The following is a 72,089-nucleotide window of genomic DNA, read 5'->3' as shown; positions in this document are numbered from 1 at the left end:
CCAAGCGATATTGCTGCCGGTATCGAGGACAGTGTAGAAGCTCTGCGGAGGCGTGCCGAAACCCAGCTTGATAATGTAGTTTGACGAGCTGATGGCCTGTCCCGAAGCCAGCGGGATGTCCGCGTCCTCTTGGGGATTAACCATAGTTTTCCCGGCGCTCCATCCCCCTTTCACCATTGCTCTGTAGCGCGCAGTGTCGCCTTTAATTGACTCGGATACCGCTGTCCACCATGATGAATTGAGGAGGCGGAAAGGAGAACACTTGCCCTGAATGTGCATCACGCTCAAGCTTGATGTTTCTAATTCACCCGCAGAGCAGTTCTTGTTATCCTCTGCATCTTTCCAGGTGAATGATGCAAGGTTTAGTCGGGCGAATTTACTGTTTTCTGCCCACACAGAAACAATTATTAGAAAAGACAATAGGAATGAGCATAGACGCCTTGCCATTGTCGTCTATGAGAAGCACAGGCAATGATGCAAAGATTCACAAGATGACCATATTTATAGATGTGAAATGGATAAAGTATCGCTTAACTTGGCTTCCGGCTCTCCTTGTAGTTGTTTTGACTGCTAGTAATTGACGCAATTTCCGCGTCGTTTCTCCTTTATGACTTGACTCCAATTTATGTATGCATATGGTTATCGTCTGTCCTTCTATTTGACTTGACTCCAATTTATGTATGCATATGGTTATCGTCTGTCCTTCTATTTGACTTGACTCCACTAAATGAACGCAATTTAGTGCGTCGTTTCTCCTTTATGACTTGACTCCAATTTATGTATGCATATGGTTATCGTCTGTCCTTCTATTTGACTTGACTCCACTAAATGAACGCAATTTAGTGCGTCGTTTCTCCTTTATGACTTGACTCCAATTTCTGTATGCATATGGTTATCGTCTGTCCTTCTATTTGACTTGACTCCACTAAATGAACGCAATTTAGTGGGTTCACTATTCTCCAATGGTTATGCCCCCTTTTCCGCAATCAGAACTTTCATCCCTCCTTCCTCGCCATAAGATCAATGGTCTGTAATGCACGATTAACTTCGTTTTACAAACTTTCCATGGTAAGACAGTACGATTTTGGAGCCGGTTTACTCACTACCAATCAAATAAAAGTTTCCTACTTTCACCGAAAGTATAATTGATAGATGTATGAATTGATTGATTGATTGTAACTAGACAAGATAATGTCTGAGTACCTAGCGTGAAACAAGAGCCAACCAAGAGAAACATCTAGCATAAAAAAAGGGCAAAGTCAAATATTCAAAGGAACTCCATACGTCATCTGCGTTCTAGATTGCTGACCTCCTCTTGCTCCTGAAAACGCACGACATGAATAGTTGACAAAACATTATCGTTGCAGATTTATCGTACCAATAGCTCTTCTCTGTATATTTTTTTTTAAAAATTGTCAAATATTTCAAAATTGGCAGCAGCTTTTCTCCCTACAAAATATCATTAGCTTACTGCTTTCTGCAAAGAGACTCAATTTAGGGAGATGATCTAGTAGTTGTGCACCCTAACTTCACGCTTCTCAAAATCTTAGGTGGAAATTTCAAATCACTCCGTGTGACGAACTCCATACAACGTCATCTGCGTTCTAGATTGCCGACCTCCTCCTACTCTTGAAAACGCACGACATAAATAGTTGACAAAACATTATCGTTGCCGATTTCTCGTACCAATAGCTCTTCTCCATACAAAATGTCATTAGCTTACTGCTTTCTGCGAACATACACAATTTAGTCAGTTCACTTTTTTCCAATGGCTAGGTATGCCCACATTTTCCGCAATTAGAATTTTCCTTTTTCCTTCCTCGCGGACCACTTTCCTCTCAATATTAGACTTGTCCGCTTTTAATGCCAAATGTTTCTCTTCCTTGACTATTGTTTCACATTAGGTAGTGAAGACGTCATCTTGTTTTGTTTCTTTCAATCAATCAAATTCACCTGCAGCTAATCTGGACACAAAATGATATCATAGTTTCTTTTTCAAATTTACAAAATATATCATTTTTCCATCTGATTTTTTGTGATTTAACATCAATATGAATGTCGATCATAAAGATTAAGCATTTGAAAATTTCATGAAAATACATCATGTTTCACAAAATTTATATACTATATGATGGATTGTGCCATTTTGTGTGGAGATTAGCAATGCCCAATCAATTCATTCAATATCAATTGTAATTTAGTTTAAATTTTTATTTATTATTTTATTTTTTTAATAAAATATTTTTTCATAATATTATTTACATAAATATAAGCAATTAATATAAAATAATTTAGATTAAAATTATTTGGACTAATAAATATATAATGAATAATTAAAAATTAAATATAGAAGGTAGATGTACTTATTGTGGAAATGAATATGTAATCAATATTTAAAAACTAAATATAGAGTATGCACACTCAATATAGTTTCTCAACTTAAACCATTTAAAAGTGAGATTTATGTTTTGAAGTTTAGAAAGACATAAATTAATTAAATCTAGATCTTTTAATTGTAGTTTATGTTTGTAGGTTTTTTAAGAAAATCATTTGGATATAACTTTTTATAGATTTAAGAAAAAAAAATCAATTGTTATTTTTTTTTGGTTAAACATAAGGTTAAGAGAATTTTACAAAAAATATGAGATTTTCTCATACATAGATAACTTGAAATTTTTGTTTTTGGAATAAAAATTTATTAAATATAGTTTTCAATAATATTTACATTCAAACTTAATCAAACATCATGGAATGCCATCTTTAATCCTAAACTTTTATAATTTAATAAAAAATATACCACCTTGAAGAAGATTCTCTTCTCTACTATATCATATCTTTTTATAATTAAATATTTTTAAATAAGTTTTAAATTTCTAATCAACCTCCCATTTTATTATAATTTTTTGAAATCATAGTAAAATTAATAAATTACAAAAAAAATTGGACTCTAGACTCCAAGGCCAACAAAATTATACTTATGTGCAATAATTAAAAAAAAAATTATAATAAAATTAATAAAAATATGTTTAAAAAATATTTGACTTCAAGAACTATAAAAGGATATTTGTTAGATTTTCATAAAAGGACCCTTGGTTTCAGACAACCATATGGATAGTTTTAAGTAAAAAGTATATTGACTAGAATAATTTCATTTGAAAGGGTTTCAAGGAAAGCATTGCATGCAAATTCAACCTAAATTATATCTGCTTATTAGTTTCAATTGAAATATTTTTGGGTAGTTTTACCTCAAACTTATGTCATGTAGGTGCCAAGTAATATAAGGCAAAAATATTTCACTTGAAACTATTTAAAACTGTCTTTTTTAGCCAAAAGTATGTAATATTTATGCACTTTTACCGTAAGCCATATACTAAACTTAACACAAGAATGTGTCACTATTTGATATGTAATTGTATCAAAAAATTGCATCATAATGGCCTCAAAACTAAATGGTAATCAACATGGATATACAAATTTCCCCCTCAAACTTTATGTTGTGATAAAAATCAATATTCCAATTTATGAAGTATTGTGCCACTAATTTTCCTATTTGTGAGTAACTTGTTCTTTCAGTTACATGTGTGCGTAATCAATATAGATGTGTACAAAATCTTACTAAATGATGTTATGTTTGTGTACAAGTATGATATGAATTGCTAATGTTATCTCGTATAATGTATGTGTATAACATTTGTATAATTTAATATTGATAATGCATATTATGCTTGTATTTTGAATAGTTTGATCAACCTTTTAAACTCAATTTTTATTATTATTGGTATGACAATTCAACCATATTTAAGTGTATTGTAATAATAAATGAACATTAAAAATTATAGGAATAATTCATCTACTAATATTTACGAAACTGAAGATTAGACATATCAATGTTTTTTTTTTAAAGTGCACTCAATCAGCACTGCCTGTAACCATCTCACATTGTCTATGCTCACCAGTCCATCATAAATTGTCTATCCTACTCTTCTCTACGGTGTCTATACATTTATTATATGTTTGCTTATAAATTGAATGCTTGGGAGTACTTCAGTTTGTATTGTTTTGTTCGGCTTTGTTTCTCTATTTGTTTGTGTTTCTTTTCATCAAATAGAGCCATGGGAAAAGGTTGGTAAGTGCAGATCAAACTAAGATCTTAAGGTCAAGAGGGTTCATTTGTTGTGATTAACTCCTTTTGGAGTTTGTGTGAGATATTATATTCTTTTCTCTCTTGTTATTGGTCGTACTGTTGTAGCCAACATTGTTGTAAATAATCTTGGTGGCAGATCAAGATTTAAATTGACTTGCACGGAAAGAACCTGAACTCTCTTCAATATTGAGAAGCTATGGAATGAAGGATAAAATTCAACAATCAAAGGAATCTTGGAGCTATGTAATCTCAAAGGGATGAGTTTTTCCATAGGAAGGGGTTTAGAAAGATCCAGGTCAACCAGGATTTGAGAAAAGGAAGTGTGAGAAAAAAGACTACTGTTACGGTCCACCTTAATAAAGCGACCCAACATATTACCTATAGACTCATATGTGGCAGGGCACCAAAAGTGCAATGGGAGGTAGGGGAGTCGAACCCAAATAGAGGAAACCTCTACAGAGTCTAGTAGGAGATTAAAAGGGGACCAAGGGTACAATGATAGTGCATGGGAGTCCCATTTCCATAGGCCTAGAGAAAAAAATCTGCATCTCTATCATTTGTATAATCAAATAAGACAACAAAAAATCCAGGAGCACACAGGTATCTCTCAAGCTTATTAGAAATCAAGAGAATAAATTTATTTGTGATCTAGGAATGCAATGATAGGAGTGACAACCACATCCTGATCCGGTTGAATCTACCAATCATATTGTACTTTTATAGTAGGAAATGTAGCTGAGCACCTCCTTGCCCAAAGAAACTTCTAGAAAAAAAGAAGCACAACGAAGGCATTTATCCAGATGAGGGTTTACAAAGAATATCAACAAACAAATTCTTGAGAGGAGAATTCGCCAAAGCATAGGCGTCTAGAGGAGTCGGTCAAGATAGTGGTCAAGGGGATGAATTATAATTATTAATAATATTGTTGCAGACAGGGGATTCCTTTTTATAAGGGGAGCCAGAGTGAGTAGGGAGACCATAGCAAGTATCTGTGCGGGTGGGAGTGGAGAGGTTAAAAATTGAATAGGAGAGGCCAAGGGCAAGAGTTGATGATGGGAGCTCCTTTTCATATTTAAATATATGTTTATACATATACAATAAGTTATATAACTCCTAAATAAATTGAATAATTGTAAATTTAAAAATAAAATATATGTAATACTCTTTTTCATTATAAAATTATAATACTAAGTGGAGGTTCTTCCCATAATGTGTTGATTAAGTGGCGATATTGTTGTGGCCACCAAGGTTCAAATCCCTATTTGATTGCAGACTTGTGCCTTGTTGGAAGAAGTAATTTTTCCTGCGTTTACAATTTGCTAATCTATGTAAACTATTTGTTTACAAATAAGGAAGACTACTCGAACAAATTGTCCTCCTCCATGCATGCAGTCAATTTTGTAGAATCTGAAATGGCCCTATTCTTTAAGCTAGCTAATAAACCAAGATAATAATGATAGAAAGAAACATATAACAATAATTATCTTATTGCAGAAATATAGATAACACAATTCAGAATAAATAAATCAGAAGTGCCCCTGTTTCAGAACTGCACACAAAATTTTATCAAAACAACATACTCTTATTATTGCCGCTCAAAAAATTACAAAGAGGCTGGCTATTTAATGAGTTCACAACCTTTCAAAAAATCAATCCACACTATCTTAATTTAGACTACTATTCACTAAACAACATGCATAATCAGTAGCATTATAACCTCTACGGTGGGAAAAAGCAAACTGGAGTTTACTGCTACAAACAAGAACTTATTACATGCATTATTCCTAGATCTTATTCGATCAACTATCCTAAAAAAAACTAGCTGCATGCACAACATGTTTTATTTGATTGAGCAATAAAAAATATTAACTAAACTAAAATAATATTCTATCCTCATAAATTTAGCTATGTGCATGCATGCTGGAGTTTGGCGGTGGAGCTTGGACTGAGCCAGCATAGTAGTGGATGCAAATAATATAGGTATGCATGGGGCTGCATGCTCAAGCAGCATCAGTTCTCAACATATTCCCCCTTGATGCTGAGAGAGCTTACTATCTTATCTCGTAGTATCAAAAACTAAGCTTTTGCAACTGCCTTGGTGAATATATCCGCTAGCTGATCTTGGGTGTTGATGTGCTTCAATTCAACGTCCTTCTTCTCCACCAAATCTCGTATGAAGTGATATTTCATATCAAAATGCTTTGTCCTGCTGTGATGAACCGGATTCTTCACTAACTTGATGACACTTACATTGTCACAATATATCACTATAGGCTAAATTTGCTTTTCTCCAATTTCTTCCAAAACTTTTCTGAGACAAAGAGCTTGTGTACCTTCTGAGGTAATTGCAACATACTCTCCTTCTGTAGATGAGAGGGCAACAATGCTTTGGTTTTTCGAGCTCCAGGTAATCAAACCAGAACCAAAAGAAAAACAATTTCCAGATGTAGATTTACGGTCATCCATACTACCCCCCCCCCCCAATTTGAATCACTAAATCCTACAAGATTGAACTTTTCAGAAGAGTAGTAATGAATACCAAAACTTAAATTCCCTTTCACATACCTCAAAATCCTCTTGGTTGCCTTCATATGTATTTCAGATGGACTTTTCATATACCTTGAAACAAGTGAAACTTAATAGGCAATATCAAGCCTTGTGTGGATTAGAAACATCAAGCTCCCCACAATACTTCTGTAAGTTGTCTCATCAACTAAATCAACACCATCATCTCTACATAACAAAACTCCATGAGTACTTGGAGTGGAGACAAGGTTACAATCAATCATATTAAATTTCTTCAGCATATCTTGTGCATACTTTGTTTGACAAATGAAAATCTCATCCTTACTTTGGTAAACCTTCATTCCTAAAAAATATTTCATCAGACCAAGATCTTTCATCTCAAATTCTATCATCATAGCAGCTTTGAATTCATCTTTCATCTTAGAATTACCACCCATATACAAAAGATCATCAACATACAAACTTATGATGAGAATATCAGTACCTTCTTCTTTGTAGTAAAGGGTAGGATCACTCTTACTTCTCTGGAAGCCATTCTCCTGAAAGTATCCATTAATCCTGGCATACCACGCTCTTGGTGCTTGCTTGAGGCCATACAAAGCCTTCTTCAACTTGTAGACATAATTATCTTTTCCTTCCACTTCAAAACCTTGTGGCTGCTCCACATATACTTCCTCTTCTAAGTACCCATTCAAGAAGGCACTTTTCACATCCATATGATGTATGCTCCACTTCTTCTGAGCTCCTAATGAAATCAACATTCTTATGGTCTCTTGTCTTGCAACTGGTGCAAATGTCTCTTCATGATCAATTCCATACTTTTGTGTGAAGCCTTTAGCAACTAATCTTTCAACACTCCCATCACTGTTAAACTTGGTCTTGTAGACCCATTTGGTGCCAATCCTTTTTTTGTCATGTGGAAGTTCTGTTAACTCCCAAGTGTCATTCCTGTGAATGGAATCCATCTCTTCTTCCATGGCTTTCACCCAAACCTCATTAGTACACGCATCTTCAAAACATAATGGTTCAAAATCAGCCTTGGCTAATAAAGCAAAATTCACTGTCTCACCTATTGGGTTTTCTTCATGTACTTGATTTCCACTCCTTTGGTAGATATCACTCAATTTCCTTACCTTCCTTGTAGAACTTGGAGAAGAAGCTGGACTTGAAATTCGTACTAAAGAACTTGATGAAGGGTTGTTTGGTGGAAATAAACCACTGGATACAAAAATATTAGTTGGCTACTCATGATCAATATCAGCAATTATATCATCATTCAAAATAGATTTTGGCTTCTCAACATGGCCTTTTTTATGACCATAAACTCCCCCTTCATCAAAAATCACATCTCTTGAGACAATAAGCTTGTTAGTGAGGGGATTATACAATCTGTAAGCCTTGCTTTTCTCACCATACCCAATAAAAATACACGACTCACTCTTTGCATCTAACTTCTGTCTATTCTGATCAGGTACATGCACATAAGCCAAACAACCAAAAACTTTGAAATGATTAACATTAGGCCTTTTACCATACCAAGCTTCATAAGGAGTCATCTTTTCTAGTGCACTGGTGGGGCTATAGTTGAGGATGTATACCGTTGTAGCAACTGCATCTCCCCAATAAGAATTGCTCAATCCCTTAGTTTGTAACATGCACCTTACCATTTCAACCACAGTATGATTCTTTCTTTCAGCTACCCCATTTTGTATGCAGTAGTAAGTTGCCTCTTGATGCCATTAAAATCACAATAACTTTGGAAAGCCTTTGAGCAAAACTCTCCTCCACGATCAGTCCTTAAACATTTGATCTTGCACCCTTTCTCATTTTCCACAAGGGCTCTAAACTTCTTGAATGTATCCAAGGCTTCATCTTTGGCCTTCAAAAAATATACCCAACAATTTCGTGAGTAATCATCAATAAAAGTGATGAAATATGATGACTTACCCAAACTCTTAGTCTACATAGGACTACATATATCTGAATGAACAAGTTGAAGTGGGTGATGAGCCCTCCATGCATTTCTCTTTGGAAACTTTTCTCTTGCATGCTTTCCTTTAGCACAACCTTCACAAACCTCCTTGTGTTCCTCAACCTTGGGCAAACCAGAAACTAATGCATGCGAGGTTAGAAACTTCAAACTATGAAAATTTAAATGCCCATACCTGAGATGCCATAACCAACTTGAATCCTCATAAGCCATATTTGCCAAACTGTTGTTATGTTCACCAAACCTCAAGGGGAACATCCTATTTCTTGTCATAGGAACAAGAGTGATCACCCTATTATCCTTATTCTTATCATAGATAGTACATGTCTTATTCTCAAAGACTAATTTATAATTTTTCTCACATAGCTGCCCAACACTTAACAAATTGTGCTTCAATTGTGGAGAAAAATAAATATCATGAATACTCTTTATACCTTCTTTTGTTTGGACCTCCAGAGCTCCTTTGGCAGCAACCTCCAATGATTTATCATCACCAAGCTGGATCTTGGATTTGAAACTTCCATCCTTTGTTGAGAACAACTTCTCATTCCCTATCAAATGGTTAGAGCATCCAGAATCTAGGTACCAAACATCTTTACTAGTATTTTCACCCTTTGCATAAGATAAAAATAAGTGATTAGGAGGATTCTCACTTTTTTCTTGAGCATAGTTAGCAGTTTTACCTTCTTTCAATCTACATTCTCTTTCAAAGTGGGTATAAATGTTACAATGGTAACATTGAACATTTCTCTTATCAAATCTGCCTCTACCTCTTCCTTTGAAACCACTTCTTCCTCTTGAGCCACCTCTTCCTCTACCTCTTGAAGAATTTTAGCTTTGTCCTTTACCTTGGCCTTGATTGATTTTGGCACTACTGTTGCTTCCATCTTCATTTTTTGTGATTAGCAATTTAAAGGAAAATGCTTTGTCTACACCTTCAAAAGAATCTTTCAATCTTTCTTCATGAGACATCAGGGATCCAACCAGTTGATCAAACTGTAGTTTTGTCAAATCCTTGCTTTCTTCTATGATTATTGCTACATGATTCCATCTGGGTGTCAAAGATCTCAACACCTTTTTTATCAAAACTTCATTGCTTACAATTTCCCCAAGTGTAGCCATTTTATTGACCACATCTTTGACTCTGACACAATAATCACTTATACTTTTAGCTTCTTGCATCTTCAAATTCTTGAACTCTTGCTTCAATGTCTGAAGCTTGACCACTTTAACTTGATCACTACCCTAGTAAGCTTCTTGTAGAGTCTTCCAGGCATCTTTGGCAGTTGTTGCTCTTGATATTCTTGGAAATAAGCTCTTATCAAGAGCTATCTGAATGTGAAACAAAGCTTGAGCATTCTTTTTCCTTGCTTCCTTTCTTGTTGTTCTTCCATTGGCTGTAAGGGCATTCCAATCAGCTGGCTCCTCATAACTTGATTCAATAATCTCCCACAAATCTTTTTCAATCAAAAAGGTCAGCATCTTAATGCACCAATAATCATAATCATTTCCATCAAATTCTGGAACGGGAATATTGTTAGAATTCGACATGATTAACTTTGGCGAAATTCCAACAATAAAACTTTAACCCAAAACAATTTTACTTGCTCTGATACCACTTGTAGAATTTGAAATGGCCCTGTTCTTTAAGCCAGCTGATAAACCAAGATAATTATGACAGAAAGAAACATATAACAACAATCATCTTATTGTAAACATATAGATAACACAATCTAGAATAAATAAATCAGAAGTGCCCCTGTTTCAAAACTGCACACAAAATTTTATTACAAAAACATACTCTTATTATTGCCGCTCAAAAAATTACAAAGAGACTAGCTATTTAACGAGTTCACAGCCTTTCAAAAAATCAATCCATGCTATCTTAATTTAGACTACTATTCACTAAACTACATGCATAATCAATAGCATTACAACCTCTACGGTGGGAAAAAGCAAACTGGAGTTTACTACTACAAACAAGAACTTATAATAACTTATTACATGCATTATTCGATCAGCTATCCTATAAAAAAACTAGCTGCATGCACAGCATGTTTTATTCGATCAGCTATCCTATAAAAAACCTAGCTGCATGCACAGCATGTTTTATTTGATTGAGCAATAAGAAATATTAACTAAACTAAAATAATATTCGATCCTCATAAATTTAGCTACGTGCATGCATGCTGGAGTTTGGCGGTGGAGCTTGGACTGAGCCAGCATAGCGGTGGATGCAAATAATATAGGTATGCATGGGGCTGCACGCTCAAGCAGCATCAGTTCTCAACAAATTTAACCTAAACTGCACGTGTTGCATTGACGATTTATTGTCTTCCCATGTTTCGTATCAGTCAGCTAGTAGTTAAGATTATTTTTAATCACATTTTCTAATAAAATGGTGGACTACTTATTTAGTCTCATGTTATATTTGTTGAGATAAGAGCGTTCGTTTTCGCCTAGTCTTTGTAGTGTAAGATCCTCTATAAAAGGAAGGCACTATAATATGTTTTTGTGATCAATCAATAACATCATTTTTCTTGTCTCTGTTTAAGTTATTTCTCTTCCTTCATGCCTTTGAAGATCCATGGTACTCGTGAGCTTTGATAGATATAAATATATAAATAAATAAATAAATATAAAAATCTATATCTATATATATATGATCCATGGAATGAACCGCGATGATCTTTAATTATAAAGGGAAATATATATTCGCTCATGCTTCTTATTTAGATTAAAATAACACCGTAATTGTATTACAGTTTTACAGCACTATGGTGAAGCAGAGTGGATATTAGAAGCGATAATACGGTGAATAAACTATCACTGAGCAAGCAGAGTGGATATTAGAAGCGATTCCAAGTCTAGACCCTGGAACATCATACACAATTCAAAATTTTTGCTGCTGATCGTTCCCAATTGTGGACCTCAGGCATATCACTGAGCAGTTCTTGTTATCCTCCTCATCCTTCCATTTGAATGATGCAGAGGATAACAAGCAGTAGAAGGGACACTAGGACTCAGCACAGACGCTTTGCCATTGTCGTCTTGGAGGAGGACAGGCACAGATATGGAAACATTCATAAGGCGGCCATATTTAAATGCTTATCGTAAGAAAATAATTTAATCAGACAGTGGGTGGGTAAGCACAAGCATATAATCATAGATAATGGTAGTGGTTATCAAGGAAAGGTTTATCTATATATAAGAAATGTTTAAAGGAAAAGATACGTTACCATCATATGACAAGATCTTAAATAGTAGTTAGGTAAGCGCACAATTTCATGGAATGACAATGATTATCAGGTATATGTCAATTATAATATCAATTTTTTTAATTCATTTTTTAATTGAAAAATATCTAAAAAAATATTAACGAGAAGATGTCCTTAAAAATTATAATTGTATCAAATATAAAATCAAATTGAATTATACGAACATAAGCACAAGTAAGTAGGATGTAGGCATGAAAGTACATGTAATCATCAAATATTAAAATAGGTGAAGGATCATAAGTATAAAAGACTATGTTTAGACTATAGAAGAAATCACAATTATGTAGCTTTAGAAATGTATATCATGAAATTCTATGTAAATGAGGAATAAGAGGAGACCTAACATGAGAAAGATAAAATCTGAGTATAAGAAAAAGTCAAAAAAACATGTATAAAAGCTAATAAACTAGAATGCGAGAGTAAACATAGAACCCATAAAAAAGACATAGGTTTGAGGGATAAAAACTATATACAAAATTTATCCCGTGAGTAGGGAAAAGCAAACCATGAGTCTCAATACACAAGCTAAGGTAGTAGATAACAAGCAAGGAAACATCAACAAGACTAAATTATAAGGAAAAAAAATTAAAAATTAAAAAATATAGATATTTAGTCTATAAAAGAGCTTATCAATCATAGAACAAATCTAGGAAAATCCTCCTATAAAAAAATATTCGCTTCCCTTTCTTCACACTTTCTATCTTTCATTATGGCAATTGCTTTTTTAAAAAGCACATGTTGTATCTTGATAATGGTACATAATCAATGTAAATAATTTGTATAAAAAATTATCAATTTTATTATATTCAATTTCATCACTTTGACATAATTCTCAAAATAGACTTATCTTGATTTTTTGCTATAATTATCCTTTTTATTTTCAACTATCTTTCCTTGGATGTTTTATCTTGATATCTAGACAAGCTATGTGTTTTCATCCAATAACATGATAGGAGATAATAGAGTTTTCATCCTTAATTTTCTTAATTTTCTTAAAAGATTTTCTCTCTCTTTGACTATACTATTTACTTGCAAAATCACATAATATGTATACCCAATTAATCCCCTCTTCTCAACAAAATAGTTTTGCTTCATACCCAACTGTTGAATGAGTCACCACCCTTCAAACCATTGTTTCTCTTTGAAACTATAATTTAATCTTAATTAAAATATTTTTGCTAGCGCTAATTTATTAATATTGCTAGTGCAATTTTATTATATTATTAACTACATATGATATGGTTGCTACTTTTTCATTTTTTAGTTACTGATATTTAATTGATAGCTATGTATGGTACAATTTGTAACATTTTAGTGAGGGCATGACACTCTACACTTCCTAAGATTTCTTTTCCTTGAGAAATTTTAAATTGGGATGATTAAAAACATTTGGTCATTCTCATGCAGCATCCTTCATGGGAAGATTCTTTCATTTATTCAAATATTTTGGGATAATCTTATTCTTTAACTTGTTTCTCTCATTTCAATGATGGTTTCAAGATCCAAAATCAATTTTCCCTCATAATCAAGCGGGGGCAATTTTGGTGATGATGTAATATGTTGACCTAAGACCTTAATGAGGTGAGACTTGTGAAAGATATTATGAATTCAACTATTTTTTCGGTATCTATAATCCATAAACTACTCCAATCCTTCTTATAACCTTATAAGATCCATACTATTGATGCTTGAGATTCTTTGCACTACATATTTTGAGGGAGGATTGTTTATAAGATTGTATCCTGAGGAAAACTAAGTCTCCATTGTCAAAATTTCTCTATGATATATGACAATCAATATACATATTTTTCTTATTCAAGGCATATTCTAAGTTTTCTTTAAGATTTTTTAAAATATCCACTCTTTTGTACCAAGTATCATGTTCTACAAACTTTACTATCTACAAGAATAAAATATACAAATAATATTGCCTGTTCCTTACAAGGAGTCATTCCTATGGACATATCATGCATAAAATTGTAGCAGTCTTCTCCAAATTGTAACTATTTGACCCATGTTGCTTGTTTCCCTATGACATAATTCTATAAATACACTTCAAGCCACTTATTTATGATCTATGTTTTCACATTTATTTGTGGGTGGTAGCTATTGGCGTATTACATACTGTTCTGCACGGTTATGTAGGAAGTTATAGTTATGCGGTTTTATACTGTTCTGCACGGTTATGTCTCCTCTATATATTTCATTGTTCTTTTATTAGTAAGAATATCAATAAAACATTCTGCACTTTCATCTGGTATCAGAGCAGCGTCAATCTTCATTCTCCTCTAGGCGAGTGTGTTCAGTCTCTGCTGCAGCGTTTGGATTATAATTTTCTATTTAAGTCATTGATTAGGGCACAAAATAATGCAAGATTTTGATTAAGGAAAGATTTATAGAATTGCATTAGCGAGTATAAGGTACAAGAATATTCAATATAGAGTTTATTTTTCTTTGGAGATATGAAGGAGATATTTCAATGTCTGATTTAAATAATTAGAATCGTCCTCGAAGATGGGCATGAATGAATATTGAAAATGAATTTATCATAATTTCTACACAAACATAATAGAGAGAAAATTATATTTGTTTTCAATGGCTTTGTCAATTTTTTTGTTGTGTGGGTTCAAACATTGTGATATTTCTTGGAGAGATATTACTCTAGAGGAATAAGTGGAAAAGTATCTAATGTTGATGTTTAGGGATATTGATAGGGACAATTACATGTCTAAATTGGAAGTTTTGGAATATGGGCTCATTGATGGAGTGATTGATCAAAATTCTATTATACCTATTACCTCTCTCTCGAAGATTGCAATACTTCCTCGAGTGCTATCTTTTGGAGGTATAAAGTTGATAAGTGGATGGGTCCGTCATTGGTAGACATTTTCTACCATGACTACACATATATCAAACTCTCAAGATAGTCTTGGAGATACTCCATACTCGACCTATATCAATTATACATTGAACATTAATCAATATTAACAAAATAAATACCTCTTTTCATAGTATCTAACCACTTTTATGGGTGCTTGTATTGGCTCATTCCCACATCATCGACAAAGAGTCTTTTACATGTGATCTAATAAAGACTCCTCGCCTCTCATGTATTTCATCACCTTTTTTAACTAGAAGATTTTGGTCATGGAATGCATCTTCTATAGTGAATCACACGTTCAAAATAGTTGCATTCAATGAATTTTTACCTCACCTCAAACTTGCATTGTAGACGTATGCTACTTCTTTTTATTTCCTTCAATACTTAACATTTATTCTCTAATGATATTGATTACTATTTTGGCTTACTAGATAGGTTTCACCCAACAAAAATACCTATCTTTGTATTCAATACAAACTGCATAGATAATGCACCCACTTTCTAGATTGCACGTCTCATCTTCTGTTCCTTAGTTAACTTTGTTTTTTGCCATGCCATACCCATGCCTGTAATATAATATGAAAGAGAAAAATATTTTATTGATATTATTACTCATTAAAGAATAGTGAAATAAATAGAGGAGAAATACAGTTATGCCAACTACATAAAATGCATAGCTACACATAACAGTATGTAATACACCAACAAACTCATGTCTAACTCTATGTTTAGATGGGAGAGCGTGGAGTGATTAGAGACTCACTTGGTGGCCTCATCCTTTCCTATGTGGCAAACTTTCTAGTTTCCAAATCGCTAGCGTGATTGAAGTGACTATGGTCTATCACCAATTAATCACAACTAGGGATAAGGGGCTTAAACACATCATTGTTGAAGGAGATTCTCGCAATATAATCATAATTCTTAATGGGATGGATAAACCAGATTGAAAGTCTACCTCTCTCATCGCCAAGTGTCATGCTCTCCTTCCTACTCTCAACGATGTCTTCTTCTTCCACGTGCAGCGGGAGGGCAACTATGTGGTTGACAAGCTACCTGGGTTAAGCACGTTTGTTAATAATTTTGAATTTTAGACTCACCTGCATGAAATCCTGATTGTGGCTCGTGCCATGATTTTGAATGACGTCTATTAATGATGTATAATCCCAATATTGTCTTTTTGGTACTTTCCATCCTCACCTTTTCGTTTCCTTGTTGGATAAGGCAAAAAGATTTAAATTTTGTTGCTACCACCTACCACTGTATCCTTTAGACATGTTGCTTTCTCAACTTGGTTTCTTCTACATATATGGGTGGTGATTTGAATAAAATCAAACCTGACGAATGCTTAGATTTCAAGAACAACGGTTCAAGATTTGGAGTAAGGTGATTCAAGGCAATCTAGATACTTATGTGGAGGGGATGACTGGCCAGGATCTTAAGTTCTCTACTATGTTTGTTCAGATCTAGGATAATGGTGTTGTTAAGATTGGGAGTGTTGCCTTTGTGATTTCTATGAAGACCATTGTGAAGGTGATTATGTTGGTCCTCTATAGTGTTTCCTTTCCCAAAAAGCCCAAAGGGAACTATAAGAAGGATTTTGATCATTTCTTTGAGCCTGGTGAAGGGGTTTCCAAGCTTTAACCAGTTATAACAAGGAAGATCTTCTTGGTATCTGGAAGGAGGTGACTTTTTTGTTCATGAAGTACTTCACCCTTGATGGAAGGAAAATGAGGTTCCATTTCTAGATTTTCCCCATGTTAAATCATCTTCGCCACGGGGTAAGAATGAATTTTCTCTATTGGGTCTTGTCCTCTTTATCTCAATTTGTTTCTAAAGATATTGCTAAGGGAAAACACCCTCTCCATCAGGGCCTCATTCATAGATTGTATGATTTCCACCTAGATTTATCCCCCTCTGGTGGGATCCCCTTTGTTGATATTGGGTTGAACACTTATGACCTGATATTATATGTTCATCTTATTGTTACCCCTTCCAATTCTGGAGAAGTGCACATTCAGATTCAAAAATGCGGCCCATGAGGAAAAACCCTGCGAGAATGGCCAAATTTAAGGGTATTGATGGCACCAAAAAGGACCAAGATGTGGATACCCAGCCTGAGATGAAAAACAATGTGGATATTGTTGAGGATTTTGGCTTCGAGAGAAAATAGAAAACAAATAGAAAAAATCAACAAAACTGGGAAGAAGAAGAGGGGCCCCCTAGCTCGAAAAGCGAAAAGATAGGGTGTGTTATGCAGGAAATAACAAGCACATTGGTGATGAGAGCATGAACATCCACTTAGGAATTCAAACCCATAAGGTTCATCTTCTCATTTGACCAATCCATCTCTTTATTTTAAGAATTTGATGTCTTTGCATGCTCTAACTAGATTGGACTACTCTTGGGAAGGAGAAGATTTTTCTATATCCCAAAGTTCCATGATATTATGAGTTGGACTATAAAATCCAATATTACATTGGATAAACTCCTAAAGGACAATGACCTCATTGAGTAATCTCATCAATCTTGTCTCAATCTTGCAAATTGTCCCAATATAACCGAACGCTTTGAATATGTGTGCCATCTTTACTTCACATGATAATGATTTTGCTCCTTTGCATGATTTTCCCATATTATTGAAGAATCAAATATTGCTATGTCATCTTCATGTGATAATGATTGAATGCATTAATTTCTTAAATGACCTTCTCATAATTTTTAGAAACTGATGTTATTGCTAATGGTTATTTCATTAGGATTTTTAGCTTGATTCAAGAGATAATCACCAAGTTTATTTCCTTTACAATAGCAATTTTTTATCATAAGAGACGTATGCTATTCAATAACTCTTAAATGACCTCATCATTTTTAGAAACTTGCATAGACATGACTAACTATTGATGTTTTGCTAATGGTTGTTTCATTATGATTATTAGCTTGATTCAAGAGATACTCTGAAAATTCATTACAAACATTATTGGTTCTCTAATTTGTTGAATGTTTTTTTCTTAATACATATAATTTTATCAGTTGAAAGTCAAATAATAAGACTTATGATTCTCATTTATTGTTTGCTTATTTACGATCTTAACATTTTAGAGACAGCTTTGACCATATTATATGGAGAAGATGAACTTAAAAGATCATATGAATAATAATATAAAAAATTAATATATTCTTTATTTACAGTCTTAATGTTTTAGAGAAAGCTTTGACCATATTATCTTGAGAGGATGAACTTAAAGATCACATGAATAAAAATGTGAAGTAGAAATACTCACACAATGAATTTCCGCAAGCAATCAACAGTTGAAACCAAAGATCCATGAATGAAATTAAGAAACAAAGGTAAAAAGAGTCAGAAATACTTCATTCTAATAATGAATTGAATTCATCGCTGGGCAGTTGAAATCAAGTATCATAGAATCACAAAGCTCATTTTTTGCACGTTACAAACTTATTACAACTACTAGCTCTTTTCGAGCACCAAACTAGAAGCAATAATTGGAAGACCAAGGGTCACAACTTAGAAATCCACTTTATACAACCAATGGAAGACCAAGAGTCACAACTTAGAATTCTACACAAAGGTGTCCCTCATGGGAGTTGAACTTGGGTCTCCACATTGAGAACTCAATGCTTTAACCAACTAAGCTCAACCCCTTGGACATTTTATACAATATAATTGATATTATAAAATATATTATATAATACAAAATATTAAATATAATTATAATATTAAATAGATATATAAATAAACTTTAAATTATAATAATTATTCTTTCTTTTAATTTAACAAAATAAAAATTTACAGATTTAAAATTTTCATAAATTAATAAAAAAAATTACATGATAACTGTATATAAATGGTATGAGATTTCCATAGTCCATCAATAATTGTAAAAATCTTTCTAGATTATCTACCGTGTGTGTTTTTTTAATCATGTTTTCATCGAAAATAAGAAAAAATGAAATAAGAATGCATATAAATCCTTATAAAGAAAAAGAAACATTTTAATGTAAATATTTTTAATCAAATGCATTCATCATGAACAAATTATAACAAATTAACCACACACTAACATGAAAAAACACTAAATTGAAATATAAAATTATTAATTTAAAAAAACTAACAATTTTAAATATATAAAATTATAATTGAAATAATGTTAGTGCCTATAATTCCAATTATTAAAAATTATAAATGAATACAAAGTGTAGAAACTAATATTTTAATGTGAAAAATTGTAAACAAATGCAATCAATCATGAACAAATTCTAACAAATTAACAACATACTAACATGAATAAAAACACTAAATTAATCTAATTTAAAAATAAAATAAAATTATAATTCAAATAATAAAAAATGATAATTTAATCATAACTAATGATAATTCTTTAACATAATAAATAGAATAAAATAATTTATTATATATAATAATAAACAAGTGACTTATTGAATAATTTTAAAAAAATAAATGTGAAATACAACAAAAACTTATTATTTGAAAATATTTAAAACTAAACAAAAATATATATAATAAACTAAAACTAATTACCTTTCATAACCCTAAATTTTCTTTTTATTTAAAATATAGATGAATATATAATAAATGATGTTTTAAAACGGAGTTAGCAATTCATTTATAAGTTATTATGTGGAGAGGCATCTACAATGATATCAAAATGTCCGTAAACAAAAATCCATTTTTGAAACAATTTCACATGCAAATAACAAGTAAATGCATGAACATCTAGAAAGGAAAGTAACGTCAAAAGAATCTATGCATATTGATTTCTTACCTCTCATGAGGTGTGTGCTTTATTATTATTATATTCATTTAGTCATCTCAATTCATGCTAAAAACAGTGAAGCAAACTGTCAACGTTTAATTTACACATTGTACTAGGTGTAAATGAGAAGACAAGCTGACGGAAACGATGGCGAGATAATCCATCGTGGATGGTATTGCCCCAGTGGAGGCAAGTTGCATCCCTATATTATGTTATATCCACCATCGTTTTTAAGCAGAGCATATCAGGAGTTAATATTCCTCTACGAAATGGGTAGTCTTTAAGCAAATGTGAACCGTTGATTTGAGATATCAGATTGTCTATTTCAAATAAGAAGACGCCTTCGATGTAATGGCCTTAACCTTTTAGAAACAACTTTGATCATATTATCTTTAATGAATGACTTAAAATCCATGAATAAAAATGTGAAAGAGAGAAGCTTTTTTAAATGGAAATAATAAAAATGTGAAAGAGATGATAACTTAAATAGAAATTGTAGACACCTAAAATTGTCCAGTCTAATTAAATAAATATTTTTATCTATTTAATTATTTTAGCCTAATTCATCTATTTATTAAATAAATCCTTATTTATTTAATTCATTCATTTATCCTCTTCTAGCCTTATTTCTCATTTAAATAAATACATTTATTTATTTAAATTATCCTTTTCCTAAATTAAATAAAGATCTTATTTATTTAATTGATCTCACTTCTTCTATTAATTAAATAAATCTTTATTTATTTAATTAATTCATTAACCTTTTCTACCCATGACACATGTCATTCATCTCTTAATTCATACATTACCTACCCCTTTCATTATTTTATTATTTCTTTTACCTACCCTCTAATCATAGCCGACCTCCTTTTACACCTCTCAATCTTATCCCTCCATTTCATATTGTGTCTTCTATATAAGGAGATGCTTCCTTCATTATCAAACCCTAATTTTTGATCAATTTGACTACTTGGCATATGCAATCCTACTTGCAACCACATTCTGTTCTTTGTTGAGCTCTTGTGCACATAAAATCTGAGAGCAAATATATCAAGCAAGATAAATGGAGATAGGAAGAATGGAGATCAAAACCCTATTGGACATGTGATGATCTGGCATTTTCGACAACATTTTCGACATTTTCGCATCTGCGCACTTTCGGGTTGCGTTTTTTTATTTTCTGTCGCGTCTGTGACATCTGGAACCGCGTCTGCATCCTCAACGGCATTTTATTTTTTTGCAGATTCCGAAAACCGCGTCTGTGTTCCTCAGTCGCGTTTGCGATGTTTTTAGATGCGTCTGTGTCCAAAAGTCACGTCTGGGTTCTGGAGCCGCGTCTGTGTCTCACAGAAGTGCGTCTGTGTCAGATAGGCGTGTCTGTGTTTGGGGTAACCGCGTCTGTGTGCATTGATTTCTTCTTCTTTTTTGGAGCTTTATTGATTCAGTTTTTGGTTATTTAATATTTCAAATCCAGTTTATTTTGAGCTAACATCTTCAGATCTAGCTAATAAAATTGGTGTAGCTTGTCTTGAAAGAAAAATCGTTTGGTTGAAGACCCCTATTTTCCTAACTTGTGTGCTTGCAGGAAGGGGTGATTATTTCAAACAATCCAAACTACTAACAAATCTTTGTTGCAGGTCCTTGGCAAGGGTTTTTTATTTTTTTATTGTGTGCTTTGTTTTCAATAGACTAGCAAACACTTCAATTGGTGCACTAAAATTGAATCATTGTCTTTTGTGTCTTGAGCAACAGGCTCTTTTTGTTTAATCTTTAGAGGGCCTGTCTTCCCGTGTGGTCATTAAGACTACTGGTGAGAAGAGAACGACCCAAGTGGTAGAAAAAGAAAAGCCATCTTCTTCCAAACCACTATAAATAACTGTATTCATGGTGAAAACTATGAATAACGTGTGTTGATTAGTTCATACCGACACTATGTCTCCCCATAAACCCGTTTGATCAAATTTATTTGATCAGTTGTAGGGCATAACCCCTACCGGCTGGGAGCCTTCTGTATTTACAGAGCTGAAAGTGCCGCATGTATGGCCACACGAGCGGATGCCCTTACTAGCACCTTTTTGCTATAGAAGCCGAAATCCTTCTAGTTGTTGGGGCAGGAGGTCGGACCTTTGGTAGCGGCCCACACACATACGGTTCTTAGTAGAGATAAAAAGTTCGCCACAGGGAGTTTTCATGGGGACTGATGCTTGGCTGACCCGAGAAGTGAGTGTCGAGGGTGGAGCTAGTGAGGTCAAGCATCTAAGTATCCGCTCTAAATAGCGTAGCCTCAGGGGTAAAACCCCATGTGGGATCAACAACTATTGTCTTGGCCAGCCATAAGAATTGTGCTTGACTTATTTTAAACATTCAAAACATTCAAGACCAAACAGCAAAACATTGTGTCTTTTGTGTCTTCAAGTGTATGCAAAACATTTTTACATCAAACAACACACTTTTCTTGGAGTCATTTTGAGTCTAGACACTTGCAAACATTGAGTCTTCATCAACACTGTGTCCTCTTGTCATGAAAAACAGTCAAATAGTCAAATTTGGTCACAACAAAACAACTTCACAGATTGGAAAAAATTGCACAAATTTTACAGAAACGCGTCTGTGTCTGACATAATAGCGTCTGTGTTGTATAGCCGCCTCTGTGAAGGGCAGAAACGCTTCTGTGTTTCCAGAATCAACATTGCAATTTACAAAAAAAAATCTCAGAAACGCGTCTGTGTTAAATAGAACCACGTCTGTGTCAGGAAATCGCATATGTGCAGTATACAGGCGCGTTTGTGTTCAGAATTGAAAAACTTTTATAGTCCAGCAAACAAACACAGTCGGTTTCGAAATTCTTGAGCTTCCTAGGATATTTCTCCAGGTTTTCATCTAGCATTCAACTTGTCTTTGGGTCTCACACAGTCCATCATTGCTTTACACTTTACATTACATTCACATTTGTTTAAACTTGAGTCAAAAGGTCACTTGCTTGTCCTCATCTTGCTTTGTCAACACACTACATACAACAACACTTTTCTAAGTGGTCCCTCATCAAGGTCTATCACCTTTGGGTCTCATTTGGTTTTACTTAGAGTCAAGGTCAACTTACCTCATCAAGAGAAACTATCCTCTCTTTGGAAGTCACACCTACTCTACTACATGCATACTTGGTCTTACGCTTTGGACATTGCAAGTACACCTCAGATTCATTTACATTTCATCCAACTCTTGGTCTTCCATACTTTTTCCATTTTCATCTAGTCTCACACATCTCGGTCAATACCTAGTTCATGGTTGAAACCCGTCTTCAAAAATTTAGGAGAGAAACTAAAGAGGCTCAAGAGTCCGCAAACATGAGTGTCTATGAGTATGACAATGATGTCTTTTTCAATACTGATCATAACACATTACCTGACATGGATGCCTATAGAAACGTTCCAAATGTTGAGAACATGGACACTACAAACAATAATGATACACACAATGATGATATGGACAACTTTTCAGTACATTCAGCAGATGTGGAAGAATCCATTATGGACCCCGCTTCAATCGATTGATTGAGGAAATAATGAAGAGAGATAGACAATACTTCTTACAAATGATGGCACAAAGTAGAGCCAAGATACCTCATGATTTTGACATGTCTCAAATAATGGAAAATCGACCTTTGCAACAACCTCACTCCAACATGGATCAAAGGAGTCCTAATAGTGGAGGCAATAGGAGACCACATCTTGTACCTATATCACCATCATCTTTATTTCAAAAACCAGAGGTCCCACATACACATGGTCAAGCATATGATACTCGCCTTCGCAGACCATTATGGAAATCTTATGCAGAAAGATATGCTCAATCACATACCAATGCTAAGGATCAACTACCAAAGCAATTGGATATTCAAAGGCATGCTCAAAATTTGGACACAAGGAAACCCCGTGTCAAATTTGGGGGCAACACATTAGAACATGGCATGCCTGTAGAGTATGGTATACATGGACAAAATAGATATTGCGTTCCTCAACATGAATCTATACCAAGTGGTCCATATATGCAGCATCACTATAGACCTCCTCCATATGAACATGTGTATGATCAATATCATCCATATATGCAACATCCTCCTCCTCCAATTGGTGCCTCAAGCATAGGGTATGGTCCAAGAAGTCGATCTCCATCTAAGAGCAATTTGGAGCAACAAATCAGGGACTTACAAAAGAAAATGGAGGACATAAATACACTGAAGCCAACTTACACAATGAGAGACATATGTCCTTATCCATTTGACAAGAGCATTCTGATGCCTCCATTTCCTACACACTTTGTGACACCTAAGTTTGATAAGTACAGAGGCAAAGGGGATCCTAAGGCACACATAAGACAATTTTTCATAGCTTGCATTGAGGTAGTAGCAGAAGAGACATATTTGATGAGATTATTCCCAGAAAGCCTAGGCGATCAAGCTATGGAATGGTTCTCCCAACTTCCACCTGGAATTAAGTCATGGGGTGACTTAGCAGAGGCATTTATCCAACATTTCTCCTACAACATAGAGACAGACATATCAGTCACTACTTTGTGCAACACCAAGCAAAAAGATGGAGAGTCTTTTGCATCATTTTTACAAAGATGGAGGAATTTAGCCAGCAGATGCTCTTGTGAAATTCCACAAAAACAAATGGTAGAAATGTTCACCCAAAATGTTAACAAAGAGATTGGTTATGACTTAAGGAAAGCTTGTTTGTCCACCTTCAATGACGTCATTGAAAAAGGCTTAGCAATAGAGAAGGTCCTAATTGAACAAGGAGTCATTAAGATATTCAAGGAAAACAAAGATGACTTTAAAGGAAAAGATAAGCCAAGATTTTGGAATAAAAACAAGAACACAGTCAATGATGGTGTTGTTGATGCCAATACAATGCGACCCAAAATCATTTTTTCGGGATCAAGCTCTACAAACAACCAAGTGAATACTCAAACAACTTCCAAATCACGAAGGAAGTACACCCCATTGGGAGAACCACTTGAGTCAGTTTTCAAGAAGCTAGTGGCAAACAAGATAATCACAATTCCAGATTTTCCTCCATATGAGCCAAAGGTCAAACCAAATTGGTGGAATGATGATGAATATTGTGAATTTCATAAGAGCAAGGGTCATAAGACAGGAAATTATCATCGACTGAAGAACATCATACAAGATCTCATTGATAGGGGTGACATTGAGATTAAAGGGCACTCATCCAATCAAGAACATGAGATGTTTAAGGAACCATTCTCAAAACATGACAAGGGAAAAGTTAAAGCCACAGATGACCAAACCAACTATACTAAAGCAACCTATAACTATGATTCAACTATCAATCACATTTCGATGGACAATTATGTCTCTACCATTATCATCAAGGACAAAAACCCTGAGAATTCTACTCAGAGACCCAAGATTGTCCTAAAAGGTGTTGGTTCTTCTTCCGAACCTACCTCTGAATGTCATGTCACAACTCACCGAGGTAAATTCACTTTTCAAGGTGCTCCAGCTAAAAACACCGCTTCTTCATCAACCAAACCTGAGTACGACCTTGTAGAACAATGAGGGAAGACACCCACACTCATCTTGACAAAATCTTGAGAGACACTGCCGTTCCTACTGATCTGAACGTGGACCAGTTTTAAGCCATGGTGGGATACCTTTCCGTTCCACACTCTCTTACATTCACAGAAGCCGACGACGCCTCCGTGAGCCAACCACATAATGCACCACTACACATTGAAGCCTTCATACACAAACATTGAATAAAACGAGTCCTGATAGATGGAGGAGTTGGTCTAAACATTTGTACATTGAGCCCAATTAAACAATTGGGATATTCTGATAAAGCTGTGAATTCTACAAACAAAATCACCATCAAGGCATATGATGATGAAGAGCGTTCATCCAAGGGCACAGTCACCTTACCTCTCAGAGTTGAGCCAGTTACAAAGGATGTGGTTTGTCAAGTCCTAGATCTAGATCTCACTTACAACATATTGCTAGGGCAACCTTAGATTCATGAAATGAGGGCAGTCCCATCTACATATCACCAATGCATTAAGTTTCCTCACAATGGAGTGGAGGTAATAGTTAACGGTGATCCTAATCCGTTCATATACTGCAATAACCTGAGATCAAAAACTGAGACCATCATTCCCAGTAATCGTGAAGTTGTTCCTTCTTCGGCATACATTGATCCCGAGTCATTAAAACATTCGACATCAAAACAAGGTGAGCTTAAAGGCAAATTTTAGGACAAGGGCATGGGGGAATACACTTTAAATCAGACCATGTACTTACAACAAGTCATGAGTTCACCAAAAGAATATGGAAGACCACATCCTAACAAGCAAGTATCCATCATTGTACTCAAATGGGACCCTACTACCTTTCAAAGATGGGGCGAATTGGAAGAGGAAGACTTATACAAAATGCTTTACAAAGACCTTGAAGATGATACATGAGATCACATCAGTCTACCATGTGAGAAATATGGCAAAGGTTTCAAGATTCTACAAAAATTTGGGTATGATGGAAAAAGCCCTCTTGGGTTACGAAAGGAAGGAATCATTGAACCTTTACAACCTGAATTGACTTTCAAAAAGGAACACTCGAAGGGACTTGGTTTCCTGACTTCCAAGGTCCACACTCAAAGGACAGAAGAAGCCTTACAAATCAAAGCTGCCAAGATTCAACAAGAGGATCGCTATTCCACAGACTCCAACAAATGGGAATGGGGTTCAGACAAATCCTCCAGTGACTAAGCGCTCACCGAGACATTCAGAGAGCCAGATGAACCCATAGAAGAAGAGGAATTTTATAAAAGATTCAAAGTTGGTCAAGAAACAACCCATGAGGATTCCACACAGTCCTTGTCTCAAGGTCCTAGGTTGAAATCACATAGGATGAGAACACTTGTCCCAGAATGCGCTACTAGTGATGATAATTTGGATTCGTTCGCGATCGAGACTGATGAGGAGAGTGCCATCGATGACCTCGATAATTACCTTGACATACCCGAATATAACTGCATCTTCACTCTTAGCCCCGCTAACTTTGAAGACATTAAAGGCCTTCCCCTCGTTCACCACCAACTCATTGACTGGGATCATGAAGGACTTGCACGGTTTGACACATTCCAAAATGATGAAGCTTTTATTGACTATCTTGGCATACGAGATGATCTTCCCCTTGGGGACCATAAAGTGGGATACACTATAGAACTCAATAGCGTGGCATATTTTGGTGAGGGCGTCGGACCTTCCAGTCGCAAAAATGTAAAAATAAGAACAAACCAAGGGTCTTATGGCGAAAACCACACTGTGGTGCTGTTTGACCCCAAAAAAGTAAAAAGAAAGGACATATCTGAGGGCAAAAACCTCTCTGAGGCACCCGAAGATGGAAGGCTCGACATTCTCCCAGCATCATATGAGGAAAAGTCATCCATGTTGGTAGAGGAGACTATCAAAACAAACATTGGTATAGAAGAAGTTCCACACAACATATTCCTAGCCCAATCTTTGACGGAGTCAAAAAGGTCAAAATTCATAAGTTTCTTCAAAGAACGACAAATCAACTTTGCATGGTCATACGTTGATATGCCTGGATTGGATCCGGATTTGGTAATGCATCATTTGACAGTTAAACCAGGGGCAAAACCAGTGAAACAGAAATAAAGAAAGATGCATCCACAAGTGGCATTACTAGTCAAAGCAGAACTTGAGAAATTATTGGATGTCGGATTTATATGCCCAATTGATATCCTGAATGGATCTCCAACTTAGTGCTTGTCAGTAAACCAGATCTCAGCATCAGAATATGTACAGATTTCAGAGACATCAACAAAGCTTGTCCTAAGGATGACTTCCCATTACAAAATATTGACTTGATTGTAGATCTCACAGTAGGTCATGAAATGTTATCGTTGATGGATGGATTCTCTGGTTATAATCAAATAAAGATCGCATCTGAGGATCAACACAAAACATCATTCACTTGTCCTTGGGGAACTTTCTGTTGGGATGTCATGCCCTTTGGGCTAAAAAATGCAGGCGCTACATATCAAAGAGCCATGACTACTATCTTTCACGATCTCATGCACGTAACTGTGGAAGATTATGTCGACGACCTCTTGGGCAAATCAATAGACAGAAATACACATTTGGACATACTTTCAGTCATCTTTGATCGGTTGGAAAAATACAAAGTAAGATTAAACCCCAAGAAATGTGTCTTTGGAGTAACCTCCGGGAAGCTCCTAGGATTCATTGTATCAAAAAGAGGAATCGAAGCTGATCCAACAAAAGTCAAGGCCATCCTAGAGATGCAACCACCAAGAAATATTAGTCAACTTCGATCTTTACAAGGGAGACTCCAGTCCATACGAAGATTTATAGCGCAACTTGCAGATAAGTGTAATCCTTTTCAACACTTGCTACATAAAAACATCAAATTCAAATGGGATGATAACTGTCAACAAGATTTTCAGACACTCAAAGATTATCTTCTGAATCTGGCAGTTCTGATGCCACCAGTTCCAGATCAACCTCTGTTACTATACATATCAGCTACTCCAACAGCACTGGGGGCACTCTTAGCACAGCAAATTGCTGAGGGCAAAGAAAAAGCAGTATACTATATCAGTCGCACATTGGTAGGATATGAGCTAAACTACACACCAATTGAGCGTGCATGTCTCGTCGTGGTCTTTGCTTTGCAGAAATTACGACATTACATGCTCACTCATATGACTAAGTTGGTTGCAAGAATCGATCCATTGAAATACCTTCTCAATAAAGCAACGCTTACTGGGCAACTAGCCAAATGGGTAATGATCCTGAGTGAATTCGACATCGAGTATGTGGACAGAAAAGCAATAAAAGGACAAGCCATCGCAGATCAATTAGCAGATGCTCCCATTATAGATGGTGTTCCTCTAAGTTCAGAATTTCCAGATGAATCCATTTTAACAATGTCACATGCAAAGCCATGGCAACTGTACTTCGACGGCTCATACACACAGCATGGGGCAGGAGCTGGAATCCTCTTTATAACTCCTCAAGGGGATTCTATACCAAAATCATACTGCTTATCATTTCCTTGCACTAAAAATATAGCGGAATATGAGGCATTAACAACTGGATTATGGATTGCAGTTCAGTGGAAGATCCAGGAACTTCGTGTTTTTGGGGACTCTCAACTTGTAATCCGTCAAGCAACTAATGATTACCAAACAAAGGATGAAAAATTAATGCCTTACAAAAAAATGGTGGATGACCTAAAACAACATTTCACAAAGATAGACTTTGAGCAGATACCAAAAGAGCAGAATCGAGCCGCAGATGCCATGGCTACAATTGCTTCACTGATCGATCTACCTCCAAATGAGACCCGCTATGAGTTCTTGGTGGATAACCTTTTGGTTCCTTCATATGAAATCGTTCCTACTGAGATGATATGTGTCGTCGGTCCTGAGTCCCAGTTATATGGTTCCATCTTCACATACCTTCGTGACAATACCCTACCTTCTAATCTATCCAATAACCAACGTCGCACTTTCATTCGCCAATCTTCTCAATACGTCATTTTAGCTGATATCCTATACCGGCGAGGTCTAGATGGCACTCTTCTTAGATGTTTAGAAATCGACGAAGCTCAGATTGCGTTACGTGAAGTACATGAAGGGATATGTGGTCCACATGCTAGTGGCCCTACCTTAGCCAAGAAACTCATCAGGACTGGATATTACTGGCCCAATATGGAAAAAGAATCATATCAGTTTGTCAAGAAATGTAAGCAATGTCAAATTCATGGAGACCTCATCCATGCGCCAGCACAAGAACTTCAACCAATTGCATCTCCTTTGCCCTTTTGTCATTGGGGACTCGATCTCATAGGCAAGATTCACCCTCCTTCTTCCAATGGTCATAAATTCATTATCACTGCCACAGAGTATTTCACAAAATGGATTGAAGTCGTGCCTCTTACACAAGTCACTAGAAAACAGATTGCTACGTTCATCCTCAACTATATCATTTGCCGATACGGTATTCCTGTTTCCATTATCATTGATAACGGGCGTCCCTTCAAAAATCAGGATGTTCGTGAACTTTGTGACCACTTCCATATTTCCCATCGTTTCTTCACGCCATATTACCCCCAAGGTAACGGTCAAGCTGAGGCATCTAATAAGACAATCCTTAAAATCCTAAAAAAGACAGTCGACGACGCTGGCCGTAATTGGCATATCCAACTTAATCATGCACTTTGGGCATACCGCACAAGTGTCCGCACACCTACAGGAGCTACATCCTATTCACTTGTCTACGGCACTGAAGCCATCTTTCCTATTGAGGTCGAGCTACCCTCTTTACGAGTCTCTTTACAAAACATTATCAGTGATGAAGACTATAGGGTCTCTCGCTTACAAGAACTTGAACTATTGGATGAACGAAGAGAAACTGCTTTTAATCACCTCAAGGCTTATCAACAACGAATGAGTCGCAGCTACAATCACAGAGTTAAGCCTCGCATATTTGAGGTAGGTGATTTGGTTCTCAGAGAAAACCCCAAAAATCAGCAAGACCGAGAGAAGAAGAGCAAGTTCGAACCAAACTGGCTTGGTCCTTACATCATTACAACAGTATATGGATCTGGTGCATATCAGCTCTCAACTACAGAAGGTGAACCTTTGGAGGATCCTATCAACAGCATGCACCTTCGCAGGTTTTACACATAGCCCTTTAGAGTATCCTAATTCAAAAAATACAAAAAAAAAGTCAAAAAATTTCAAAAAATACAAAAAAAGGTCAAAAAATTTCAAAAATACAAAAAAAAGTCAAATTTTTTCAAAAATACAAAAAAAAAGTCAAAATTTTTCAAAAAATACAAAAAAAAAAAATCATAAAACATAAAAATCGTTACTTGGTGAAAACCTGGCAAACAGGCGCCTTGTGACACAAAAAACATTGAAAAATTGAAAAAAAAGTAAAGAGAAATAATTTCGTCCAACGGTGAAAACCACTTCGATGGCGCCCTTGGCAAGTACCATGGTGAAAACTGGGTCACCAGCGCCATGCATAGAGACATTGCTCCTCCCTCCTTCAGGATTCACTTTCATCCTTTCACTTTGCACTCACTCACAACCTATTCGTTCACAATAAAACTTACACATTCCCATCATGGCTTGTTATTGATCTACCCAAGATTGGTTTGCCATTCATAATAAACATTCCTTTTCACCCCTTTCCATCCATAATAAATCAGATCCTATCTGTGGCTGAGGCAAATCCTACGTCTATTGATGGGTGTGGAACTGAGAACGTCACATGTTTCAAGGAGTACAGTTTCTTCCAGCTTCCTTCAATCTATCCGCGCACAATCTGCAATAAAGCAACATTTGCATCACAGATCCGCAATAAAGTTTCATCTTCTCCGCCATAAAGTATCAGTTTCATGGATTCAGTCAATTTCAGATGAGACACAACAGCAACAATGGGCTTCAACAAATCGAATCTTTCAACAGACTCAGACAACATATGGTTCAGTGCTATCTATCCTTTCTGTGAAAGTAAACATTGTGACCACAATCAAATAAGACTTATACAAGTGACAAGAGACACTAAACTTGAGGACTACAATGGATGTTGGTGTCGAGTCTTGGTTTTCTTTTGATTTTATCTTTTGGTGACATGTCTTTGAGCTTTTTCAAGATGTCTTTGACTAGAGATTCTATCTCCAGGATGTCTTTGACTAGAAAGGCGAGGATGGGGTATTATCACCTATTTGTATTTGTTGTCTGTGGATTGTCTCTTAGTAATGCTATGACTTGTCCAAGTATATGAGGACACTGTGAGTCTAGTGTGAACTGGGGCATTCCTTGTTTGTGACTGTCTTATCTCCATGCAAACAGGTACAATGACTTTCTGGGTCGAACATATGCCTCGATTGTCATAACCTAATTGCCATAATAAAGCTCAATGATGATAACGCACAAGAAGCTCTTTCACTTTCATATCTTCTGTCTTCCATCCCCCTTTCTTGATTGACTTCCATCGTCTTCTCGAGTCCGCGTAGCCTGCTATCACATGACTGAATATAATGACACACCAAAAAAAACATTTGCATTTCATGTAGTTGCACCTGCATTACCACATATAAGCATTTCATACATACATATAGATATCACAACTGCATCACATCCTGCACACAACACCTGTTAGCACAATTTACATTTACATTATCATATTCATTTGCATTTCATACATTCACATTTGCATCATGCACACACATATAAAACATAAAAGAACAAAAATATCGCATTGCATCATATACATATTTGCATCCATATCATAAGCATCACATAGAAACATACATCACATAGGTACGCATGCATATAGCTACCGCAAAGATGAATCATCTCATATATATAATCATAAGTGTCATGATACAATGATGTCAAAATAAATATGGCTACACAGACAATCCTCGTGTCGCCCTATTTGGACACAGGAGCCCACTGATAACTCCTGCCAACACTACTGGTAGTGTTAATCTTGTCTATGTCATCGTGTCCCATGCAACATGCCCTGCCCTCATCTCCAGTCCTGGATCCCGGAACACTCCCATCGACAAATGAAACATGCAAGTCTCGAAGTGCCACCTCTCCACCAGTGCAGTCAGCAATCCCATGTTCGCCCGAAACTCAGGCACATACAAAATATGTCTCAGACCCATAGCCTCAATAGCAGCTCTGTCCTCGAAGGTCAGCTCAGTTCGCAACCTCTGAGTCGATGGGAATCTCTCCCGTGACTCCAGCATAGGCAAATACTTCTGCAGTCAAGCAAATCAATCATGTCAGTCATAGTGACATTCACTGTTCATCAAAAAATGCTACTTTTTATCTAAGTGCATATGGTACTCTATCCGAGTGACACTCATTGTTCATCACAAAGTGTTGCTTCTATCCTAGTGGTACTCCCTATTCATCACAAAGTACTACGTGTTTGGCACTCCCTGTTCATCACAAAGTGCTGCTCACATTTGCACTCCCTGTTCATCACAAAGTGCTCCTCACATTTGCACTCACTGTTCATCACAAAGTGCTGCTCATATTTTGGTACTCACTGTTCATCACAAAGTACTATGTCTTGGTACTCACTGTTCAACACAAACTACCTTGATCTATCTTATCCTAGGGCCTATGCTTGAGTGAATCCTCTTGAGTAGTTTCCTAATTGGCAATGTATGTTCTATCACAGAATTGTCAATCCTAGCCCTATTTGCTATTCTAGTCTTCCCTAAAGGACCTACTTGAGTGTGTCCTCTAAGCAGCTTATCCAATTGACAGCGTATGTTCATCACAGAACTGCCGATTTGACCTTGAAGACATAAACGCGCCTTCATGACATAAACGCGCTTAAAGACTGCATAAAACGCGCCTGTTTTACACAGACGTGCCTATGCTCTGCATAGACGCGCCTGCAAGACACAAACGTGCCTGCCTAGCACAGACGCGCCTGCACAGCGCAGACGCGATCGCATTCTGCACAGACGCCTTTTCTAGCACAGACGCGCCCAACGAACATAGACACGTCTGGCACCAACGCAGACGCGCCTGGACATTTTTGACATTTATTTGGACCCTAACCTAGAGCGCATTTATTACCCTATCTAGCATGTATTAATGACAACAATAAATACAACAAAGTACAAGGAGGGTTTGTGGTACTTACTGACTCTCCTACCTCTGTTGGCCTCTGATATCGGCGAACGCGATCAAATCTATGAACCAATGCCATCACTGCTGACTGTTGCTGCTCTATTTCGCTCTGCAGTCTAATCTCGTGGAGGTGTAGATGACAATGAGGATGTATTTCCCTCGTGGTCTATCTTATAGACTGCCTTAGCCCTCGTTTCCCGAGTCAGTCTTCTTTATCCCGTGACTCTGTCACTCTATCCGGTCAGTCCTTTCTAGCCTTTCTTTCTTATCGAGAGATTGTCTGCAATCTTTTCACACATTTTCATCCAATCTCTCGAGGGGGCATATCATTCCCATCTCAGGGCAACTTTGTATCAGTTCATATTATCTTCTTTCAAACAACGCGACAAGACGCATTGTCTCAAAGAGGGGCAAAATGCAGACGCCTAAAATTGTCCAGTCTAATTAAATAAATATTTTTATTTATTTGATTATTTTAGCCTAATTCATCTATTTATTAAATAAATCCTTATTTATTTAATTCATTCATTTATCCTCTTCTAGCCTTATTTCTCATTTAAATAAATACATTTATTTATTTAAATTATCCTTTTCCTAAATTAAATAAATATCTTATTTATTTAATTGATCTCACTTCTTCTATTAATTAAATAAATCTTTATTTATTTAATTAATTCATTAACCTTTTCTACCCATGACACATGTCATCATCTCTTAATTCATACACTACCTACCCCTTTCATTATTTTATTATTTCTTTTACCTACCCTCTAATCATAGCCAACCTCCTTTTACACCTCTCAATCTTATCCCTCCATTTCATATTGTGTCTTCTATATAAGGAGATGCTTCCTTCATTATCAAACCCTAATTTTTGATCAATTTGACTACTTGGCATATGCAATCCTACTTGCAACCACATTCCGTTCTTTGTTGAGCTCTTGTGCACATAAAATCTGAGAGCAAATATATCAAGTAAGATCAATGGAGATAGGAAGAATGGAGATCAAAACCCTATTGGACATGTGATGGTATAATCTTTATGATTTAATTTGATTTGCATTGTCTTAGGTAATCTTCATATGTTATGGTGGATCTTTGTTGTTGTTAGGCTAGGGTTTTGTGGTTGAATTCATTTAGCCTTCCAATATCGTCATTGTTGTTTCCATTTTCACCGTAAACAGAAATAATAATAATAAAATGTAAATGTGAAACTATGGAGAAAAAAAATACTTAAGAATTTCCACATATCATCAAATCATAGATTATATTAAACATTAATTGAATTCATCGCTCCGCAGTTGAAACCAAAGATCCAAATGATCTAAAAAAATAAAGATGGTTGCACGCCCGGTGGGACTCGAACCCACAATCGCCTGATTAGAAGTCAGACGCCTTATCCATTAGGGCATGGGCGCTTTGATTTTCAAACTCAACAAGAGCAATATAGAACTATATATGTAGAAATACAGGTGCACACTATTTCCATTAGTGCAGCAGTAAAGGCATAATAAATCAATGCACTCTGAAGTTTGAAGGAGGTCGGTTATAACACTCTACTTTGCCACCTTCATTTTACAAAACACCATTGACATTGTTCAAACAAAAATTATAACAATTCATATGTGGAAATTTTGTTAGCCAACATCTGGGTCATTCTCATTGAAAATAATAAAGGGCAAAAAAGTGTGTATAATATTAAAATTGAATTTCATAATATTTTTCTTTCTTATGTATCTTTCTAGGAGTCCAAAAATTCCCTCAAGTGTAACAAAAAAAGGCAAGCTATTTTAGCTCCCTACCGATCTGGCTTTGAATGTTCTAAACCAATTTACAGCTTGAACCATGATCTTATTTGTAGAGACAATTGCGTTGATCATCCTTAGCCCACATATAGAATGATTCTTCTAAGCATCCATCAATTCTTTATTATAATCAAATATACAACTATTGCATGCATCAAGAGAGATAAAAGATGTTACTCAATTTCTACATGACTTCTGCATTTGAAGCATGTCCATCAAACATTTTTGCACTGATCACGCTTTTAAAACTCTTCTTTATAGCTTGAATGTCCATATTTTAGATTCCTTTCTTTACTAATAAAATTGAGGTGATTGACTAAGGATCATTTGGAATCTTAACTTTCACCTATTCATAGATTGCCAAGAGCTTCTCTTGTACTTGTAGAATCTGGCCGATTGTTATAAGCTTCCGTTACACACTCGGTAACCATAGATTACATAGGTTTTCTTCCAATTTGACAAAATATTCTCAATGATCCAAATATTATCATCCATCTTGGTCATCTCTGGGAGGTCTTTCAAAATTCCCTACCAAGTGTATTCTTCCTCTTTACTGTTCTTTAGCTCCTTTTGTAATTCCTTCTTTTTGAGCGACCACTTTATAAACTTCTTCAGCTTTCTCAATGAAAACTAAGGCATCTATTCTCATTTGGCCCATCCACTTTTCAGTCACTTTCCCATGTGATTGATATCTATGAACACTCAATAGAACCTCCTTTTTGATAACTTCTTCAAAAAGAGGAATTGCAAAGGTAGAACTACATCTTTGGGCATGGAAGATGTATCCACAATAGATTTGAGATTGGATGTCAAAACTTGCACTTGCACTTGTTGTTTCAATTGATCCTTTGTATGTTTCTCTTTCATCGTCCTTTACACTAACTTAGTTGTAGATATTTGAAAATTATGAATATCACCTTCGTTTGTGAAGGACCAAAATCTATTTTGGTGGCATCCAAGTTAGCTTCGTTGGCTTCATCCACATTCTTTTTTATATAGATCGAGCTACTTCTACGTACATGTTCCTTGATGAAGGATTAACTGTTCACATCGATGCAACTTCGGTTTTCTTAAGTTTATCAGATCTATGGATCAAGTTGGTTGCTATATCAAACTTGGGGATAACTAGCTGAGTGACTCTCCTTTTTCTTAACCAAGTTTTGTTGTATCTAAGAGGGAGCATGCAAATGCGAAGAACTTGGGATGTCTACAGCTGGTGATTCAATTGGTGTAGATGGGTTAAGGATGTCTGACAAAGGATTTTCATTAAAAATTGTATCATCAATATAAAAATAAAGTTTGTGGAGGAGAAAATGGCATATCATGTGAAGGATGAGATAAGAGTGGAAGGAGAAACAATGGGAATTGATTCTTCACCATTAGAAGTGCATTGAGGATTCATACTTTCCCCTTCTTCAACCACTTCTCCAATTGGACATGATGACTTCTTTTTAAGCTTGGATCTCTTTTTCCTATCTTTGAATCACTCTCACACATACCTTTGAAGCTATCCTTCCTAATCGGATCTTCATCATCACCACCCCCTTGAGCATTTTGTTGTGAATTAGAAAGAGAAACTATAAGTTGATAAATAGTGGAAGAAGAAGCACTTTCCTGTTTATCATCTCTCTTGTTATAAGAATTATTTTTTCTCGTAGGCCTAGTTGTCGTAGACTCAATCATCTTCCTCGCTACCTATTCCTCTAACCCTTTAATAATATGAGCAGTTCTTTCACCTAAATCCCTTACTTCCTAACTTGCCCAATTGGTAAGTGGTAATGGTTGTAGCTAAAACTATTCGATGTAGATTGGATCTATCAAGTCTAAATGTTCATCTTCAATACCACTTATATCCCATCCTAGGCTGAATTGATTGATTTTCTCTAAGGTGGACCTCATCCAATCTCTTCTTACTTCATAATCATCTTTGCAATCTACCCGAAAATCTTCAATTTCTAGATAATGGTAATAACTTGGGCTAAGATTCTGATTATTTTTGGCATAATCTTTACTATCCTATGAGAACCTTATGATGCCAAGGTATAGATTGATTTTTACCTATGACCATTCAATGTTTTGAGCATTTGAGAATGACCTACAACTATTAATAACCAAGGTTGATGAGAAAGGGAATACGAGTTTTCTTCATGTCTTTGCATTCCTGGTTAACCACGGCAATTTGTCTACAGAGTTCTATCAGTGTGAATTTATTACCTGCATACATTGGCAATTTGTAAGGATATCCATCAAACCTTCTAACTCGCAAATAGTTGAATATTTGAAACTGAATGAAGTAACCTCCATATTGCTTGTAAGAGTTGCAGCCTTTGGAGAAATTGAGCAACATTTGTCTAAAGCATTCTTGTTGTCAGCATTGTGTATTGTGAAGTCATCATTTACCCTTCAGAATTGCTTATAAATTTCTTCTAGCTGCAACCGTGGTTAAAAATCATATATTTGTGGAGTATCGTTGTACACCCCTCTGGTATTGAACCCTGGCCATGTTCTCATACTTGCAACTGTGTAAAAGAGGAAAGAGATCATGTAGAAATGTCAGTTCTCTTCAAAACAGTTTAACTCATTATACAAATTATCGCTAATGATCCTTTGTACAGATGATAGTTATGAAAAGATACATCCATATTTCGAAGACTTTTGATTCCTCATTACCCATTATTTTGTGAAGCAAAACAATCATATTGGAGACTTCTTCAACAAAAAGGATCTATGCAAAACTTTAGGCAGCTGAGATTTTCCTCCTTTTGGCACTTGTAACCAATTCCTTGCCAGATTGTTAAGCCATTTATTCTTGTTATGAAACTTTGTTGTGCGATCTTCTTGTCTATGTTTGTAAATTGATCTTTAAGAATAATGCTGAAGGAAACACCATCCAATTTGACTATCAATTTATCATCAGTTGTTTTGATTTCTCTGGTTTTGGGTTGTAACATTTCATACATTCTAAGACCAAGTCCAAACATTGGACTGAAATTTTTAACTTGTATATGTTTTAATTGTTGACTCTTGATTGCCCTTGATGACAAAAAAAAAGGGTGACATCTTGAAAGGCATGTTGATAAACCATTGGCATATTTTTATTAATAATGCTATCGTGCCTCATCTGCATATTGTTCAGTGAAATTTATGATGTGTACAACCACGTAATGACTTGGCATCAACTTACTTGGCATTCTTGCACGAGACTCTATTGTGGACTTCAAATGTTTTGAAATCCCATTTTATATTTTGGTTTCTTAAGTGGTAAAAGAAAAAGAATAAACAACAGTGTTTTATTTTGTTGCACAAACCCTAGAAGGTGCCGCCATGGGTAATTTGAAGGCTTTAACAATGATTTTTCTATTTCAGATTTTTACAGAGCAGTAAAAAATTGCAAAATGTTTTTCTCTTTTGTAAAAAGAGATGAGCAGGAATAAAGAGTTTGATGGTTCTTTTTTTTATGGTCATGTAACTATTTTTTTAAGATAACAAAAGTTTTACAATGGTTTTATATGCTATAAACAAGAGATTCGTTGTTCATACGGATTTCAGTTTTCTGGAGTAGATTTATAACTATTTTTAAATGTTATACAAAAAATCATGTTTCTGTTTAGAAGCCCTAACTAATACAGTTACCCTATTTTGGAAGGTATATTTGGAATGTTGTTTTTCGAACAATTTTGATTTATAAAAAAAAAACAGTTCATTTCAGTTTTGGAACTGATTCTACATCTTTGGGCATTTATACATATCATGGCCGTGACATTTTTAAAAAAAGTGTGAGTGTGAAGAAAAAATAAGGTAGGGAAAACTGTGCGTTACTTGCTGTGATCAATGAAAAAGATTGAAAGGGCTTTTCATTGCATTTTGTGAAAACTCTGTTTTCAGAAGTTCAGTGTGAATTTAATTTTGGAAATCAAGGGCAAAAAGGATTATTGTATTTCATACAAATAACAGAGTATGTGATTTCTCTGCACTTTATAGCAGTATATTTGTAAAAGGAAATTGTTTCAGTTGTACTCTTATAATCTCAAAGTTGCACAAGTATATTTCTGCAATTATGATGTGGTTGTTGCTCCTTGAAGACAGTGTACAGAGTTGGTTCTCATTGTTATAATAAAAAGGATCTTTACGAGTCGTTTTTCTATCCCAAGAGGGTTTTCCACTCATGAAACCTTTGTGTCATGTGTCAAAAGTTTTCCATTAGTTTCATGCTCTGATATGTTGGATTATTTCATTTGTTTTGCATTGTGCTAATTCATACAATTGTTGTTTTATATCTGTAAGTTCCATGTTATTGTGTCATTTATAAAATTAAATGTTATTTACTTCATTTATGAAATTTCAACTTCTCTTTCAAAACTTCTTGTATGAGTTAAGTTCTTAGACTCTAATTCACCCCCCTCTTAGAATCAATTCACTTCCAACATTAATAACATCTCCAACATTGTTCTTGAATTCTTAATTTATGCATAATTAGTTTATTTGGAAGAAGCTGAATAAAGCTTTATTTATTTTGTTGTTTGTTTTTCTTGCATGTCTGTGGTTGTGCTCTGTTTCTTATGCATAAAGCATGCACTGTCATGCATGTATCTTATGTATCTTTAATCAATCTTCTCGCTACTATGTATCTTTAATCATTCTTCTCACTACAGACGCCCACTTTTATATTCACATATGATATGTAGACACCAAGAGAGAAATGATCACAACAGCTTTAATTGGTGTATTCAATTCAAGACAGCTAGCAATCCCAAAAGAACATTGCGTATGTTTTAAAATTATGTTGATTCTCTTTTTATGAAACTAGAATTTAGAAATCACATTTGAACAATTTAATTTAAATTAGAGATTCTCTATAATTGGTTAATGATTCTAAATCCAATTTAAACAATATCTGTCATCCAATATAGGATGAAATCATTGATAGAAAACTGAACTCAAAGATCTCCTCATTGAAAATGAGAAAAAATATAGAAAAACTAAAAATACTTACAAACTGATAAATTGAATTTCTGAAACTGAAGATCCCATATATGGAAACGAGAAAACGTAAAACATGCATGCACACCCGATGGGACTCGAACCCACAATCGCCTGATTAGAAGTCAGACGCCTTATCCATTAGGCCACGGGCGCTTCAATTTCCAAGTTCAATAAGAGTAATATACGATCACAAAATAGTTATGCACCCACAATTTTTTAACGAGCATTTTGAGAAGAAAGAATCCTTTTCCACAGTATTGTGAGAAATAGCGTTGATAAATCATCGCATCCCAGCTCAATGTTCAACTGATTTCACTCTCACACATACCTTTGAAGCAATCCTTCTTATTCGGATCTTCACCATCACCACCCCCTTGAACATTCTGCTGTGAATTAGAAAGAGAAACTGAAAGTTGAGAAATAGTGGAAGATGAAGCACTTTCCTATTTATCATCTCTTTTGTTCAAAGAATTATTTCTACTCGTAGGCCTAGTTGTCGTAGACTCAAACATCTTCCTCGCTACTCATTCCTCTGACCTTTTATAATAATATGAGTAGTTCTTTCATCTGAATCCCTCACTTCCTGACTTACCCAATTGATAGGTGGTAATGGTTGTAGCAGAATCTATTCGAAGTAGATTGGATCTATCAAGTCAAAATGTTCATCTTCAATACCACTTACATACCATCCTAGCCTGAATTGATTGATTTTCTTTAAGGTGGACCTCATCCAATCTCTTCTTACTTCATAATAATCATTGCAATCTACCCGAAAATCTTCAATTTCTAGATAATGGTAATAACTTGGGCTAAGATTATGATCATTTTTGGCATAATCTTTACTATCATATGAGAACCTTATGATGCAAAGGTATAGATTGATTTTTACCTATGAACATTCATTGTTTTGATCATTTGAGAATGGCATACAACTATAATAACCAAGGTTGATGAGAAAGGATGGCATACAACTATAATATGACCCCTAACAACATGATTTGGTTTCTTAAGGGATCCTATGGTGTCATTAGGGGTCATATGGTGTCTTGGGACACCATATGACCCCTAATGACACCATATTGGGTTGCTTTGGGTCGTATTGTGTCCTAAGGGGTCGTAAGACACAATATGACCCCTTAGGACACAATATGACCCAAAGCAACCCAATATGGTGTCATTAGGGGTCATATAGTGTCCTAAGAGGTCATAAGGGTTCATGGGACACCATATAACCCCTTAGGACACCATATGACCCCTAACGACACAATTTGGTGTCTTAAGGGGTCCTATGGTATCCCAAGACACCATATGACCCCTATGGACACCATATGACCCCTAACGACACCATAGGACCCCTTAAGACACCAAATCATGTCGTTAGGGGTCATATGGTGTCCTAAGGGGTCGTAGGACACAATATGACCCAAAGCAACCCAGTATGGTGTCATTAGGGGTCATATGGTGTCCCAAGACATCATATGACCCCTATGGACACCATATGACCCCTAACAATGCTATAGGACCTCTTAAGACACCAAATCATGTCGTTAGGGGTCATATGGTGTCCCATGAACCCTTATGACCTTTTAGGACACCATATGACCCCTAATGACACCATATTGGGTCGCTTTGGGTCATATTGTGTCCTACGACCCCTTAGGACACCATATGACCCCTAACGACATGATTTGGTGTCTTAAGGGGTCTTATGGTGTCGTTAGGGGTCATATGGTGTTCATAGGGGTCATATGGTGTCTTGAGACACCATAGGACCCCTTAAGACACCAAATTGTGTCGTTAGGGGTCATATGGTGTCCTAAGGGGTTATATGGTGTCCCATGAACCCCTATGGACACCATATGACCCCTATGGACACCATAGGACCCCTTAAGACACCAAATCGTGTTGTTAGGTGTCATATGGTGTCCTAAGGGGTCATAGGACACCATATGACCCCTTAGGACACCAAATCGTGTTGTTAGGTGTCATATGGTGTCCTAAGGGGTCGTAGGACACCATATGACCCCTTAGGACACCATATGACCCAAAGCAACCCAATATGGTGTCATAACAGGTCGTATGGTGTCCCAAGACACCATATAACCCCTATGGACACCATAGGACCCCTTAAGATACCAAATCATGTCGTTAGGGGTCATATGGTGTCCTAAGGGGTCATATGGTTTCCCATGAACCCTTATGACCTCTTAGGACACCATATGACCCCTAATGACACCATATTGGGTCGCTTTGGGTCATTAGGGGTCATATGGTGTCTCAAGACACCATATAACCCCTATGGACACTATATGACACCTAATGACACCATAGGACCCCTTAAGACACCAAATTGTGTTGTTAGGGGTCATATGGTGTCCTAAGGGGTCGTAGGACACAATATGATCCCTTAGGACATAATATGACCCAAAGCGACCCAATATGGTGTCATTAGGGGTCATATGGTGTCCTAAGAGGTCATAAGGGTTCATGGGACACCATATGACCCCTTAGGACACCATATGACCCTTAACAACATGATTTAGTGTCTTAAGGGGTCCTATGGTGTCCATAGGGGTCATATGGTGTCTTGGGACACCATACGACTCGTTACGACACCATATTGGGTCGCTTTGGGTCATATTGTGTCCTAAGGGGTCATATTGTGTCCTACAACCCCTTAGGACTCCATATGACCCCTTACGACACCATATGGTGTCACAAGGGCTCCTATGGTGTCCATAGGGGTCATATGGTGTCCTACGACCCCTTAGGACACCATATGACCCCTTAAGACATCATATTTGGTCGTTATGGGTCATATTGTGTCCTAGTGGGTCATATTGTGTCATATGGCCCCTTTAAGACATCATATGACCCCTTAGGACACCATATGACCCCTAATGACACCATATTAGGTTGCTTTGGGTCATATGGTGTCTTACGACCCCTTAGGACAACATATGACCCATAATGACACAATTTGGTGTCTTAAGGGGTCATATGGTGTCCTAGGACACCATATGACGCCTATGGACACCATATGACCCCTAATGACACCATATGGTGTCATAAGGGGTCGTATGTTGTCCTTAGGGGTCATATGGTGTCCTAAGAGGTCATAAGGGTTCATGGGATGCCATATGACCCTCTCTCTCTCTCTCTCTCTCTCTCTCTCTCTCTCTCTCTCTCTCTCTCTCTCTCTCTAAAATATGACTAATAAAATCCGATATCGGATTTAATCGGATATCAGATTTCTGCCATGTGGCAGTTTAGTAAATAAAAGGCGGCAACGGGAAAATTTGTGGGGACCACAAATTTTTGTACTGAAATAGGATATCTGATTTTAGTACAAAAATTAAAGAAAAAAAAGCCTTATGGGCCATTTTGTAGATTCCAACAGCCCACAGTCTGCATATTTTGTTTTCTGTCGAGGATTGCAGGTTTTCAACAGGTAGAGACAAATTTGTGCTTTTGGGAGATTCTTAAAGTGAAAACTTACATTGTCAATCACGTAGGAGCATATGTGTAGAGGGAAATGGGTAGTAGTAGTCATCGGAAGTCTAAACGCAAAAGAAAACTTTCAAATGACCAAATTGAAGTGTATAGAGAAAGAGATAGAGAATGTCATAGGAGGAGAAGACAAGGTATGTTAAATATTGCTAATGTTACTTCAACTGAAGAGGAAATTGAATTTGAAAATGTGCCACAAGATATTGAAAATGAAATTGTAGATTTTGAAAGTGAAAATATTTAAAATTTTGAAAATGTTGAAAGTGATAATGAAAATGCTCAACATGTGGAAAATTTTGACATAGGAGGTGAAAATGTGGAAAACTTTAACATTGAAGGTGGAATTGCTCAACCAAGTGAACCATATGTAACACCTAATTACTTTAAAAATGAAGACCCTCTCATGGATGAAAGACAAATTCCAAATCCAAGACCTTCAAGAACCCCAAAATGGTTATTTGAAATCGATGAGAACATTATTGTGAATCTTGAAGGCAAGAGGTCAACAAGAACTGTTCGGTTGTGGGCTACACAACTTTTCAACCAAAATTTTAGCAATAAGACATTGACCGAGCAATGCCAACTCTTTGTTCAATTGCTAAAGATGATAAAGATGAGACCATTGCTAAACAAATTGAAGATTCGTATGAACAAGAAGATGGAGAGAAATTCTATTATTACAAAAAATCTATTTGATGCTCTCAATTCTATTGGAAAGAATACCAAAGAAAGAGATAAGAGAGCCGCTCGAAGAGTGATTACAACCTCCTTAGCAAGCCATTAATTGAGGAAGGCTTGTCAAATGAGACAAACTTGTGTTGATTTTAACATAAACCATAAAACTTTGGATAGAGCACTTGCACGATGACAAAGACTTGACGATCCACTTCAACAAGATACATGGGCATTTGGTGGGAGGCTTCCACATGTTGATAGAAAGTTGACTGACAATGTGAAGGAAGAGATTCAACAATTTTGGCACTCTAATTCTAGAGTGTCACCCAATGTAAAGGACGTTTTGAAATTAAGAATCGATAATCGAGACCGCACACCGCATCCCAAACATTTCTTGGAATCAAGCCAAACAATGTTGTACAAATTTTTTTGTGAATTACATCCAACTTTGCAAATATCACAAAGGGCCTTTGAATCTTTGAAACCATTTTATTGTGTTCCTCTTAAGATTCGCAATACCTGTTGTTGCAAGTACCATGTGGAGTTTTCAATGTACCATGAACTTTTATGTCATATTCGTTCTACGATGCATACTAATGAGATGTTGCAGGAGTGTGGTGCAATGCTATTTCCGAGATCATCAAGAGACTTGCAAGATCTATTTTTATGCCCTAGAGATGATGGCTGCTATTTCTATAGAAATGATTGTTTGAATGAGAAGTGCTTAGAATGCGGTGGGTTGTCAAAGTTTGTTTCATGCTTTCATGAGGGCAACTAACACGAGTTTGGAAAGAATTATGTTGAGAAAAAAAGATACGAGACAGTGAAATATACTTTGAAGAGTGGAGGTGAAGGTTCTAGATGCGAATTAGTCTTAAGAGAAGTGAGTATTGTTGATTTTAAAGAAAATATTTTCTACAAGTATGCAAGGCACACCCATAGGTCTCAGTGGTTGGATCAACAGTTCAGGATGTGTAAGAACTCTTTCCCGATTGGCACTATTGTATCGGTGGTTGATTTTGCAGAGAACTATACATTACAACCACAAAACGAGGTACAGTCTCAGTACTACAATTCAATCCAGATTGCTATTTTTGTTCACATTACATATTGACATGCTCCTGATAGTACAGAAGAGGACAGGAAGATAATCAGGGAGTATCATTTTTATATGAGTGATGATAGATCACACTCCTCTGAGTATGTGCAACATTCTTTCGAGAATTTTTTTGAGTTCTTGCATGAGAAAGATATTACAATTGACCGACATATAATATGGTCAGATAACTATACGGGTCAATTCAAGAATGCCCGTATGTTTTATTGGTTGAGTAGAATGCATGTGGAGAGGCGTATACCTCATATTTGGTGTTTTTTTGAGGTAGGGCATGGGAAGGGAGAGCATGATGGAGCAGGTGCATGTTTCAAGAGAGCTCCAGTTAAAGAGCAATTGAGGATTTCAGGTGCAAATTTCTCTGGTGCACGTTCTATTGTTGATTGGTGTAGTTCAGCATTGTCACATGGAGGTACTCTTGGTTTAGCAGTGAGTATATTCTTTTGGTTGGTTGAAGAGGGAATAGTGGGAGATAGATTGGATTGTCAAACAATTAAAGATTCTTCAAAGATGCATTCATTTCTCAGCTCAGATGCAAGTACATGGACCATTTGGACACGAGCGTTGGCTTTTTTTTGTCAGAGTTGTGTTCAGTGTGATTGGGATCAGTGCGAGTCAAGTGAGTGGGTTGATACGTGGATTCCCCACTTTCTAACTCCTTTATCTCAAACAATATCCTTGTCAAACGATGACATGGAAAGTTCACTTGAGTATGATCGTCTATCAGATCTTGTACAACCAGGACATGTTTTTGCAGTTGTTATACCGCAAGGGAATGAAGAGAGATCAGAATATTGGTTGGCACGATGTGTACAGGGAAAATAAAAGCTAACACAACCAGTGAAAAATGATGACGGGCTCAGATATCCTACAGGTTCAATTGTTGTTGTGGGAACTTGGTTACGAACATACATGATTAGAAAGAATGGCATACCTGCATTTGAAGACTATGAGAGACACAAAACCATTATAATGTATTCACACCTTATTATAGCTACAAATGTCAAGTTGTTGAAGCATCAAGCAAAACCAAAGACCAAAGAGCTATGGACAATGACTAATGTTGATCATGAAGCAATACTAGATACTCTTAAACAAAGAGATGACCCTTCAGGCACACTTGAGTAGTAGGTCTTTAATGGTGCCTTATTTTTTTTTACCATGCATTTCATTTCAAACAATGATCATTAAACCTTAATGATCAAGTTTGTTACGTGTATATTAAGGATGTGTTGAAAATGCAGGTCTATTGATGAACGTTTTTTTTTGGCAACACAGTTTTTGCATGCACATAGCGGGTACACGATATAATCGGAAGGGACATATTTTTGCAACATGACTTATTATCATGCATTTGATGAGCTTTACAATTTTTGTTATTGGAGAACACTATCTGGCAATTTTTTATGATATAATTATCGCAAAACCTTTATGCTCATGCAGGTCTTTTTGATGATATACAATAGTATCACATTATGATTTTTGATGATATACAGGTTCATGCTAGATCATTCGTTGTTGACAAGACCCTCTCTTGGTGATGGTACATATTCTTTTGTGCATTAATGAGATAAAATTTTGTGCATAAACATTAAGTCAAGTGAATGTATTGCTATTTAGAAATGACCATATCTACCATCGTCTTCAACCATGTAGAGAAATGTAGTGAGAAGGGCTTTAATCAACATGCGTCTTTCTTCAAAATTATGCTTGTATACTTTGCAAAGAAACTGGTAAGTTTCGTAATTATACAATCTTGTGCATCTTAAAAATGTTTCAAATGATCTATTTATAATTTGCCAAGCTAATTTGTATTAAGTGTTATAATTTGTTTCTTGTAGCACATTCATTCCGCATAAAAAGGTTACTTATTTTGGTCTTCATTTATATGCAGGCATTGTTGTACGTAAGCTTTTCTCTTAGGACATGAGGATGTCTGATGCAGATGAAGTGGGATGTTGTATTTGTATATGGATGTGAATTGATGTAACATTATTATGATGATATACAATGTCCATGAGCAAATTGGTTTAGTTATATTGATGATAATGTCCATGTATCTATACATGAGTACATTGGTGTAGTTGTATTGATAATGAAAAAAAAAATCATGTTTGCATATCCCTTCATGGATGTCACATGCAAGTGTAATTATGTGTATACAATACATGGAAATATTGATGATCATTATGTGTCTACAGTGTAATGCTTGTTTATATATAATTTTAGCACTTAGGGCGCTTAAGGGACAACGTCGGTAGGGTATGACCTCGAGCGTTCGATCGAGTGGGGGGGAAAAATAGGAGCATGCGTAGGGTAATAATGCCTAACTGGACATGTCGGAGCTGACGGTTCGTCATCGTGACGACCAGAATGAGAAATCGGCCACGCGACAACATTCGATTGAGTGAGACTGAAGATTTTTTCGCCAACAGAAAAATTGTTGCCCTAATAAAACCATAGGGCAACTTGAAAAACCGAGATAGGCTTTTGTAGGGACCCCTCTCATGGCTCCATAGGTTCAAACAGATCATTCGCAGGTGCCACAGATTCCGATTTAGGGCTTGCCAAAGTTTGACAATTTTGAGCACTTAGGGCGCTCAAGGGACGATGTCGGTAGGATATGACCCCGAGCGTTCGATCGAGTGGGGGGGGGGGAATAGGAGCATGCGTAGGGTAATGATGCCTAACTAGACATGTCAGAACTTTTGGTTCATCATCGTGACGAGCAAAACGAGAAATTGGCCACGCAACAACATTCGATTGAGTGAGACTGATGATTTTTTTGCCAACAAAAAAATTGCTGCCCTAATTAAACCATAGGGCAACTTGAAAAACCGAGATAGGCTTTTGTAGGGACCCCTCTCATGGCCTCGTAGGTTCAAGCGGATCATTCGCAAGTGCCACGGATTCTGAGTTAGGGCCCGTCAAAGTTTGACAATTTTGAGCACTTAGGGCGCTCAAGGGACGACGTCGGTAGGGTATGACCCCGAGCGTTCGATCGAGTGGGTGGGAAAAATAGGAGCATGCATAGGGTAATAATGGATAATTGGACGTGTCAGAGCCAACAGTTCATCATCGCGACGAGCAGAACGAGAAATCGGCCACGCGACAACATTCGATTGAGTGAGACTGACGATTTTTTTGCCAACAAAAAAATTGCTCCCCTAATAAAACCATAGGGAAAATTGAAAAACCAAGTAGGATTTTGTAGGGACCCCTCTCATGGCCTCGTAGGTTCAAACGGATCATTCGCAGGTGCCACGGATTCCGAGTTAGGGCCCGTCAAAGTTTGACAATTTTGAGCACTTAGGGCGCTCAAGGGACGACGTCCGTAGGGTATGACCTCAAGCATTCGATCGAGTGGGTGTGAAAAATAGAAGCATGCATAGGGTAATAATGCCTAAATGGACATGTCAGAGCCAACGGTTGATCATCGCGACGAGTAGAACGAGAAATCGGCCACGCGACAACATTCGATTGAGTGAGATTGACGATTTTTTTGCCAACAAAAAAATTGCTGCCCTAATAAAACCGTAGGGAAAATTGAAAAACCGAGATAGGATTTTGTAGGGACCCCTCTCGTGGCCCCGTAGGTTCAAACAGATCGTTCGCAAGTGCCACGGATTCCAAGTTAGGGCCCATCAAAGTTTGACAATTTTGAGCACTTAGGGCCCTCAAGGGACGACGTCGGTAGGGTATGACCCCGAGCGTTCAATCGAGTGGGGGGGGGAAATAGGAGCATGCGTAGGGTAATAATGCCTAACTAGACATGTCGGCATTGACGGTTCGTCATCGTAACGAGCAGAACGAGAAATTGGCCACGCGACAACATTTGATTGAGTGAGACTGACAATTTTTTCGCCAACAGAAAAATTGCTGCCCTAATAAAACCGTAGGGAAACTTGAAAAACCGAAATAGGCTTTTGTAGGGACCCCTCTCATAGCCCCGTAGGTTCAAACGGATCATTTGCAGGTGCCATGGATTCTGAGTTAGGGCCCATCAAAGTTTGATAATTTTGAGCACTTAGGACGCTCAAGGGACGACGTCAGTAGGGTGTGACCCCGAGCGTTTGATCGAGTGGGTGGGCAAAATAGGAGCATGCATAGGGTAATAATGCCTAACTGGACATGTTGGCACCGACGGTTTGTCATCGCGACAAGCAGAACGAGAAATCGGCCACGCGACAACATTCGATTGAGTGAGACTGACGATTTTTTCGCCAACAAAAAAATTGTTGCCCTAATAAAATCGTAGGGCAACTTGAAAAACCGAGATAGACTTTTGTAGGGACCCCTTTCATGGACCCGCAGGTTCAAATGGATCATTCACAAGTGCCACGGATTTCGAGTTAGGGCCCGTCAAAGTTTGACAATTTTGAGCACTTAGGGCGCTCAAGGGACGACGTCGGTAGGGTATGACCCCGAGCGTTCGATCGAGTGGGGGGAAAAATAGGAGCATGCATAGGGTAATAATGCCTAACTGGACATGTCAGAGCCGACGGTTCATCATCGTGACGAGCAGAACAAGAAATCGGCCACGCGACAACATTCAATTGAGTGAGACTGATGATTTTTTCGTCAACCAAAAAATTGCTGCCCTAATAAAACCCCGAGCGTTCGACTGAGGTGGGGGGAAAAATAGGACCATGCATAAGGTAATAATGAATTGTATCAAGTATTGTTCATTAAATGAATTGTATTGTATTGTTCATTAAATGAATTGTATTGCTCATGAATTGTATTGTTCATTGAATGAATTGTATTGTATTGTTGATTAAATGAATTGTATTGTTCATTAAATGAATTGTATTGTATTGTTCATTAAATGAATTATATTGTTCATTATAAAAACAACACTCATGATGAAATGAAATGAATTGTATTGTTCATTAAATAGCCATTATTAACCATTGTTAATTATTGGAATGAAGATTAAAGATTTCCATGATAACACCATGCACAAATGAGCAACAATTTATATGATCGAATATCAACTTCTGTATATATAAAAATGTCAAATGATTACAAATGTATGTCCATACACAAATATGGCATAAACGCCAACTGAAACAAAATGTATGTCTAAATACGTGGATGTATGTCCATATACAAAATATACATGCCAACTAGACATGTAAGCATCCCAAAACTATCTATAACATCCTAAGTTGTTGATGGATCATTAAAATCGATCCTCTTCGCCGCACTGCTCGGCTCTGAAGGATCTTGCACAAGAAAAACAAACCACGATTAATATTAGTTATATTATATAATTCACATTCGAAAAGTTAACATAAAAATGAACTATAATTGAACTTTTCATGTTTACCTCATCTCCACGTTTTCTCTTCAGCTTTGCAGGACTCTTGATGTATGTCTTCGGTAGAGGAGGTATGTTTTGAATCTTTTCATACACAACCTACATATGTTTAGAAATATGACATTGATACAAGTTAGCATATAATTGTCACTGATAATAACAAATTATATCTACTAATCAAAAAATAAAATAAACACACATCTAATCGAGGCATCTCTTCTTCTTCTTCAGGTATACTGGGTGTAGTCATCAAGGATGTGAAGCCAAGAATTCTTTGTATATATACACAACAATTATATGAAACTATCAATCTATGTCTAGACATGTATAATCACTATAAGTTATTTAAACTATTCATTCAATCATATTTGCATTCAATTACCTTTCCCTTGTCTCCAACTGCACTACCAGATCCTAAATCACACTGCCTCGCACTCGTGCTGCTTGTGCCCTACAAGAGTAAAATAAGATATACATGCAAGTTACTACATAATCTAATTAATACCAATATTAATGATGAGCATGTATGTACAATAAAATACAAATGACTAGGTGCAATAATATATGTACCGTCAAGCTATCAAGGCCGAATCAAATGGCCGACAAGGTGCCCTCCTGAATCTATCTCAACTCATCCTCAGTCATCAACTGTTAAATAGACCATGTAAATAAAAATTAGTACTTAATATTATCTAATTTATAAATATTTTATTAAAATATAACATGAACTGTAAAAATACAAATCTTACCACTACATCATCAATGTATGATGACGCTGCCTCCTTGCCTCTAGCATGTGAGGACTCCTCAGGGTATCCTCAAGTGTGTAATAATGTATGGTGCATCATGCATCTCATGCACCTCATAATCTGCATTGTCCACAGGAGGATCAACGGGCTGTCCAACTGGACCCAAGCATACGTGCCCACACATGACACAACTATGGAGCACGCATATGTGTGGAGCCGAGGATGATGTGTCAATGCCATCGGATGCACCGCTACCATCAAGAGTAGGCTGAGCTACCAACGCAGCCTGAGAAACCAAAAGGCTACTCAAAGAGTGAATGGTTCGTGAAGCCGCCTCACAAATGATATCAAGATGCTACACTGCAGGTGAGGGATCAACAGGAGGAGGGGGGACATATGGGCCCTGGACTACTCTGACTACCCCAGGTCTATTTTGGGGCATACCTAAACCTACACCCTGGAAAGGTTGGATGTCAAAGTAGTTCACATGTTTGCGTAAAACAAACTCAGCATACATTTTTTTAATGAAATAGAAGGGGATATCAAGATTGTTGTTGGGTGGTTTGTCGAAAACCATCCACCAACGATCCCAAAAGTTTTTCACAATCCCATCATTTGTGCACCATTTAATAGAAAGTTTTGGTTTTTGGGGATCTACGGGTTGATCAATGCGGGGATTGACAAACAATGAGACGATTTCGGCTTTGGATATCTCGAGATCCTTGATATCCTTATACGACAAGCCATCTGCATATTTTTCCCTCATAGAATCTTGCCACAAAAGGGTGGCATTGTGCTCCTCAGTCATGGTTTCCATACTTTTTATGATCAGCGTGAGAGGATCAAACATTGGGTTTAGACGAGGGATCCTACGATATACTTCTGCAATCCCCCTCAATTCATTCAAATTTTGTGCAATCAAATCCTAAATTGAGGGAGGTTTGGCAAATGAGGGTTTGGTTGTTGCAATTGTGATTGGTCAGTGTTTTCATTGTTATCCCCCATTTTAACCTAATTAAATGGAAACAATTAAATTTAGTTAACAAATTTAAACAATTAGGTATTTGATTTAAAAAAACCTAGTTTTCATGAAAAAAACCATATTTTCAATGAAAAATCAAATAAACATTAACAAAAAATACAAAAAATGAATGAAAATGATTGAAAACGATAAAATTCGTACCTCTCAATCTATTTTTTAGCAATTTTTTGCCAAAACACCGGATATCGGATTTTGATGAAATCGTGCGGCCCGTGAGTTAAAAATGACTCACGGGCTGTCACTGTCGAAATATATAAGTCTCAAAAAATCGGATATCCAATTTTTATACTCAAATTATTTTTAAATAACATATATAATATAATAATATATTATATAATACGTATTGTATTATATTACATTATATTATATATAGTATAATATTGTATTATATATAATATAATATAATATAATATAATATAATATTGTATTATATAATACGTATTATATAATATATTATTATATTATAGTATAATGTAATATAATAATATATTATATAATACGTATTATATAATATATACAATGTAATAATATATTATATAATATATTATTACATTATATATATTATATAATATATTATTACATTATATATAATATAATAATTTATTATATATTATATAATATGTAACATATAATATATTTTTTAAGTTAAAATTATAAATAAAAATCGGATATCCAATTTGCATAGGTTATTACCAGGCCAAGGTGTACTGACACCCAGGCCAAGCAAAAAGTCAACACGGATTTTCGCATTTTTAGACGAGTGAAGAAGGCTATTTTTTTCACATCGCCACTTTTTGGCCCCTATATATATATTAAAAATCCGTTTCTTATACGCAACGTTTTAAACTTCCATTTCTGGTCACATTGCCATTGTGTTTCTGGTTTCTGGTTTCTCGTTTCTCATTTCTGGTAAAATGGGTATCATTTACTCTTCAGAAAATGCTTATAAATTTCTTCTAGCTGCAACCATTCCTAAAAATCTTATAATTGTGAAGTATTGTTGTACACCCCTCTTGTATTGAACCCTAGCCATGTCCTCATACTTGCAACTGCATAAAAGAGGAAAGAGGCCATGTAGAAATATATAATATTATATGTTACATATATAATATATTATATGTTACATATTATATAATATAATAATATATTATATATTATATAATATGTAACATATAATATATTTTTTAAATTAAAATTATAAATAAAAATCAGATATCCAATTTGCATAGGTAATTACCAGGCCAAGGTGTACTGACACCCAGGCCAAGCAAAAAGTCAACACGGATTTTTGTGTTTTTAGGCGAGTGAAGAAGGCTATTTTTTTCACATAGCCACTTTTTGGCCCCTATATATATATTAAAAATCCGTTTCTTATAAGCAACGTTTTAAACTTCCATTTCTGGTCACATTGCCATTGTGTTTCTGGTTTCTGGTTTCTCGTTTCTCATTTCTGGTAAAATGGGTATCATTTACCCTTCAAAAAATGCTTATAAATTTCTTCTAGCTGCAACCATTCCTAAAAATCTTATAATTGTGAAGTATTGTTGTACACCCCTCTTGTATTGAACCCTAGCCATGTCCTCATACTTGCAACTGCATAAAAGAGGAAAGAGGCCATGTAGAAATGTTGGCTCTCTTCAAAACAGTTTAACTCGTTATGCCAATTATCGCTAATGATTTTTGCCCAATCAATAAATTGATCCTTTGTACAGATGATAGTTATTTAAAGATGATAGTTATTTAAGACACGTCCATGTTTCGAAGACTTTTGATTCCTCATTACCCATTATTCTGTGAAGCAAAACAATCATATTGGAGACTTCAAAAAAAAAAAGGATCTATGCAAAACTTTAGGCAGCTAAGATTTCCTTGTTTTGGCTCTTTGTTTTTTTAAGACACGTCCATGTTTCGAAGACTTTTGATTCCTCATTACCCATTATTCTGTGAAGCAAAACAATCATATTGGAGACTTCAAAAAAAAAAAAAGGATCTATGCAAAACTTTAGGCAGCTGAGATTTCCTTGTTTTGGCTCTTTGTTTTTCTTGTATGTCTGTGGTCATGCTCTGTTTCTTACGCAAAAAACATGCACTGTTAATTGGTGTATTCAAGACAGCTAGCTTGGGCATGAAGGACGCAAAGCTCTTTTCTTTAAATACATTTTATGCACATTCTTCTTACAATGACCACCAATCCCAAAAGAGCATTGCGTATGTTGATTCTCTTTTAATGAAACTAGAATTTGGAAATCACATTTGAACAATTTTGGATATATTATTAAAAATGATCACAGAAATAAATATTATTAGCTTAAACAAATTGTGGAAGAGAAATTAGGGATTCTCTATAAGTGGTTAATGATTCTAAATTCAATTTAAACAATATTTGTAAAAAGGGTTTAAATAATTTTTAGGTTGATTATTAGTTTATTTGTATATTACATTGGTATTAGAGTTAGCTTTCATACTAACTAATGAATTTGAGGAATTTTGTGGAAAAGAATACAAGTCATTTTATATGGTAGAGAAGAACCAATAAATAATGAATATGTTTGAAGAAATAATCCAATTAATCTTTTGAAAAATATGTCTATAAGAAAAAAGAATAAAGAATAAATTTCAATAATAAATAACCAAATTTTATTGAAAAAAGATTGTTAAAATAATAAAAATATAAAAGAACCAGAAATATTTACACACTAATAAACTGAATTTCCACATTAATTGAATTTCCATATGCCATGCTATAGAAAATTGAATTCAAAGATCTCATTATTAAAAATGAGAAAAAATATAGAAAAAAAATAAAATACTTACAAACTGATAAATTGAAATTTCTGAAACTGAAGATGAAACGAGAAAAACGTAAAAATGCATGCACGCCCGGTGGGACTCGAACCCACAATCGCCTGATTAGAAGTCAGACGCCTTATCCATTAGGCCACGGGCGCTTCGGTTTTTAATCTCAATAAAAGTAATATACGATGACAAAATAATTATGCACCCGCAATTTTTTAACGATCCCAGTATTCGTGAGCATTTTGAGAAGAAAGAATCCTTTTCCACAGTATTGTGAGAAATAGCATTGATAATTCATCGCATCCCGTTAAATTTTAGTTCAATGTTCAACTGATTTCCCTTGGTGTTAAAATGCAATATATTTAATGTATATATTCATATCATGAAATGGGACGAGTTCAAATGCAGTATATTTAATGTGTATATTCATATCATGAAACCTCCCCGACGAAACAGACGTGCAATCGCATCAGCCCCTCCTCGATTCCTGTCAAATGCAATCTTTCTCTGTAGAAATACAGCTGCAGACCATTTCCATTAGTCTGTGGAAGATTATTCTGTTGCTGTGCAATATTGACAAACAGGTCTGTGGAACAATATATATAATTTGATAGTTTCGTTAAATTGACAAACAGGTCTGTGGAACAAAAAAGTGTGTATAATAGTGAAATTGAATTTAGCTATATTTTTCTTTCTTGTGTATCTTTTTAGGAGTCCAAAAAGGCCCTTAAGTGTAACAAAAAAATGTAAATTAATCTAGCGCCTTGCATTGTGACCTCTTTTTTCAATGATCTTATCTCTAGAGATAATTATGTTAATCATCCTTAGCCCCCATTTAGAATGATTCTACTTACCATCCATCAATTCTTGATTATACCTCCTTTTTCAAAGTGAAGATGATCTATCTTTGAATATCCTAAATGAATTTACAACTTGAATCATGACCTTATTTCTAAGGAAAATTATGTTAATCATCCTTAGCCCCCATTTAGAATGATTCTACTTACCATCCATCAATTCTTGATTATACCTCCTTTTTCAAAGTGAAGATGATCTATCTTTGAATATCCTAAATGAATTTACAACTTGAATCATGACCTTATTTCTAAGGAAAATTATGTTAATCATCCTTAGCCCCCATTTAGAATGATTCTTCTTAACATCCATCAATTTTTTATTATAATCAAATATATGGCTGCTACATATATCAAGAGAGATAGAGATGCTACTCAATTTATTCATAATTTATGTATCAAAAGCACGTCCATCAAACATTTATGCATTGATCACACTTTCAAAACTCCTCTTTATATCTTGAATGTCCATATTTTGGATTCTTTTCTTTATTGATGAATTTGAGATGATTGGCAAAAGATCATTTTGAATCTTAACTTTGACCTGTCCATAGATTGCTAAGAGCTTCTCTTATTCCAGTAGAATCTAGTTGATAGTTGTAAGCTTTCATTCCACACTTGGTAGCCACAAATTACATTGGTTTTCCTCCAATTTTGAGAAAATATTCTCATCAATCAAAATATTTTTATCCATCCCAGTCATCTCTTGGAGGTCTTTGAAAATTCCATGCCAAGTGAATTTTGTATCTTTAATGTTCTTTACCTCCTTTGTAATTCCTTATTTCTAAGTGACCACTTCTTTATAAACTTCTTCGATTTTCTTAGTGACAACTAAGGCATTTGTTCTCATTGGCCCATTCACTTTTTCTAGTCACTTTCCCATGTGATTGATATCTATGAACACTCTCTATAACCTCCTTTTTGAAAACATCTTCAAAAAGAGGAATTGTTGAGGTAGGAATTGCATCTATGGGCATGGAAAATGTATCCACAATAGATTTGAGATATAGGAAGTCATTGAAACTTGTAAGTTTGTTTTAGTTGATCCTTTGTACGTTTTTATTTATTTATCCTTTGCACTAACTTAGTTGTAGATATTTGAAAAATATTATGAATATCACCTTCGTGCATTGAAGAGAAAATTTATTTCAGTGACATCAAAGTAAACTTCACTAGCTCCATCCACATTCTTTTCTGATATAGATTGAGCTAATTTTGTGCACATGTTCCCCGATGAAGGATCAATTGTAAACCTCAATGCAACTTTGATCTTCTTAGGTTAGTTAGATCTATGGATCAAGTTGGTTGCTAGATCAAATTCGAGGATAACTAGCTGAGTGACTCCTTTTCTTAGGAAATCTTTGTTGTAACCAAGATGGAGCATGCATATGCAAAGAACTTGCGATGTCTATAGCTAGTGGTTCTATTGGTGTAGATGGGTTAAGGATGCCTAAGAAAGGATTTTCATTAGAAATCATATCATTAATCAGTAAAAATAAAGGTTGTGGAGAAGAACATGGCATATCATGAGGAGGAGATGAGATAAGAGTGGAAGGAGAAATAATGGTAATTGATTCTTCACCATTAGGATTACTTTCAAGACTTGCACATATCTCTTCTTCAACCACTTCTACAATTGGATATAATGACTTATTTTTAATCTTAGATCTTTTTTTCCTTATCCTTGAATCTCTCTCACACGTACTTTTTAAGTCATCCTTCTTATTCAGATCTTCATCATTACCATCCCCTTGAACATTTTGTTGTGAATTAGAAAGAGAAACTAATAGTTGAGAAATAGTGGAAGAAGAAGCACTTCCCTATTTATCATCTCTCTTGTTTGAAGAATTATTTCTTCTTGTAGGCCTATTTGTCATAGACTCGAGCATCTTCCTCCTTACCCATTCCACTGACCTTTTGATAATATGAGCAATTATTTCACCTAAATCCCTCACTTCCAAATTTGTCCAATTGATAGGTAGTAATGGTTGTAGTTAAATCTATTTGAAGTCAATTGGATCTATCAAGTTTGAATGATGATGTTCAATGCTATATCCCATCCTAGCCTAAATTGATTGATTTTCTCTAAGGTGAACCTGATCCAATCTCTTCTTCTTACTTCATAATCATCTTTGCAATCTACCCAAAATATATGCAATTTCCTAATAATGGTAATACCTTGGGCTAAGATTCAGATTATTTTTGGCATAATCTTTCCTATCATATGGTAACCATGTGATGCCAAGGTATAGATTAATTTTCACCAATGAGCATTCAATGTTTTGAGCATTTGAGAATGACCTTCAACTATGATAACCAAGGTTGATGAGAAAGGGAATACTAGTTTTCTTCATGTCTTTTCATTTCTTGTTAACCTCAATAATTTGTCTATAGAGTTATATCAAGTTGAGTTTATTATCTGCATACCTTAGCAATTTGTAAGGATATCCATCTAATTCTCCAACTCACAAATAGGTGAATCTTGTTGGTGAAAATGGTGTCTCAACCTTGCATTTACATGAGGTTACTATTTATAGTAAGTTTTTATTTGAGCATGAAATGGTGTGAAATTCTTCCTGAAGCTTTTGGTTGGCTAGATAAGCATTATGGTAAAGTTACGTCGTAAGATCACAACTAGTTTTGAAGATATTAAAGTTTCCATTTTAGAGGGGTGCAATGAAAGGTTTAAATTTAATTTTCAGGACAAGGTTTTAGAGGCCCCAAATAACTTGAAAAGTGGGCATAAACAGTGTAATGATTTATGAGGCAATAGAGTACTTCGCGAGCTTTCTGACACTTCAAACGGTTCATCAATAAGACACACGATTCTCAAGTTATGTCCTGCAAAAGTTTGTACTCTGAAAATAGGAAATATAAAATGTATTGGACACATAAATGAGTTGTAAAAGGGAGGGGCACGTGTTGATGTGTGTTTTAACACATCATAGGGCATCTAAAAGGGAGATAAGGTTGGTTGTACTTTATTGGGTGGTTTTAGCCCAAGGTTTTGTAATACCGTTTGACGGTTTCTTGTATTGTATCTCCTATATATTAGGTGCATGAGATAGAGGTTGTGTGTAAGAGTCTTATGGTGATTGAGTTACCTCTGAGTCTCTGATTAGTGGTACTCCTGCAAAGAGATTTCTCTACAAGTATATTATAATTTGTTATTGATTGTTGAATAATATATTGAGCCACTTTTGGAGTGTGGGGTTTTTCTCCCGAAAGGGTTATCCCCACGTAAATCATTGTGTTGTTGTGTTGTGGTATGCATGATATTTTGATTATTTTTGTTAATTTTTTGTAACTGTTTTAATGATCTGTAAAAAAAATTGCATTATCCTCCTCTCAAAGTTAGTGTAAGAAGTTTTTTCGCTACTTAACTTCCTTACAAATCTTTGAAACTAAATGAAATAGCCTCCATATTGCTTGATAAGAGTTGCAACCTTTAGAAAAAAATTGATTCCAACATTTCCCTGAAGCATTCTTGTTGTCAACATTGAAAAGGCATCATTTTCTTCTAACTGCAACTATGGGTAAAAAGCATGTATTTGCAAAGTATTGTTGTAAGGGCTCTACTATTGAGCCCTAGCCATGTTCTCATACTTGTGACTTCATAAAAGAGGAAAGGGGTCATGTAGAAATGTTGGTTGTCTTAAAAATGGATTAACTAATTATATAAATTATCGCTAATGATTTTTCTCCAATCAATAAATTAATCCTTTGTACAAATGATAGTTATGAAAAGATACATCCATGTTTTGAATACTTGTGATTCTTCATCACCCATTATTTTGTGAAGTAAAACAATCATATTGGAAACTTCTTCAACAAAAAGGATCTATGCAAAACTTAAGGCAACTAAGATTTTCCTCCTTTCAACACTTGCGACCAACTCCTTGCCAGATTGTTAAGACATTTATTCTTATTCTCAATGAAATGTTGTTGTGTGATCTTCTTTTCTATGTTTGTAAACTAGTCTCTAACTAGTAATCTAAGAATAAAGTTGAAGGAAATCTGAACGATAAAGGGAAAATATGGAACTGAATCTGATATATATTGATTCAGACAAGATGCCTTTAAATAGGCAATACAAAAACAAAACTTGAATCTATTACAAAACTACATCGTGGAAACCAACCAAACGGTTATTTATTATTTTAAACTAAAACCAAACCTACTATTTAATGCAATACACCAACTCCCCCCCCCCCTTTACATCAATTTAAACAAGAGTGGAACATTGCAAGGGTTTTGAACTCAACCCTTCTGGAGACTTTGATGAAGTGTTTTCACCAATCATCATTTATCACCTAGGAAACACCAAAGTGACTTCATCAATAGATCTCCTGACTGTAGAACCCGCAACCATCTATACAACATGAGAGAACATAAAAGTGTTTCCACCCTCCATGCACAATGAGACACATTTCCTCTAAAATTTTACCTCTCCTCTGAGTGTGTATAATGCCTCCTCTAGTGTTGCACATGAGACACCTTTCCTCCAAAAGTCACATCCCCTCTAAGTGTGTCTAACGCCTCCTCAAGTGCTCTAGAAACAATCCCTCCTCTGTTGCACAAATCATCAACCAAACGTTTACACATGAGACATCTTTCCTCTAAAAGTCCACATCTCCTTCAAGTGTGTCTAATGTCTCCACAAGTGCTCGACAAATCACCCATCAAATATGAATACACCAAGTGCACCCACAAGAAATATTGGCCCCCCTTGCTCCTTGAAGGGACATATAATGCCAATTCCCCTCTTTTCTTCAGGAACACAAATGTGAAAGGATGCTTCTCATGCAGTGAATCATCCCTAAGTGAGAAGGTAGCTTGAGATGATAAAAAAACCTCTTGCCTCCATTGCATCCAACCTCTGATATTGACTCTATTACAACTTCTTCACTTGATTCCACATGTGAGCCTATGAAAGTATTGAAACCCCTACTAGATGTAGCATAGATGGCCCTAAGAATAAAAATAATTTTTGGTACATGTGCGGCCATAATAAAAAACAAGAATTGGATTTTGGATTTCTTTGATATTGTACTCAATTGCAATGCCCCTATTTCACTAGAGAGATTTAAAATATCTTGACAGTATTACAAAAATCAACTGTAGATAACTTTGTTTACTAAAAAATTCATTTTAGGCACATAGATATCTTCGCAAACAATACACCTTTAGAAAAAGGTGCTATAACTCCAAAATCTTAAATACTTCAAGAATATATAAATTTGGAAAGAAATTAAATATCATCTTAAAGATCCTTCTCTGGATAATAGAGGCATAAAAGAACCACTATCGATCAGTCTATTGTAACTCACTCTTGATTGCTAATGAGCCACAATTTTATGTTTCTTTCATAGATAGTTTGTCATCTTTAGGGGTTTTTGTATTTACTGTTGGACTTCATAAACATACTTTAATCGACCCTTTATGCTTGTTTTGATGAGTCTTATTACCTATAGTTGAAACCTTTATTTTGGCAGAACCACGAACCTTATAAATGGAATTATAAGTATCTACTATTTTTATGTGTGACTAATAAATTTGCTCAAAATAAATGATCATGAAGTGTGGATAGAATGTTTGCTCTAACCTTTGCATGGCAGTTGTATGGAATGATCTTTATGAAGGAACATGGTCTCATTCATAGTAACAAGGTAACGTGGACAAACGGTGGACAACAAGGCAAGAAGAGTTCAAAAATATGTTGAAGACTTGGTCACTACTATCCCTACTCAATAAGGAGTCTGTGGACTAATTTTGATCTGTTAATAAAGACTGTTAGTTGTCATGAGGGATGTTAGAGAGGATATAGGGAAAATCTACAAATGTTCAAAGAAAGACAAGTGTCATGATTATCTTAGCTTTCCTAGATTTTATGAATATTAAATAAAGCTTCCACCTAGATAGTAGGACTTGTGGAGCAAATATTTTGGATTGTTGTTAAGGATGAATGTTATAAATCCTTTATGCATTCCTATGTTAGTTAGTTCCTAACTTTGTATTGAGTAATGTTATGTTGTCTAGTTGATTTCTGAATAAAGAAGAGTATCTACTTTCCAAGTCAATATGGTGTTTTTGATATGGTTGTGGGCTTAATCAGTTATATTTTGTTATAATTCTCATTCCAGGAGACTCATCCAAGGGGTCCCACTTGGTGAGAATTATGTACATGGTTGTCTTTTATGCACTTTTTTCTTCAAGTTGCTTAGTTTTATTTCATTCACTTGCTCGATGTTTGTTCCTGCAGCCACAATTTGTAACTCTGTGATTGTTCCTGCAGCCACAACAGGGCAGAATAGTTATTTCTATACAAGTTGAAGAATTGGTATTTTGTTAGCAAAAATTAATGTTATCTTTAAAGTCGTGATTTCAAGCAATTTCATTTTCTATAAACAATTATTTAATCAGTTTTCAATTGCCTAAAAGTAGGATATACTTGTTTCTATATGTTCTTAGTGCATATACTTTGTAGTCCTATTTCAATTTACACGTCCTCGGATTGATAAATAAATGAGTCAGAAGAATGGAATTTGGATAGCTGCTCAATGGAAACTTGTGTCTCTAGCCTGATTACCTAGTTGTGTGTGATAGCCATTGTTTTGCACCCACATTTTTGGCACCGTTGTTGGGGATGGCGACAAATTGAGAGTTTATGGGAACAATAAGATTTCATTTATCAAAATAGTATAGTAGTGGAATTTCATCTTCAATATATTATAAGTCATTTATGTTGTTGAATGCAGTACAGATGTTAACCTTTCAAAATTTGTATGCAACGAAGAAGAAGAGATCCCCTTAGGAGATTCCTTCCTAAGTTGGTTTACTCTGACGAATATCCACCTAAAAATCCCACTAAGCCAGAACTTGACCATTTTGTGCAACTCTTTGCAAACTTAGATAACTTAATTCACCGCCAGAACCACCATCTGACTAAGATCTAACCACTACATTAGTTGTTTACCAAGGCACTATGGCTGGCAGAGGTAGTGGTGGAAATAATGTACCTCCACCCCCTAAACTAACCTTCAAATTTCCCATACCTCCACAAGGAGCCAATGCCAATCTCAAAAACATCCCTCCTACTGCTCTTCCTCACTTTTATGGCCTTATTACAGAAGATCTAGATACCTTTCTCTTTGAATTTTATGTCCTATGCAGAAGCTATGATTACACTACAGATGGACATCGCCTCAAGTTGTTTCCATCCACCTTGAAGGATTCTGCTCTCTGATGGTTCGTGTCTTTAGGAGAAGATTCTGTCACTGACTCATGAAATAAAAATTCATTAAGAAATACAAGGATTATTGTAGGGGAAGTGATATGAGGGGAGATGATATTTTCAGGATGCAACAAAAAGATGAAGAGTCCCTAGAAGATTATGTAGGAAGGTTTCTCTTTTGTCTGAAGAAATCCCAACATAACAACTGAGTGAAGATTCACAGAAATTGGTCTTCTTAAGGGGAGTCGATGAAGAATGTATAGATTCTCTCAACCTCATGGCTAGAGGAGATGTTACTCAAGCTACATGGAGTGACATACAACTACTCTACTAGAATTATTCAAGAGTTGCATTAAGGAAGCCTAGAGGATCCAAGTACATATCATTAGGAAGCAAATCCAACTTTGGAGTCTCAAAAATGAAGTTGACCAATCTGCTGAAAGATTTTCAGCGAGACATCATCAATAATATGGCCACACAAATTGACACTCTCCAAGCCAAACAAAAACAAGAAGCTGCAAAAGAAATGTTGTCTGAATTTTGTCCACATTGTAGACAGAAAAAAAAAGGAGTGCAGATGTAAAAAATTGACCAGTATTGACAACATAATGCATCAACTGGACTTTCATCAAATTGAGGATAATGAAGGAAAAGTTTTCTTTGTGGCACAAGAAAACCATGGGTTCAAAGACAAGGTATGTCACTTGATCCTTTATCTTTTAATGGTCCATATTCATATGCATCTAATAATCAATGGCAAAACCAATATCCTCCTAATTTTGGCAATTATGGGAACCCTCAATGGAACTATCAACCTAAATCTTGGTCTAGACCCCAAGCTCAATGGCAAACACCTCAAGGAAATTGCCAGCAACCTCAACCGAATTGGTAGGCTCAGCAATTTAGTTGGCCCCAACAACAACCTTGGAGAGGACAACAATGGCCTAATCAGGTTAATTTACCTCCAACCTCCCAGCCAACTAATATTATTGGCATTGTGTTGTCATTGATGTCAACTGATACAGCATGTTACCAGTATAGAAGGACAACCAGTATGGGAGAATAGTTGATATGTTATTAGTGTTATCAACCAGTAGTGTGGATAGCGAAGCCAACAGGTAAGCATGTTGGAGTAACTGATTTATATGTCAGTATTGGGAAGATGGAACCAATTAGTGTCTATGCATGTTGATGCTAAACAAGCATTATAGAGAAGTAATCGATGAGTGATGAGAACTAGAAAGCCTGTGACTGGTAGAGCTTGCTACAATATGAACTGATGCCTACCTAAATTGTACAAGGTTAGCAAATGATAAACAACACAAAAGACACAAAACCTTCAGTGTTAGTCAATCAAAAACTAATCTAAAAAGGCATACCAAGAGAGACACTAAAAACATGCAAACATATTTAACTATCAAAGCAAACATGATGAAGCATCTCCAAATACCTCCTAACATGCTCTTAGTTTCTTTCTCCCTTGTTCCTCTCCTCTCCAAGTTCCAAAATAGTGTAGCTCTCAGCAGCTTTTTGCACTATGGATGCTTATGGAGGATTGAGATTGTAGTATAGCTCTAAATGTGAAACGAAAAGCTAATGTTATGCTATTGATGCTAAAATGATATTGATGCTCTGCAAAAAGGATTAGAAAATCTGTTTGATGGCAACACACACAAGAGCACAAGAAACAAACGTTAGTGTTAGCAACAAAAGATTATCCTAAACAGGCATATCAAGAGAGATATTAAGCATGAAATAGAAAGCATATAAACATAGAATGAAATAGCTAATCAAGATGCTCATAGTTGCTCCTCCCTTGTTCCTCTCCTCTCCAAGTCCCAAACGAGTGTAGCTCTCAGCTTTTAGCACTAGCCATGGATGCCATATGGAGATTCAAGATGGTTGAATATGATAAGCAAATACTATGCAAGAGTAGATAGTGATGCTATGAAAAAGCTCTATGCTAATGCCAGTATAACAACAATACTCTAAAATGCTTTCTCTTTTGCTTGAGGAGAAGGGTTCTATTTATAGAAGAAATAGGGAAATGAAGGGTTAAGATTGAGCAATCTTAACAAGGGTTAGGATTGAAAGTTGGGGATCCATGTGCACAATTGGCACCAATAAAATGGTGACAAGTTTCAACATAGGATTGGGTTGAGAGAAGAGGTTGGAGGCATTAAAGGCCTGAGAAGACCTCATGGTTATCTAGAAGGTAAGGGTCAAGTCTAAATTAAGATTACCCACTGGATTAAGAGTTAATCCAAGGATAAACCTTTGTGCAAATGTTTAAGAGATAATCATGGTCAAAGCATTAATGGCCTGATGAGACCTTTGGGTTGGGTAGAGGTTGAGTCAAAACAAATGTTTTAACCATGTGGGAGGGTTGAATTAACCATTAATGGTTATTGGAGACTTTGGGGATTAAGTGGTTGAAGGTTGGAAGCCTTCAATGGTTATCAAAGACTTTGAGCCATTTAGTGGTTGAAGGTTGAAAGCCTTTAATGGTTATCAAAGACTTTGAGCCATTTAGTGGTTGAAGGTTGAAAGCCTTCAATGGTTATCAAAGACTTTGAGGGTTAATTTGTTGAACACACAAAGCATTAATTGTTTTTCAAAGACTTTGGAGTCTTTGAGAAGTGACTCCAATTTGCTTAGGAATGTGACAATATTTAGGGGATGGATTAGGCTAATTAGGAAGGGTTTAGAAGAATCTAGAAGGGGTTTAGGCATACAAGTGGATTTTGTAGGAAAATGCAAGTGGGAGAAATTTTGGTATTTTCAATTAAAATAAAATCATTTATTTCAATTAAATGGTGTAATTTGCATTTGGATAAATATTCAAATAAATATTAATTTATTTAAATGAGAAAAATGAAGATAAAGCATTAAAATGCTTGAAGACTTTGAGGGAAACCATTAAAGGCTTGAAGACTTTAAGGAAAACCATTAAAGTCTTAAGAAGACTATAGAAGGAAGCCATCAAGTTTGAAGACTTTAAAGCCATCAAGTTTGACTACTTTAAGGGAAACCATTAAAGGTTTCAAGTGGGTGAGGATAAATAGGATTTTAAATAAATAATTTATTTAAAATAGTTGTGCAACTTGCTTTTGTAGGAAAATACAAGTGGGTGGAGGATAAAGGTGATTTAAATAAATTATTTATTTAAAATAATTGTGCAACTTGCATTTGTAGGAAAATGCAAGTGGGTGGAGGATAAAGGTGATTTAAATAAATTATTTATTTAAAATAATTGTGCAACTTGCATTTGTAGGAAAATGCAAGTGGGTGGAGGATAAAGGTGATTTAAATAAATGATTTATTTATTTAAATGTGAGAGGTGGGATTTTGGGGGTTTTAAATAAATATTAATTTATTTAAATGTGAGAGAAGATTTAATTAAATAAATATGATTTATTTATTTAATTAATGGTCTGAATTTGGTTAAGTGAATTAAATCAAATAAATTGAATAATTTATTTAATTAATAGGAGAATAGGGTTAAGATGAATTAATTAAATATTAATTTAATTAATTATTAATTGATGGTTAAATAATCAAATAAATACTAAGTATTCATTTAATTAAGTGGACAAATTTATGTGACTACATTTGCCCCTCTTTGAGACGGTGTGGTTTATCGCGTCGTTTCAAAGAAAGAAAAATAGGTGTGAAGAAATGCCCCATAAAATGTAAATTTAATGGGTGGTATGCCCCCTCGAGAGATGGGCCGAATTTTTTTTTGAAAAATCGGGCGATCTCTCGAAAAAGAATGAAAAGCGGAGGGGAGGTAGAATAGAAGAAATTAGAACTAATGATGAAAGAATGGGAGAAAATGGAGTGAATATGAAGAAACAACAAGCTAACGAGTACCCTGAGGTCATGCAAGAGATACATAGTAGATGTAGTGTGGGGTTTTGATTGATGCTATACAATTGATCAAAATTGTTTGGACAATCTGGTGCAATCGGTTTAATTGCCCCGGTCAAGTCAAAGCGTGACAGTTGATGTCAGTTGGTCGCTTGGACATGATAAAGTCTGAGTAAGTGAATCAAAGTGACCGGATGTGACTTAGACAATTGATTTAATTGCCCGATGAAGTCAAGGTATATGAAGCAAAATACTCGTTGAGACGTAGACAATTGATGTAATTGTCCATTGGATTGTGTTTGATTGGTTGATCAATTGATAGTGTGTGCATGTGATGGATGGCTGTGGGGAATCATGGCAGTCCCGTTGAGACTAGGTCATTATGATAAATGCCTGATGTAGTCTAGGATTACCATAATCGATTACCTGTTGAGACCCGAAGATACTTGATCAGAGTATCTGTTGATAGTCTAGGTGTGTGGGAGTCGATGTATCTGTGTAGATAGAGTAACTGGCTTAATTTTGTGGATGAGTGAGGATGGGAAGCGATGAAGGGATTAGGATGATGTTGATGATCAAGATAGGGAGGGTGAGGGGGGATTCGATGTTAGATAGAAGATATGGAGGACTAGGACCGAGTCCTATGGAAGAAGATGAGTAAAATAGAGTATGCATTATTATGACTACGTATGCATGATATGCAGCTATTATGAATGTATGGATGGATGGAATGCAACGAAATGCAATATATACAAATGAGATGGAATGACGATCCATGGTGCTTTATTTTTCATCATTGAGCTTTAAAATGTTGTAAGAAAATACAAGCAACTTGACATAAAGATTCAAGATGACCAGAGTATTTCTTACATGGATTTTGATATAGCAAGTTAATACAAGCAACTTGATATAATGGATCAAGTTGACCTGAGTATTGCTTGCGGAACAGATAAGGATTATCTCCTTTCATGCATGACTTGGAACGTCCTCCTTGATCTTAGGCTGATCATATCCTGAGACAAGTGCATACCGTAATAAGAGATAAAACCTTTATCCAAATTGGATGAGGAGGAACCAAAGAATGAGCATTGTACCTGTAAACAAACAATATATACATAAAGAATAAAGAATATGGATCCTTGGTAATGGTTCATGCTCATATGGTCGAGATATACGCTGTAGTCAGCAAGCCGTAGTGATCTATGACTGCATTTGGCATAAGATCACGTAGCTTGGTGAACTTCCCACGTAGACACCATTAGTACATGCCCCAGAACTTCATCGGAAATAATGCACAAACGATACAAAACAATGTTGAAAAGATCCCGATACAGATAAACAAACGATTGTACTCACAAATCAACCAAGTATTTGACAGCCTAACAGAATTTTCTTGTCAAAGAAAACATCATCTTGTCTTTGTTTTGGTAAGGAAGGATGCATCCTTGTTTTAAAGACAGTTTTGGATTGTTGATGTGGATTGTGTGGTTGTTTGGTAAATGGTCATTGTGTGAGTAGTTTGTCGCAATGTTTGTTTTGGTATCTGCATGGATGAGTATGTACAAGGTGTTGCCATGTTTTTGTGTGATTTTTCAATGGTTTTGTCGATGTTTTTGGATTTTGAATTATTTTGAATGTTTTTGGTATTTTTGCGAGATATTTTTGAATGTTTTTGGATTTTTGATGATTGTTTGAATGAAGAACTTAATGAATCATAAGACAATGTAGAATCCACTTCCATCAATAGGTTAAAGGCATTGCCCCCAGTTTTAGACATGACTATGAAAAAGCGGGATGCAAGATGTATGGAGTACTATCATAATTGCAGAGGAATAACAAGCCATGGTTGATGGATGGATGGATGTATGTATGAAGTAGATGTGATCGCAACAAGTCTGAAAGATAATGGAGCCATAGCCTTTACGAGTGGCGCCTGTTTGCCAGGTTTTCACCATCGTTCTTACCCAAGGTGCCACCGGAGTGGTTGTTCACCGTTTGGATGCATGATTTTTCTTTACTTTTTTGAATGTTTTTATATTTTCTTCAGGACATTTTTCTGAATGTTTTTTGGTATTTTCTGATAGGCAGGGGAGCCTGATGCTCTGTACAGCTTATGTGTAAAACCGTTTGAGGTGCATGCTGTTGATTGGATCTGCGAGCGGTTCTCCGTCTGATGTAGCCAACTGATATGCCCCGGACCCGAATACAGCAGTGACAACATATGGGCCCAGCCAGTTTGATTCAAACTTGCCTTGATGTTCTCTATTTGGTTGGTTGCGAGGATTTTCTCGAAGAACAAGATCACCTACCTCAAATGTACGAGATCTAACTCGGTGATTGTAACTTCTACTCATGCGCTGCTGATAGGCTTTGAGGTGATTGTATGCAGCTTGTCGCTTCTCATCAAGTAACTCTAAGTCTTGAAGACGGGATACTCTGTATGCTTCATCATCGATGAGATTGTGCAATGAAACTCGTAAGGATGGTATCTCGACCTCAATAGGTAAGATAGCTTCAGCACCATAGACCAATGAATAAGGAGTTGCACCTGTAGGGGTTCGAATGCTAGTTCGATATGCCCATAATGTTGGATTCAGTTGAACATGCCAATCACGACCGGCATCATTGACTGTCTTCTTTAGGATTCTTAATATGTTTTTATTGGATGCTTCGGCCTGACCATTGCCTTGTGGGTAATAGGGAGTGGAAAAGCGGTGTTGGATATGAAATTTCTCACAAAGCTCACGAACATCCTGATTTTTGAAAGGAAGACCGTTATCTGTGACAATGGACATGGGCACACCATACCGGCAGATGATGTAATTGAGGATGAATGAGGCGATCTGCTTGCCGGTGACTTGGGTAAGTGGAACAGCTTCGATCCACTTGGTGAAATATTCGGTGGCGGTAATAATGAATTTATGGCCATTGGATGAAGATGGATGGATTTTACCCACAAGATCAAGGCCCCATTGACAAAAAGGCCATGGTGTTGTGATTGGTTGTAGTTCCTGTGCTGGTGCATGTATCAGGTCGCCATGAACTTGACATTTCTTGCATTTCCTAACAAAGTAGTAGGAATCCTTTTCCATAGATGGCCAATAGTATCCAGCTCGCATGAGTTTCTTGGCTAGTGATGGACCACTTGAGTGAGTCCCGCAAATTCCTTCATGTACCTCTTCCAAAGCCTTTGTTATCTCACCTTGTTCTAGACATCGAAGGAGAGTACCATCAAGACTGCATCGGTATAGGGTTTCGGCAATAATGGTATATCGAGCAGTTTGGCGAATGAAGGTTTTACGTTGGTTATTTGATTGGTTGGGAGGAAGGGTGTGATCGCGGAGATAGGTGTAGAACTCACCGTACCATGGGGATTCAGAACCAACAAGGCAACATATCATTTCAGATTCGGGGATATCATAAGCGGGAATCCAAAGTTGTTCTACCAAGAACTCGTAGCGTGTTGAATTCTGTGGAAGATCTAGTAGAGATGCGATGGTAGCCATGGCGTCAGCAGCTCGATTCTGATCTCTTGGTATCTGCTCAAAAGTGATAGTAGTAAATGATGTCTTTAGACTGTCCACCATTTGCTTGTATGGCATGAGTTTATCATCTTTGGTCTGATATTCATTAGTTGCTTGTCGAATGACCAGTTGTGAGTCGCCATATACTTGTAGTTCTTGTAATTTCCATTGTACGGCTAACCTGAGTCCTGTGATCAAGGCCTCATACTCTGCTATGTTGTTTGTGCATGGAAATGTGAGCCTGTAAGACTTCGGGATGCTATCACCTTGAGGTGTGATAAACAGAATGCCTGCCCCCGAGCCGTGCCTAGTGTATGAACCATCAAAATATAGTTTCCATGGTTGTGCTTCTGTGATCATGAATATCTCTTCATCTGGAAAATTGGAAATGAGAGGATGATCGCCTATGAGAGGTGCATCAGCCAACTGATCTGCAATAACTTGACCTTTGATAGCTTTACGGTCCACATACTCAATGTCAAATTCACTTAGAATCATTACCCATTTGGCCAAGCGACCTGTCAATGCTGCTTTGCTGAGTAAGTACTTGAGTGGATCAATCTTTGCAATGAGTTGCACCTTGTGTGTCAATAGATAGTGCCTCAGTTTAGTGGCTGCTAAGATTACTGCTAGGCAAGCTCGCTCAATAGGCGTGTAATTGAGTTCATAGCCCACCAGTGTGCGAGAGATATAGTAAATAGCACACTCTTTTCCTTCTGCATTATGTTGTGCCAGTAGCACACCCAGTGTTGTACTTGTCGCTGAGATATAAAGTAACAACGGTCTACTTGGATCTGGTGGCATCAGCAATGGTGGATTCATGAGATAGTTTTTAAGTGCCTGAAATGCTTGCTGGCATTTGTCATCCCACTGAAAGCGGATGTTCTTGTGTAGCAGGTGTGTGAATGGGTGACACTTATCAGCCAATTGTGCAATGAATCTGCGGATAGATTGAAGCCGTCCTTGTAGTGTTCTTAGCTGACTGATATTCTTTGGAGGTGGCATGTCCATTATTGCCTTAACCTTTGCTGGATCGACCTCAATACCTTTGCTTGAGACAATGTATCCTAGAAGCTTCCCGGAGGTCACTCCGAAGACACATTTCTTTGGGTTGAGTCGAACATGGTACTGTTCCAGTCTATCAAAGATTTTATCTAAGATGTGAAGATGTCCTTCTCTAGTAAGTGATTTTGCTAGTAAATCATCCACATAATCTTCCATTATAGTATGCATCATGTCATGGAAGATGGTGG

The 72,089-nt window shown here is 36.0% G+C and overlaps 1 protein-coding gene and 2 non-coding genes across 3 annotated transcripts in view; all 3 read right to left on the bottom strand.

Moving 5' to 3' along the window:
* LOC131041030 (aspartyl protease AED3) overlaps nucleotides 1–484 on the bottom strand; it is a 1,603-nt gene extending 1,119 nt beyond the window's left edge. Inside the window, exon 1 of the mRNA XM_057974013.2 lies at nucleotides 1–484. This exon is cut by the window's left edge and continues 1,119 nt beyond it. Coding sequence (XP_057829996.1) covers nucleotides 1–447 — 447 coding nt within the window. The 5' untranslated portion in view covers nucleotides 448–484.
* A 39,741-nt stretch (nucleotides 485–40,225) lies between these two features.
* Nucleotides 40,226–40,298, bottom strand: TRNAR-UCU (transfer RNA arginine (anticodon UCU)). Its single transcript has one exon. It is a non-coding gene; the product is annotated as a tRNA-Arg (tRNA).
* Nucleotides 40,299–55,433: 15,135 nt separating this feature from the next.
* On the bottom strand, nucleotides 55,434–55,506 carry TRNAR-UCU (transfer RNA arginine (anticodon UCU)). Its single transcript has one exon. It is a non-coding gene; the product is annotated as a tRNA-Arg (tRNA).
* Between the last annotated feature and the right edge of the window lie 16,583 nt (nucleotides 55,507–72,089).

The sequence above is a fragment of the Cryptomeria japonica genome, chromosome 3, assembly GCF_030272615.1.
Source record: "Cryptomeria japonica chromosome 3, Sugi_1.0, whole genome shotgun sequence".
Taxonomy (NCBI): Eukaryota; Viridiplantae; Streptophyta; class Pinopsida; order Cupressales; family Cupressaceae; genus Cryptomeria; species Cryptomeria japonica.
The sequence above is the reverse complement of the archived record's forward strand: the minus strand, read 5'-3'. Positions and strand labels throughout refer to the sequence as shown.